Source organism: Tachypleus tridentatus, chromosome 13, assembly GCF_004210375.1.
Source record: "Tachypleus tridentatus isolate NWPU-2018 chromosome 13, ASM421037v1, whole genome shotgun sequence".
NCBI classification, from domain to species: Eukaryota; Metazoa; Arthropoda; class Merostomata; order Xiphosura; family Limulidae; genus Tachypleus; species Tachypleus tridentatus.
In genome coordinates, this window is record NC_134837.1 from 21388268 (window position 1) to 21460356 (window position 72089).

Sequence of the window (72089 nt, forward strand, 5' to 3'; positions counted from 1 at the left end):
TAATAACACTTAATTTTGTTTATTCAAATTAACTGGATATTATAAAGCAGTAACATTTTGTAGCAGGGAACTTTTTAGTATATAGTTGCGGTGTGATATTTTACATTTTCAATGTGTGTGGCGTATACTTGCACGCCCCCCAGTGGCTCAGTGGTATATCTGCGAGTTTACAACTCTAAAAACCGGATTTCGATACCCGTGGTGGGCAGAGCACAGATAGCCCATTGTGCAGCTTTGTGCTTAATTCAAAACAACAATATATTTACATAAAACAGCAGTCCATGGACTACTTATCGTGTTAACCATTCTTGGGTAAACTGAGTTTGTGCGACGTAGCATCACACTGAGACGGACAGAAACAAATTAAAGATATTTTTATTGATTCTATGATATAGGTCTCTAATATATAATAGCATTTCAGTTACGTCTTTTGCGCACTTCGCTCATCTAGCGAAGAGACCTTTCATTTAAATACCAGATCTCATCGGATTTGCTAGAAATATAACACACGAAGTCTCAGCCAAAACGCTGTTCATGATCTACATATATCAATTATTATAGTATATAACACCTTACACTGGCAAACTGTGATCCATATATTGTGTGGCATTATGTCACAATAAGACTTGAGTATTGTTACACATATTTTGTATAACAATAAACTTTACATTGTACAAAGTCCAGGTAAACGCAGTTTTCGTGCAGTCACTTATGTTTTCACAGTTGAAAGTGTAACTTTACACAACATGAAATGTAACTCACTAAGTTACGCATATTTCTGCGTAAATTTTGACTTTTGTATGTTGTAAGATAAACAGCTAATAACAGATATTAATATTCCACTTTCAATATATAATTGTTTGTTTGTTTTGCTTGTTTGTTTTTGGAATTTCGAACAAAGCTTCTCGAGGGCTATCTGTGCTAGCCATCCCTAATTTAGCAGTGTAAGACTAGAGGGAAGGCAGCTAGTCATCACTACCCACCGCCAACTCTTGGGCTACTCTTTTACCAACGAATAGTGGGATTGACCGTGACATTATAACGCCCCCACGGCTGGGAGGGCGAGCATGTTTGGCGCGACGCGGGCGCGAACCTGCGGATTACGAGTCGCACGCCTTACGCGCTTGGCCATGCTGGGCCCCAATATATAATTAATTCAAAATATTATTCTTATACTTTTCAATATCTGAGCCAGGATCTTAGATGAAACTTAGAAATATTCCTAAACTATAAGCACCTCGCGAAGTTTCTGTTACACTAATATCGTATAAACAGTGTTATAAAACGGTATTGTGCACAAAGTGAAATTAGGTCCCCCAAGAAACAAATCCAGTCCCGTTTGTTTATCTTTGTAATCTCTACATTATTACTTAGGCCTGTTAATTCCCAGTAGGTCTGCAAGTTAAACACCAAATAATAGTTCTGTCAACACTGCGGTAAATCCTTCATGTTCATGAACAGGATTTAATAAAAAACAACTTAAAGCTTTTGTTTGACTATATAAGGTGCTATAATTAAGCCGTCATGTATAGTGTTAACAAACCGCTAAGAATATATTATTCCTTTCAATAAAAAGAAAGACACGTTTCAATCGTGTATTAAGTATAAACGATCCCAAGAAAATATTCTGTATCTTATTTGAAGAATATTTATGAATAATAGATTTTCAGTGATCTGACATTTCTATTTATGAATTCCGACCACACTGCAATAACAAGTGTTGTTATGAGACAACATGTTTTATTAATTAATTAATTACTCTTATCGTGGCTGTTAAAATATCGATCATATGAAAAACAAACTTGCTGTTTATTTGTAAAGTAAAATAGAAAACGTTTCATTCATCAAAAATCTAAATTGGCAGCGATACTTAACAACTGCTATTTAAATTATGTTTTATATACCACAACTGACAACTACACGATACATAACGTGCATCATAACATTAGATATACTTAAAATAAAGACACATTTTGATCATTTCTAAAGTGTTACTTTTCATCAAAGTGAATTAATAATTTGTTTGTTTGTTTATGAATTTCTCGCAAAGCTACACAAGGACTATCGGCGCTGGTCTTCCCTAATTTAACGGTGTAAGACTGGAGGAAAGGCAGCTAGTCATCACCACCCACTGCCAATTCTTGGGCTTCTCTTTTACCAACGAATAGTGGGATTGACCGTAACATTATAACGCCCCCACGGCTGGGAGGGCGAGCATGTTTGGCGCGACAGGGATGCGAACCCGCGACCCTCAGATTACGAGTCGCACGCCTTAACACGCTTGGCCATGTCGGGCCTAAACTAATGTCTTCGTATATTTTGTGAACAATCTTCAAAACGAAAATTGACCGTCACATTATACACCCCGAAAAAATACAAATGCTACTGAGATAATAATAACTTCATTAAATTTGTTTCTGTAAAATATTAAAACCAGGAGAAATATTTACAATCAGTAAGTAAATAGCACTGATAATATTAAATTTTTCCTTAAATTATAATTTAACAGTTACTGTTAATTTCAAATTCTTTACCGAAAAAGCGTTTGTGTTATTTGTTTGTTTGTTTTTCTGTAAAGAACGTTAACACTTTTCTATTTCTTTTGAAAATATTTGCAGTAATGCAAAATATAAAAACATATGAAAAATAGCAATTAAAATAGTGTAAATAAATATTACAGAGGTCCCCGCTGGTAAGTCTACTTATTTACAACTCTAAAATCAGCGGTTCGATTCTCCTCCGTAGACTCAGCAGATAGCCCGATATGTAAATAAATATTACAGAGGTACCCGCTGGTAAGTCTACTTATTTACAACTCTAAAATCAGCGGTTCGATTCTCCTCCGTAGACTCAGCAGATAGCCCGATATGTAAATAAATATTACAGAGGTCCCCGCTGGTAAGTCTACTTATTTACAACTCTAAAATCAGCGGTTCGATTCTCCTCCGTAGACTCAGCAGATAGCCCGATATGGGTTGTTAATAATAAAACACACACACAGGTAATAGTATTCAGGAGCTGAATATACAAAAACTCGGAACATTTTTTAAATTTTAAAATCATAATAGCATATAAACTTACTGTTTATAAACTGTTAACAATCCCTCACTTTTAAAATTTTGTTTTATTAATTTTATATTCTGTCATATGATTTTTTAAGATTTTCTGTGGTGTGTAATAACTTATTTCAGTATTGGACGCAGAAGCAAAAATACATAGTTCACTGATAAACTGAAGTCAGAACCAAAACTTTATCTACCTCAGACAGATCTGAGGATGTTACTGCGTGGATTCAGTTAAACATTCTTCAACAATAAATGAAAATTTATCAAACATCTTGACTTATTTTCGTGATAATAACATTAAAGCGACTATTATTGAATTTTATACTAAAGCGCAGAAGATTCACTAATGATGTGGCTGAGAATGAATGATGCAGAAGACCTGACACGAAAATCTGATGGAATAATAAACTCAGGATTATTTATTCAAAAATCATGATTTTGCGGTTGGTTTATACTTATAGAAACAACATAAAAATGGAAATGTTTCTAGAAGACAATGTGCTCCTGTTCAGTCGAAGAATGTATTGTAGAAAATATGCAGTTAACTATTTTAAACAATATTTTGTATAGTATAATTAGAAATGGTAACAACTGTGATTAAGGCACTCGACTCGTAATCCAAGGGTTGCGGGTTCGAATCTCCGTCACACCAAACATGCTTGTTTTTTTCAGCCATGGGGGCGTTATAACGTGACGGTTAATCCAACTATTCGTTGGTAAAAGATTAGCCCAAGAGTTGATGGTGAGTGGTGATGACTAGCTGCCATCCCTTTAGTCTTACACTGCTAAATTAGGAATAGCTAGCGCCGATAGCCCTCGAGTAGCTTTGCGCGAAATTCAAACACAAACAAATAAACGCTCCAACTTTTAGGTTCGAAGAAAGTAGTAGTACTTCTGGTTATTGACCAAGCAGGCTGTCTTATAAGAGATTCTGCGATTATAGACGTAAAACAAGCTCAGTGTTTACATGAGCAAGATGTAAAGTTTGAATGACATTCTTCCTAATCATTGTTTATACACTTAATAAACATGCTAATTATTCATTGTAATATATTTTCAAATCACACGTGTTAGTTACTTTGTTTGTTTCTGTTAGTTCATACATCTTGCTAGTTTCTCACATACTTTAACTTTCTAATAACGTATTACATCGACGAAAAAAACATCGAGAAACGAACATAAGAATTAAAATTTAACATCAGAAGATACGTGTTATCAGCAGATAAGGGGAGTGTAATTTTCAGTGTTCTTTTTCCTCAGTGGTTCAACAATAACCTTACCGATTGATTTGCACTGTTAAGATCTAGAGCTTGATTACCTGAGATTAAGCACGGATAATCTAAAGTGCAACTTTGCGCTAAAACAAGTTAAACAAGCATTTTTTTTTCTATTGGCCTGACATCGTCTGGTTGTTAGACTGGTGACTTCCAATTCATTTATTTGTCGATAAAAGTGTAGCCCAAGCGTCAGTGGTGTGTGATGTTGAGTAGTTGTCTTCTCTTTAACTTATCAAAATTAAAGATGGCTAACACAGATGGCGCTCAAGTATCTTTACGCGAAATTCAACAAACAAACAAAAATATTATTTCTTGTTATTCTACATTCAAACGGTGTTTCTCTACATAAAGATCAGTCAGACAACACCAAACAACATCTACTTTTTATGATTTAGAAAGATTTCCTGTTTATTAACATACTTGTAAGATTTTGAAGTTAATATCTTTGTGAAATATTTAGTTCACGGTATGTACAGTGTCTTGCAATTGTGTACACACTCTTAAAAGTCTCCACATTTTGTTGCCCTTAGAGTTTGCAACATGAAACTTTCAAATACGATTTTATATTTAGAATCTACATAATCTGCTCTAAATTAAGAAATTTGAAAAATCGCTGATAATATGTAAGTGAGTTAGCTTTTCAAGAAAAATCATATTAATCTTTGTTGAATAAATTTTTAACCCCTTTGTTACAGCAACTTTAAATCATTTCAGGTACAAAATACTCGTTTCAAAGATCAGAAAATTAATGTAATGGACTCTTTCTGTATATATTCAAAGCGATTTAACTTGACTTCAGAGTAAATGCATCTGTCTAATCCACAACTCACATAGTGATACGACAAGCGAACCATGAAGACGGGGGAGCGTTCCCAACAAGTCAGATATAAAGTGGTAGAGAAATTCAGATCAGGAGAAGATAACAAGACATTCATAGTCGCTGGTTATCCCTTAATACAGTGAAGGCTATTATTCAAAAATACATTGCGTTTCATTCACTACTCAGATCAGACTACTCTTACAAACTCTTACAGGCAAGCAGGAAATTAGTTAGGGAATGTCACTGTGAAGCCAAGAGTGACTTTGAAAGATATGTGGCTCTACGTTTATGTGATCATACGAAACGAAAATTTAACTTTCTGATATAAATTCAAAGCGTTACGTCTGGTGCAAGCCTACCACAGCACATCAACCAGTCAACACAGCCCCAACTGTCGGTTTGTTTGTTGTGTTTCTTAATTTAGCGCAAAGCCAAATCTACATGAGGGCTATCTGCGCTAGCCGTCCCTAATTTAGCAGTGAAAGACTACTTGGAAGGTAGTTAGTCGTCACCACCCAACGCCAATACTTGGATTACACTTCTTCTAAAGAGTAGTGTGATTGACCATCACAATATAATGCCACACGGCATTTGGTGGGCTGGAGATTCGAACTCGCAACCTACAGATCACGAGTCGAGTGTACTAACTACCTGGCCATGTTGGACCTTCTCAACTGTCAAATATGGTTGTAGTTATGTTATGGGGATGTTTCTTATCAACAGGAACCCCAAAGCTTGTCAGGATTAAGGGAAAGGTGGATGGTGCAAAGTACAGGCGAATTTCAGAGGAAAACCAACTTGAGTCAGCCAAGAATCTAAAACTGGGTCAAAATTTACATTTCAGCAGGACAATGACTCGAAGCACAAGGCCAAGTCCACATTAGAGTGGTTTCAATAGAAAAAAGTTAATGTCCTGAAGTGGTCAGTCAAAGTCCTGATTTATATCTATCAGAAAATTTATGGCAAGACTGTAGTCCTTCAACAATATCCCCAACGTACTTATCAGAATTGGAACAATTTTGCCAAGAAGAATAGGCAAAAATGATACCTCGTTCCATTTTGCAAAGCTGGTAGCAACCTGTCAAAAAATACTCACAGCTGTAATTACTGCTAATGTACTGACATAGGGAACTGAATGATTTTACAAATTTAGTTTATATATTTTCTTTACAGATCTTGCTGACAGTCAATATCCTTTCCACATAACAATGTTAAGTTTGATCATTAGAGATTTGAATGAAACAAGTTCTTTAAAAAACTTGTTTATATTATTTATATTGCATCAAAATATAATATTATTTAGAAACATTTTTGTGACCACTGTGTCACTGTTATATTATATTAAATGTCTTATTGCAAAATCAATATTTTGTTTAAACTATTTCTCCATTTAAATAGATATTTGAAACCATAAGTTCTAACGAAGTCTATCATTAACAGAAACGCTTACATAGATTTTAGTAAAAATATATATTTATTCTAATATGGAATAAAATTTACTGTTTTTTTATGTTTTTACTACAAACAATTTCAAGTGCCTTAACAAAACACTTGTTCGTGCATTTATTCTTAATTGACAAAATTAAACAATAATTCGTATTATAAAAATACTTATCTAGCTATTTATTTCAATTAATACCAACTAAAGTATAAACGATACACAAACATTAGATTACTTCATTTGTTGCTGTGGTCTCACATTAGTAAGAAGAAACCCTTTCTTAATTCTAAGTTACAAACGCATCATAACACGTGTGACCAAATGGACGACTTGATTTATTTGATTGTTTGTTGGTAAACACAAAGTTACAAGATATGCTATGTTTTCTTTGTCCATAGCACTCAGATTTACTGCTTGTTAAATGCTACCAAACCATTCACGACATGGCGTTATGCTTGTAGGGATAAGATGTAAGTCGCCATAATAATATAAGATCTTCGAACAAACTTAAGTGAGAATTGACCTTCTCTAAGTGTATATTGTACTGAGTTGCCTGGTTTGCTATTGTTTACGGATAGAGAATAACTTATGTGAAATGTATATTTTATTAAGTTATTAGAAATACTTTTAAATCACTTGGCACTTAATTTGCTGTGGAATGTATTCTAATCGAGTCATGGGAAATGTATTCTGTAGAATACGTTGTACTAAATTTTTAGAATTAGTATAATCTAAAGAGGAAGTTCAGCTATTCCGAAGAGTATATTATATTGGATTGCTAGGTAGGATAATATTAAATAGAAAGTTCGGTTATTCTGAAAAGTATATTATATTGGATTGCTAAGTTGGATAATATTAAATAGAAAGTTCGGTTATTCTGAAAAGTATATTATATTGGATTGCTAAGTTGGATAATATTAAATAGAAAGTTCGGTTATTCTGAAAAGTATATTATATTGGATTGCTAAGTTGGATAATATTAAATAGAAAGTTCGGTTATTCTGAAAAGTATATTATATTGGATTGCTAAGTAGGATAATATTAAATAGAAAGTTCGGTTATTCTGAAAAGTATGTTATATTGGATTGCTAGGTAGGATAATATTAAATAGAAAGATCAACTATTTTGAAGAGTATGTGATTGTTATGGAGGGTATAATTGGAAGAATGTATTAACTTTGTCAGTGAAATGATAACCGTTTGCTGAAGAGTGTGTAATCCACATGACTGAGAAAGTACCAACCGTATCTTGTTATTGTAATCATATGTTTAGAGGATATATATTAGTTATCAACAAAGTGACAAAGTTTTGTCTTGGGGACAGCAATTATTTAGTTTGTAGTGCATGAACTGTATCTGTAGAAAGTACCAACAATACATTTTAGTGACAATAACAGGGTGTTTTGGTGTTTATAAACCACATGATAAAGAAAGTACAAACCACATGCTATGTGAAAAAAATGTAGGCTGAGATGTGTGTAAACTATACGTCGAAGAAATGACCAATTGTATATTGAAGAGTGTAAAAAAAAACATGGCTGAGAAAGTGCCAACCAAGTGTTTAGATTAATGATGTATTGAGGATTCATAAATCACATTCTGAAGAATGTATTATTTGTATGTTTAGGTGACAATATTGATGTACTGTGAAATGTATTAACTATATATCAAAGAAAATACCAACAGTACGCTGGGGAATCTATCGACATAAGTTGGAATCACAATAATTGTGTGGTGAGGAATTTATTAATTACATAGTTAAACATAAGTGCCAGCTGCATTTTTAGATGACAATAATGCATTAAGAAATGTGTGAGCCACATTTCCAATAAAGTATCAATGGTATTTCTGGGGGACAATAATCGAATGCTGATGAGTGTAAAACGAAAATATTGAAAATAGCATTAATAATATATCTAAGTGTGAATAACCTTAAGATCGACAATATATGATATCGAAGAACATACCAGCTGTATACTATGGAGTATATAAACCACGTGCTGGGAAAAGTACCAAACAAACCACGTGTTAAAGGAAAATACCAACGGAATGTTTTGATGAAAATAAAACTATGCTGAGAAATATATTAACTGTATGTCTGTGTAAAAATAGTTTTATGCTGATGACACATAATATGAATGGCACTTTGTTGTGTGTGTGTGTGTGTTATATACTCCTCGGCTTAAGGGTGATACTTCAGTAGGGTAGGCCTGGGCTAGATGACTCGCTTTTTTTGAGTAAATGTCTTTTGTGAGCTTCTAACAAATTTCGATACCAACATAAACCAGAAACCTACCTCTACTACAAAGCGAAAAAAGAAATGAAAAGAGCACTTAACTTTCGTAACTTTTCTCAGAAATTAATGTAATAAAATAATGTACACTGTGTGTCAACCTACCTTAAGTAGGCGTCAAGTCGACACACATTCTGGTGTAAGTTTATAAGGATGAAATTTAAATAAAACCACTTTATTTATATCACTATATTTACTGCACCTTTAACTAAACGAAACAAAATGCACTAATTGTTTCAATTACTCTATTTTGAGTAATTTTACTACAGTTTTCTTTCTGAAGATCTCAGACAGCTCTTTTGCTCTCACCATGATGCTCACTCTCACTTCAACAGTCAGGAGCACACCAAACTAAATGTCTGAGGTTTAAATAGGGCAAGCCTCATTCAAAATGCTGAGTAACGATCTTCTAATCACGTGCATCTAGTGTGATATATTTGTGTGTGAGTTGAGCCATTTTAAGTGGGAATAAATATGGGGTGTCTTAACTTTTTCCTCAGTTAGAATATGCATTTTTGTCTTTTCTTCAGTTTTAATTGTTTAGTTATATTCCTATGATCTCTCAGAATTGTTGAAATTGAGGTTAAATATCTATATATCCAAAAATGTTACAAAAATACACAGGCTTTCATAGGGTGTCCTAACTTTTTCACATGACTGTAGCTGAAATAATTCATTTTCTAATACTGTTAAACTATCTTAACAAAGTATTTAATACAACGTTAAATATTTGCACGTGTGAAAATACCATTTTTGCTCCTGCTATAACAGAAACTTCCGATCACGATGAAACTGGAAAAGTAACTCGTGTTTCGATGTATTATTGTCCATGATATCACGGCTACCAGTTTCAGGATATGAATGTTATCGATTTGCGATCTATACCTTCCCCACCATACAGCTTGTACTTTGTTTAGCACGTAGCTTATGCATATAATTACTATCACTCAGATTTTCGTTTATTAAACAGTGTGACTCTTACCAGACACATATTAAAACCCTGTATCTTATGGCAACGCGGCATATAATTCGAAATCATTGACTGTCTTAGGAAATAACTGTTGCGATTTCTAGAACATATGCCAATATATAGCTCAAAAATATCAGTTATAAAGAATTTAGATCACAAGACATCTGATATAAAAAATATAGATCAAAGACATCAGATATAGAAACATGGCTCAAATAAATCAAATATAAAAGATATGGCTCAAAGACATAAGATATAAAAATATTTAGTTCAAAACACATCTGGTATAAACAAATATAGATCAAAAAGAGATATAAAATATGGATTGAAATACATTAGGTATAAAAATATGACTCAAAAACATCAGATATTCTAAAAATACAGTTCAAATACAGCAGATATAGAGATATATAAATCAAAGACACCAAATACAAAACATCATTGCTCAAAACACATTAGATATGGCAAAATGTAAATCCAAATATGTCAGGAACAGGAATATCGATCAAAAGACATTTGATATAGAAACTTGTGTACAATAATTCTAGGATCTACTGAACGTACAATTCAACATTAGCATTTAATGAAATAAAAAAGTAAGCCACTACTTGCTCTATAATAAGGATTTTAATAATGTGCATATGTTGTATCCCAAATGTTCTAATGTTAAGGCAATGCATCTTTATTCCATGCTGTTTCTTGTTAACTAGGAAATGTATGCTTTATTCATTGTATGTGATACCTATACACAACTAATCAAAATTAATCTTTACGTTTATAGAGTACTCCACTTCTGTTAAAATTATTCGAAATGTACCGTTTCTTTAAGATCATAACAACATTTTTATCTCTTTCAACACCACAGAGCAAACTTCCATTATGATTGTGCTCTAATTTTTTATAAAAAGTTGAAAGAAACGACTTACACACTTTTGAATTAGAGCCCTCTGGGAACTGATTAAGAGTATGTAACAAACTACTTATTTTCTTTTGAATTGTTGCAGGGCACAAAGTAAGGAGTAAATTCACAATTCACATCCTTAAAACCATTCATAAAACCAAACCACCTTATTACCCTTATAGGAATAAGGTATTTTTAGCTTAAACTACATATATGATGTAATAGCAACCTAGAGAGTGTTTGGATATTATGCTTTTTTTTAAGCCTCGTGTACATAATTTTACATTGTTTGACACAAAGGTAGTAATTTCATATTCGTGACCAATAACAGCTCATCATAATACCATGGAGACTGATATAATGACGTCCTTAGGTTGCAGAGACGATCCTTTTCTAAACACGTGTCAAGGGAATAATGAAAACAGGGGTACCCTGGGAATTCTTATATCCAAACAACTCGAAAATATTTCTATTAAAAATGTATGTAATAAGCCAGCATATGACGTTTAAGGATTGTCGGTTCTCTTAGCGTTAACATCAGTTTTCTATAGTCGATTATAGTGTCACCGAATGAGCTCTTTCTGAGGAAACTGGTACCTGTAGTTCATGAAAAGGTTACTAAACATGTATTTGAAATAAAATAAGACAACTTGCAATTAAAGAATAAACCTTTTCTTTATTAATAATACGTGAAATGTTGTGCAACAGCTGAATAAAGATAAGTAATTTATGGTGTATCATTTTAAAACTTGCTTAAACAACACGTGTACTAGACTATTTACACGATTTCTTAAAAACTGCATAACGTAACTTAAAAATTAAGTATTATTTATACTTGTGAACAGGGAAAATTAAACTGCTTTAATCGATCGATAATAATTTTTTAAGCACCTTTAAATTATTTCGAAAAACTCGTTGCTTGTCTAAACTTAATACAAGTATTTCCAAGCGGAAATGTAAAATCTTAAAAGCTATCAGAGTTGTAAAGGAAAAATAAATATATGAGCGGGTAAAATATACAGGTGGAAATACAAACTTAATAAAAAAGTCCAGGAAATCAGTAATCATTTTTTTTCAGTTACTAATGAAATGATGCTTAGGTACAGATTATATTGCGATTAACCAATAATGTGTGTAATTATAAAAAAAAATACTTGATAGCGTTGTAGCCAAATTACAGATATTGTATATTGTTTATGGATTTAAAAACATGGAAACTAAGTTTATTATTTTAACTTAAGCAAATACATTAACAAAAACTAACATTCACAAAGTTTCTGTAATAATCACAGTATAAGAAATAGTAGACGTTTATTAACTTGAGTACATACTGGATCAGAAAATTAAAATCTTTAAAATAATCACGTTTCTTAAAAGTTTAATAGATCAAGAAATTCCAAAGTTTATTTAGATATCTCATCCTTTAATTTTCAAAACTCCAATTAAACATGTCATCGTGACGTATATCTTACTAATGAAATAATTAAATATGTCATCGTGACGTATATCTTACTATTGAAATAATTAAACATGTCATCGTGACGTATATCTTACTATTGAAATAATTAAACATGTCATCGTGAAGTATATCTTACTAATGAAATGTGATATTGTTAGGATTATTTTACTGATGCAATGTGATATCATGTGCTATATCTTACTGATGAAATGTGACATCACAAGCTATATCTTAGGGTTACATTTGTTATTACGCGGTGTATTTTAGAAATTAATTGGCTTTTCGAGAACTGAAATGTGGCATTATAATCTATATTTTACCATTGAAATGTGGCATTACCTGTGTATCTTACTGATGAAACATGATATCACATAGTATACCTTAAATAAAGATTTAGAATTTATATCTAATGTTGTTTTTTTTATTTCATAAGTATAAAAGTTTTGTAATAAAATAATATGGCAGACGTAATTTCTGAGGCCTAAAACCAAGTATAAAGAACTGCTTAGTAGTTTATTAAATGTAAAAAAATACATATGATATAAACATCTGAGTGCCAAATAATTTTAAAAAGGGTAGAAACGTTTTTATATAATAGATAGTTAACGTCCTATACCTTCTTTACCTCTGTAAACCAGCAACACATTTTGATTTCATTGAAGATCATTAGCAGGGACAAACAGAGTGTGCAAACTTCAATTAATTAAAAGTCTTAACTAATTATAATATTACAGTTTAATCTGCATCAGGTTACTAGAATCTACTACACTAAACGAACTAGTCAGAATAGTCTTACCTCTTTTTCCATTACTTAATAAATAATAGTAAATTCCAACTGTTTCCAATATATACCGAAATATCACATGTGATGACGGATTTCTTATTTTTTCCTTTTTTTGGCAAAATTGAAATGTATGTCACGTTACACATTTCAAAGCAGAGCTGGTTGATATTTTTGATAAAAATACAGTATGAATCTATGTTACCAACATAAATTATTACTACCAGCTCCGGACAATAGTACTATAAACAAACATTATTAGAAAGAACAGCATTCCCAATCACACAGTTTGATACTACCACCTGTGTATAAAAATACTAACCACATAGCTTATTACTATCACCTGTGTATAAAAATACTAACGAACCACATAGCTTATTACTACCACCTGTGTATAAAAATACTAACCACATAGCTTATTACTATCACCTGTGTATAAAAATACTAACCACATAGCTTATTACTATCACCTGTGTATAAAAATACGAACCACATAGCTTATTACTACCACCTGTGTATAAAAGTACTACCCACTTGCCATAGTATTAGCAACAGTGACTAGCAATTCTACATACATTGCTTATTAGTTCCGATTAAAGAAATCCTACTTCTATCAACTATTTCTAAAAATTATAGTTACATAGATTTTTACTACAAACTGTGTATAACAGCCCTACTCAAATATCTTTGTACAACCAACAATAAATAAACTTTATAGTACATAGCTTATTATTGATAAAAGTGGTTAAGGACCCTATCCCCTTATTACTACAATTTTTTGGTAACAATTCTACCCATATATCTATTACTACAAAGAACAATTATACCGACGTAACATATTATCATAAACTGTGGATAATAAACTTACCCTCAAAACTGTTACTACCAGCTGTTAATGACAGCCTACACACATAGCTTAGTACTAACAACTGTGGAAAACAAATTGTGGCTTTTTACAGTTTCAGTAACACCTGTTTACACTTGTAATACTTTATTACAACAAGATAATACTTTGCCATTCTTTTCATTTTATAGGGCTAAGTCTTCAATGCTATTTCAGAATGTAAACTTCAACATTGTGGTGATGCTTCGCTAATCCATGTTGACAACTAAATGGGCCAGGATTAAAATACTTATAATGCTTTAGGATTCCAATATACTTGTACCAAGGGATTGTCATAATGATTCTGCTTGAATGAACATGCTGATCAAATTTAAGGTTTGAAATAACAGTCATGGTACACCATGCAGTGTCTTAACTATACATAAACAAGCTAGTATATGGTATTGGTATATGCTGGAAGAAATTTATTTCATAGCATTCCAGAAATAAACTTTTACAAAAACAGTGTTTAACACTATATATATTAAGTTTTGTTATCATGAAACGGCCCAAAAGGCCACCAGAGCATGGAGTTCGCATGAAAGCTTTACGTGATACTGATTGGACTCTGCGACGAATAGCTGCAGACTTGAAATGTTCCCCAAACATTATCAAGTACACCTTATGTCGTGAGATTGAGACAGGTAAATTTAAAAATAGGAAAGGAAGAGGCAAAACACCTGAACTCAATAATACTGATGTTAAGTATCCATGTTTATGCAGCTTTCGGGACAGAAGGAAGACTGTCACTGATCTCAAGCATGAGGTAATCGATTATGTACCTTATGATAGAAAACTGTCCAAATCTATAGCATCAATGAGACTCAACAAAATGGAATATTTTAAAAAAAACCTCCAGTTCTCCAAATATTGTCAAGAAACTGAAATCTGTTAAAAAGTACGAAAACTGGACTGTTGGTGATTAGAACAAAGTGAATGAATGTGTAAGTCTAACTTTGAAATATTTGATCCAAATCGTAGGTTCTACGTCCGGTGGAAGGAAAGTAAAAGACATTTCTGTATATAGAACCTACCATGAAACACAGGAGAGGCAGTGTAATGAGTTAGGATTGTTTATATGCTGAGGCAACAGGTGATATTTGCGAAACAGATGGAATAATGAACCAGCGCAAGTACCATCAGATATTGATCCGTCATATTATACCCAGTGAATTGTGTATTATTGGTAAAGGATTATTCCACTAAGAAGATAATGACCCTCAAACATTCACACAACCTGTGCAGAAATTAGTTAACTAAAACAGAAGCTAGTGGAGTAATTCAATTGATGCAATGGCCTTCATAGAATCCCGATACCAATCCAATAGGTCAGGCAGTTAATAGATCAAAAACTTGACAAATCAAAAGCTACATACAAAGAAACTTTATGACAATGTGTCAGAGACATCTGGAGTAAAATCCCAAAGTGCTCTTTGGTACATATGTTGCAACAATGTCTGAAAAACTGTTCCAGTTATTAAAGCGAAAGAGGGCACATAAAATATTAAATACTTACTGAACTCAAGCCTGTGTTTTGCCTGTGATTTACCTTCCATTTCTTTTTTAAAAGTAGCACGAAATCTAATTTTTGACTCATTCCTAGCAATTTCTACGCAGTATTGTAGATTACTGTCACCAACTGCATTCCTTCCTACATAGATCAATACTACCACCTGAGCCAAACAGTTCTACCCACATAACTTATTACGACTAAATATGGATAACAATCTTACCCATGTAAATTTATTTAAAACAAACAGATGGCTGGTATACGGCATCCCCAAACCTCATAAACCAAATTGTCCACTACGAGCAATAATGTCCACATATGAATCGTTTAATTATAATCTTGGTAAATACATAGCATGGGCATTCTCCAAATATGTAACATCAAATTCATCAAAGACTCTTTTAATTTCAAATCTAACCTTGATCAGATAAAGGAACAAGCAATTAACACAGCATTACATCCACCACTATATTGGTACAGATATGTAGATGACACGGTTGCGGGATTCAGATCTACAGAACACACACTTAATTTTTTTCAGTCACATTAATTCTATACATCTCAACATTAACTTCACATTGAACAAGAAGAAAGCAATCAACTATCATTTCTTAACCTCAAAATTATAAGAACAGATACACAATTTAAAACAGAAATCCACCGAAAAATCACCCATACTGGACTATACATTCCTTGGGACTCAGCACATGAAACACAACAAAAACTCAACATACTAAGAAACCAAATACACAGCCATAAAACTATGCTCACCTGATAAAATTAACGATGAATTAGACAAAATAAAACAATACTTCATCAACATCAATAACTTTCCTCCACAAACCGTAGAAAACATTATACGCACACACCTAGACAAAAGGCAAAATCAGCTAACAAAAGTAAATATATCTCACGAATTAAAAAAAATCACGAAACCATATACTGATGCATACCATACATTCCTGACATCAGCAGAAAAATAACGAACATTTGAAAAAACTAGTAACAAAATATGACATTTCAGTTAATACCAAATTTATTTAAAAACCAGGCACAAAACTGAGGTCTATACTATGTAAAAACTACACTGACAAACACCACACCAACATTATTTATAAAATACAATGTGATAACTGCCACGACTTCTATATTGGAGAAAAAATAGAAAAATGGAAACCAGATTCAAAGAACACAAAAGTCACCTTCACACGTTTTCGAACATTGTAAATCAAATAAACACAACATAACCATAGAAAACACTCAAATACTAAATAAAGAAACAAACATAAACAAACACAAAATAAAAGAAGTCTTACTGATACAACAACTCAAACCCAAAATAAACTAATATGAAGAAACACCTTTATACCTATATTAATAAATATACTCAAACATCTAAGCACGCCTTCAACATTCCTACACTCAATTACACAACCGCCTTCAAGCACGTGGTCAGCTATCGGTTAGTTACCTCTTTCTTTCTTTGTGAACCTAACGATGACCGAAGAAGGTCGAAACGTTGTTCGCTCCTCTATTAGTGTTTCTCTATCCATACCAGCCGTTTTTAAATAAATATATAATTTTCTCTACAAGTGGGTTTTCTCGTCATCACGAATCTTACCCAGTATCTTATTTCTATCAACCATGAGAAACAATATTTCTCATTTATAAAGTGTTAGGAGAAGATAATATTTTGTCATTCTTTCCATTTTATGGAGCTATTTTTTCCATGCCATTACATAATTACAATATTTCTCTCAAGTGTAGGTAACATTCGTACCCACATAGGTTATTGCTACAAATTGTAATTAACGTTATTACCCAAATAGCCTAACACAACAACATTGGTACAACAATCCTACCCTCGTGGTTTATTATATAAAAAAGGATAACAATCATTCCCCTAAATTTTATTCCTACCAACTATGTAAGACAATCCTACCAACATCATACTGTTATGGAACTGTTGTTTATATTATACTGGATAAACGTTTTTAATTGCACAATATGCAACTCCCAACTTCGCGAAATTTTTATCCTGCGTGCATGTAGATTTGCAATAATGGTCACGATTTTCCCGTTTCGCCTCCTTTTCCCGTCACGGTGAACTTTATTTTTCTCTACTCTCCAAGTGTAGATATAACGTCATGAATACACTATCTATATCAATAGAATAATACTGTCTGTTGTAAGTCCCTGTAAATACTTCGCAAGGTGTGGATAGATTTTCACCAAAATTTATATGGAGATTCGTTAAGTCCATGGGGAAATACAAACATATTTTCAGTTTCGCATTTTGCGGTTTTTATGAGTGTTTTTGCAGGGTCTTTTTTATAACTACTTCACTCCTATTGATGGATCTTCACCAGATTTGTCATGAAGGTTTGTTGGGTTCATGCAGATTTATGGTTTCACATTTTGTGATTTGCTGTTTTATTAAAGGAGACAGCGTTTCATTTCCTAAATTAATCTTTCAATAATCATGAATTTACACAACTTCCTTCCAGGGTGCGGAAGACGCCAGCTAGTGTCTTATCACTACTCTCTTTACACAGCAAACGTAACAGTAAACTACGAACATAGTTTATGACTTAAATGTTTATAAATATCCTACTCACGTAACGTATTACCACAAACTGTGGATTATAATCCTACCCACGTATCTTATTAGTATTAACTGTGAGTAAAAGTCCTTCCCATTTTAGTTATTACTACTAAATGTGAGCAATAATCTACAATTATTATTACCAACTATGGGTAGCTTTTAATAATCCTGACTGTATAGTTTATTACTACGAACTCTGGGTAAGAGAGCAACCTACATAACATTTTACTACCAACTAAGGGTAGCAATCCTAATACCAAATAAGGGTTGGTTTGGTTTGTTTTGAATTTCGCGCAAAGCTACTTGAGGACTATCTGTACTAGCCGTCCTCAATTTACCAGCGTAGGACTAGAGGGAAGACAGGTAGTCATCACCACCCACCGCGAACTCTTGGGCTACTCTTTTACCAACGAATAGTGGGATTGACCGTCACATTATAACGCCCCCACGGCTGAAAGGGCGAGCATGTTTGGCGCGACGGGGATGCGAACCCGCGACCCTAAGATTACGAATCGCACGCCTTAACACGCTTGGCCATGCCGGGCCATGAAAGTAGGAAAGAAAACAATAATAATTTTACACAAATGTGTAAGTAACTACTTTTGGTATAATGAGAACAAAATTTCTTTTACTGACGTTTCAGATGTTAATGCTCGGGCTTTCAATATTAACAGATTTTTTAAATCTATAATTTATTATTTGCATGGCTGTTGTACAAATTCAGAAAAATAACAGTTTAGCTATTTGCGATATAAACTCTTTAATTTCCGTTAGGAAATTAAATGCGAAACTATCTCAATTTTCTTATCTTATTCATTAATTTATTTCTGGGAGAAAAGAAATCTAAATTTAAAAGACAGTGTAACAGGCTTAAAGTTTTCTATTTTTCTGTATTTTATATTTTGGATCAAATATCAGAAGCAAAATGTATTTATGTATTCAAATTATTTGCCTTAATAACCCCAGGGAAACAAAAATGATCCATAATATTTAGCGTTAAGAAGTATTCGTAAGAAAAATGTCAAATTAGAGAGTTAATGGAGTGTTAAGACGACTAAAATCATCTTTATACCAAACAACAAATAAAAAACCTTGAAAGAGAGGGGGATTAAATACTGTATAATATTACATTTTGATTCCTTAAACATTTGAAACAGTTTAAACATACGATGGTTGTGTGCTTCAAACTTTAGATTCATCATAACACAGTCGTAATGTTTCTTAGCAAGCATTGTAGATATTTAAATATCTCGTACGACAAGATATGCAAGTAATAATACTACCCTATAACCAGAAATAAGCTAAGCCTAATGTGCACGTTTAACACCAAACAAACTAAGAATGACAGCGTGATCGAGCAGAAGATCACAATCAGCGTATTATTTAAATAAGGTCAACGTTGAGTATAAAAAGAATTTCCTTTGTAATGAGGGTGTAGGAAGTTCATATGGCTGATAAAAATACAGTTGTGAAATTTCCCGTTACTATTCTTCAAACCGTAAGTCCTTTATTTTAAGAATTAATTTATAATATAAATGATTGGAAGCGAGTTCTTACACCCTGTTATAACATTTTTCACTTCGGGGTAAAAAAAATACACAATCATGGGGTAATTATTGGGAGTAACGTTTTTTGTGTTTTGAATTTGCTTCTTAAAAGTAGAATTTATTTGCCTGTAAAATAAGATTTACATCCCAATAAAGATAACAGTTTCAGTTACTTCATTCTTTACTGGCACGATAAGGATTTCGAAGAGCAAATATATTATTAATATAAATAACCTAATTATTTGAACCTCTTTGTCACACCTCGTTTCTGACGTGGCCTTTCTTTCGATCTCGCTCCAACTTCCAGTTATATTTTGTACAATCGTGTTATCACAGTAATGCACGAAACGAAAGGTTCCGTTTTCCATTTCTGACAACATTAAAAAAAAAATCCACATTCCTCAAAAATGTTTATTCAGCAGATTGTAGTGACTGAAGAGTATAATACCACGCATGAAGAAATAAACTGATATACGATATAACCTTCCTACATTTCCGATAGGCGCAACAAGGATTTATTTCGCTTTTCATCGAATCCTCGAAATAAATTCATTGTATTTGTAATACGTCGCACCAAAATGATAAGAATAAGTAGACATTAATACCTAGTAATTATCTTTTTTTTCTCTCTTTTTGTACGTTGCTTTGTATTTTTTATGGCTAGATCTGTTTAAGAAATAGTCTAAGCGAAGAACTTTTTCCCTCCCTTTAAGAATAAACTTTGATTCACAGCTATAATCATACAATTTCTGTTTTGCCTTCTTACTTTAGTGACATCGTTATCAGTAAGCTTCTATTTCTTTTCATAACGATCAATTTTATGTTTATTGATTTCTCAATATTTAGGAGATTCGACAAAGCATCGTGGTACTTGTGCATCGTTTTTGTGGTTTCATTAAGGGCACTTGTGCAGTCGTGACCGTGACATATACAATGTCTCGTAAAATACATGCACTCTGTTTCTTAGGCCCCCATCCTGATTCATAGAGGCTTCAGTGTACCAATTAAACTCCTCCAGTTACTTTCATAACTAATCAGATGGACATCGTACAGGAAAATAAATTATGTTGTTTATATTAAAGTTCAAATCTGTTTGTGCGCACATAACTGCTCCCTAAAATTATGGGTTTACATCCATCTTTTATTTTTCTGTTACTCTTCCACTTTTATTTATCTTTGAGTGTATTTTTCACATCATTAAGCTATATTATTAAACCCATTCCTCAAACCGAATGTTATAATGAGTTTGACTTTTCTTGTTTTAATTTTATGAAATTAGCCTGTTTGTTTGTTTGTTTTGGAATTTCGCACAAAGCTACTCGAGGGCTATCTGTGCTAGCCCTCCATAATTTAGCAGTGTAAGACTAGAGGGAAGGCAGCTAGTCATCACCACCCACCGCCAACTCTTGGGCTACTCTTTTACCAACGAATAGTGGGATTGACCGTAACATTATACACCCCCACGGCTGGGAGGACGAGCATGTTTAGCGCGAACCCGCGACCCACGGATTACGAGTCGCACGCCTTACACGCTTGGCCATGCCAGGCCATGAAATTAGCCATTCATTCGTACAGTAATTAAGAAATTCGTTTTTATTTATGAAATAATATGGTTCCAAAAGCGTTACTAGATATAAAACACTTTACTTAGTTTAAACCTCTATGAAATCTAAGTGCTAAAGACAAATTTCACCAAACACCATATGACTCTAAACTTAAAATTAATCTAGATTTTGACACCTTCGTTTAATATACTTTAAGGAAAATACGTAAAATAATAATAATAATAAAACCTCTTGCTGAATATTTTAAAATACGTTGTAAACAAACTAAATTTCCGTCAAATGCAGAAAGGAACCGTATTTCCCAGCGTCGAAGACGTACCCTCATTTTGATGAGCTAAATTTTGAAAAAAAAAAAAGAAAATAAGGTCGCGGTGCTTTCACCAATCTTACAAAGATGTTTCGTGGATTGTTAAGTGACTTGCGAAACGTAATTCCTCTTGCTTCTGCTCGCTTTTTGTGAGCTAAATGCTTATCGTATCGGCCCGGCATGGTCAAGCGCGTTAAGGCGTGCGACTCGTAATCTGAGGGTCGTGGGTTTGAATCTCTGCCACACCAGACATGCTCGTCCTTTCAGCTGTGGGGGTGTGACAGTCAATCCCACTATTTGTTGGTAAAAGAGTAGCCCAAGAGTTGGCGGTGGGTGGTGATGACTAGCTGCCTTCCCTCTAGTCTTACACTGCTAAATTAGGGACGGCTAGCACAGATAGCCCTCGAGTAGCTTTGTGCGAAATTCAAAACAAACAAACAAGCTTATCGTATCTACCTCTGAAAGTGTATACCTGATTACCACTGCAATATCTATATTATTACCAGTATTTTAGAAGCCATAATATGGGTTGTGTTGAAAAAAAATTGATTTAGCTGATCTGTTGCAGGAAACTCCTACCGAGAACAGGTTCGTGTTAGAAATGGTTACACAACTGATCACAATGGTCTGAACGGAACCAAAACAAACTTACGAAATTTTGCAAATGGCTGCTGTTACCGAATATTCTTTCCGAAGTTACTTTTCATATGTTCTTAAAATGTTGCATTAATATCAAGATTGAGACAAGTAAAAATGTCATTATTTGATGGAAAACGGGCAAATTAGACCAATCGACTGGTTTACCTTAGTATCAAATAACAAATAAATAAACAAGATAATCGTAAAATGATCACAAAATTAATTGGCGCTTCTGTAGTAGACTAGGTAACTTGTATATATTATTCTGGGTCGTATAGAAGAACTTTGATTACTGTCTAGTATCGAAACGTTACTTTATTTATTATTGTTATTATTATTATTATGCCTCTCGATTCCATGAAGGAACATAGGGCCGCAATCACTTGCGGATTCATTAACAGGCTGGTTTTTTAAGTGAGCAGATTGTTAGCCTACTGCACAACCCCCAACCAGGAGGAGAAACCTTAGCCGTCCCTAATTTTGCAGTGTAAGACTAGAGGGAAGGCAGCTAGTCATCATCACCCACCGCCAACTCTTGGGCTACTCTTTTACCAACGAATAGTGGGATTGACCGTCACATTATAACGTCCCCAAGGCCGGGAGGGCGAGCATGTTTAGCGCGACGCGGATACGAACCCGCGACCCTCAGATTACGAGTCGCACGCCTTACGCGCTCGACCATGCCGGGCACAAACGTTTCTTTAGGCCTAGGTTAAGGACAATGAGCGACGTAACCTTCGACCTGGAAGACGCAGGGTAAATTTTTTAGACTTATTTATGAACATGCTTCCTAAATATTATCTACTTGTGATTACTACTAATATTTCATGAAAACTTGTTCATTTGGACATCTTTAAGTATTGCTTCGTTAGCATATTGATTTCTGCATAGTTTTATATTTAAATGTTCTTACTGATAAATCCTTGCAGACTGAAACATGCGAAAAAACTGGTTCACAAGTCAAGATTTACAGGGTCGTACAATTGATCAAGTAAGAATATGTCATTCAAACTGTCTTCCTAGTTTTGGCTTTTTAAGCCGCTGAGCTGAAGAAGTGCTCTTTAATTTGGTTATTTTCATAATTTGGAATATGTGAATAATAATGTTGTTGTACTACTAGTAGTAGAAGCTTACAAATGCAGATATGCTTGTCACGATAGAAAGTACCATCGTTTCGTAAAAGTTGTGTGTTGATTGTACCACAACGGCCCAGACATTGGCAAAAGTGTGTTGAAGCAATTGGTGTGTACTTTGATTTAAAGCATGTTTTACAACACTGGTTTGTACTTTTCCAAACTTCGCAGTTTAAAAACATTTAATTGTGGACAACCTAATGTATTAATAAGCCCTTTCATATTAAAAAATCTGACTCTTCCTGCACGAGTCCCAAGTTGTATTGAAGTATTAGTGAGAATTGTTCCCTGTATTTTGAAAGGTATATGTTCCCAAGTGAAGTTGCGAGGTGAAATTATTTGTTATACAATATTTTTATTCGCATCTTCGGATTAGTTGATAATATAAGACCAGTGTGTCCCAAATTGTGGTACCAGGCAGAAAATAAATGGGTGCACCTGCTTTAAAACGCTTTTCCCTTGAGCTTGAAATCGTCTTATTGATGTTGAGCCGCATCTTCATCTTTACAATTACTCTTAATGGATGATATTAATAAACTTTATGCGACCATCTTTCTACCTCAGATAGCAGTCCGGCATCGATAAAACTGAAACCTCAAAAGTGGTGCATAGATGCTCAAAGTTTGGGAAACACCGATATAGACTTTCTAACACTTCAGAAGTGAAAACTATTAGAAAAACCTTTAGTACAAAAATGTTTGGTTATTTTATGGTAAAAACAATTTAAATGTGATTTGAATACCTAAATCTTGGTTAATAATATAACGTGATTCTGAAAGCAAAGATGATGTCACACTTTAACTTTCTAAATATATATATATAGAAAATATTTAGAAAGGCCTTTTTTACGGAGTGTTGAACGAAACATGAATTCCTTTGAGAATATTTTCCTAGATTTTCAAATCCAATCTATCTATGCATATCATTAGAGATGTTAAAACAAACTTGAACTTTGTACCTAAGTAGTCTTTATTCACTCTTATCATCTGGTGTGAAACTAAAACCCGCAAACACTTTTCACTTGGAAATGATATTGTTTACATTAGTCGCACCTCACACCAGCTAAACTTTGTGTATGTTACATTACACCTTGCTACAAATCCATAATACTTAATCTTACTGTAATGACTCAGTAGGGTGGCCGTCTATCTTTGTGACCGAAATAATAAAATCGTATCATTTGTTCTATAGAAATTCAACATCTGAATCAAAGAAGTGATGACTCAGGCGTATGGGATGTAGCGCCATCTACTTAATAGAATAACAAAAATCTAAAAAAAACATCTAAATGACAACAACAAAAAATCGCAGTTTGAGTATTCAAGATTCAGACAACTAGAAAAATAACTAATATGAGTAATAACCATTTCTTTATAACTGAATATAACTTTACATAAGTGTTCTACACGCAGCAAGAACATGACTTTCACTAGGACTATACAAGAGGGTTTGATTGTACCTTTATTGATGTAAGTTTTAAATGTAGTATTAAACTCGAATTTTTAAAAATTCTGTTTGTTTCTTTTAATCCAGGGTAATACTTTTTATATATTAAAAAGGTACACTTTTTATACCACTAAAATGTATGAATTTTGTTACATCGAATCGTACTGATGCAATGAAGTATGTATGACTAAGGAGTATAATTAGAACACTTTTCCCGTGCAGCACTTTGCAGTAGAAAAAACAACGAACTTTTCAAAATGTTCAGTTGTTTTTTTTTCAATAAGACATATATATTATAATTACCGATTATTAACTTAAATGGCTGCCGTTAGGTCATTGTTTCTTTTCAGTATACTATAATACCCCAACTTTGACCTGGGCCTTACCTCCGTTTTATTTTTCGGTTGTTTTCACAAATTTTTCATTTATGGTCTGTACAGTAATTGAGTGGACAGAGCCTTTTTGTTTCTGTTCCGCTATTAACTTCACAAAACTTTATAATTTGCAGCTGTTCTACAACTTGTGTATGTAATGTATGCTAACTTTTCTCCTAGGTGACTCGAATACATGTATTGTTTGTTTATTAATATAAATAAGATCAGCAAGAATTATTCAGCTATTAGGCATATGCGATGGGTTTTTATGGAGATGAATAACGTTCTACAAACCATGTTACTACTTGTTTACGTCTTATTGTATTTGATTCTTATATTTCTGAAATTAACGTTTTTACATTTTCACTGCAAGTCATGTTTTTTATCGACTGCTTATATTTAGGATACCCAATATATTTGTATCAAAGTGGGTTAAATTTAGTGTTATTTAGACGAAACTTTAGGCAAAACATACAACATAAAAAACGGAAACGAGATGATCTTGTGAAATAATTGAAATATTACAAGAGTGTGTGTGTGTGTGTCTATATACTATTTAGTGGCCTATTTAGGTAGGGGCTACAGGAGGTCCAGCCTCCGAGCCCATGTATTTAATGGTGACTCACTAGTAATTTTTATCCCATGTAAAAAAAAATTTATATGGGATGTGGGGCCCTCAAATTGTATTAGCCCTTAGGCCCACATAACCTTAAATCCGCCACTGATTGGAGTATTTAAACTTTTCTTGGTTAAAGAGGTAACCGATAGGATGACAGTTTATTAAAGGTATACCGTACACTTCAGGTATAAGTTACAATCTGTGGTTAGACTCCTCGCAGTGGACTGAGCACAAGTAACCCTTTATATAACTTAGCAACAAACCACAATAACAGTTTACTCAAACTAGTTTTATTTTAAGCTATTTATCTTCACACATGTCTGTTTAATGTCTTTTAATTGTTTCCTGTTTGTTTTTGTAGAGTTGTTCATCTAACCAAGAAAGGAGAGACAACAGAACCTCTGACAACGATGACAGAACTCTAACATTTATTCATCTGAAGTATGCTCTTTTTGAAATACTTTTCTAAACTTGATTTAGAACCTGTCGAAAGTTTGCGATTTGCATCTGTTACTTTGTATGTCTATCTTTTGTTTGTGTTGTATGGTTTACACCAGTGTTTATGCTGGTAATATATGAATAATATTATAACAAAACTGAAAAACATGAAATACGTTCAGTAGCTAGACAGTTTGTTTCAGTCGTGTAGTTTTATCAAAAATAATTTGGCGAAGTTTAAATTTTACGCGTTTTAATATAATTCTCTTTTGAAATTTTGCCCTTTTGTACTGTATTTCATAATTAAGACTGTAGTGAATAACTTAATGCTTTTTACGCTTCCGGTTAAGATACATTTCCTGGAAATTTTGTAATTAATGTCTTTTTATCGTTTTGCAAAAATTAGAAAGAATAAAAACGTGTTTTGAAGGCTGAATTGGTATGTCATATTTCTGAAAACTTAAAATTAAATAAGGCAGTTATCGTAAAGAGCTGGCCAGAAGCTTATTAAAAATAACGCGTATTAATGTGATTCTAGTTTCAATGGTAATTTCAGATATAGTTTTCTTTATCATGTAAGTTTGGTAAACGACAATGAAGACCTTTAATTTTTTTAAACTTCGAGTTCATTATTATAATGTAGCGTACGACATGATAGTTCCAGCCCAGGCGAAGTTGAAAACAATGGTACAGCACACAAACCTAGAGATGATTCCGAAACTAACACGTCATTACAGAAAGATGAACCATCATCCGAAACGTGTACAACGACGGTTAATGGTAAACGCTGCAACACCAATGAAAAAACAGTCTGGCCCAATCCCTTCACTCGAAACGGACGTTACGTCAACATTGAAGCAGTTAATTGGTCTAATCTTCGTTACAGAAACCGTTGGGGTTCTCTTTTCCTCGGCGTGTTTGTTGGCCTGGTATTCGTAGGAATTACAGTGGCTGTTGTTGGAGTAGCTATTCTTACAGGTTTAGTTTCATGTTGAATATAGTTCAAATAAATTGAAGAGTAGATAAATTAACATGTATTTTAATATTCTATAGTCATTTGTTTAACCTTACTTAGTCATTTCTGAACCTTTCACGTCTTTATCTTAACATTACCAACTTTGCAAGTTACTGTTTACCGTCTTGGACATTCATTACATTACCATCGTAACATTATTTACTTTCCACACATTAATATGAAATACTTTTTCCCAAAGAAGGTATATTAAACGCCGAATTAAGTATATAGTAATTTTTGTATGAGATTGAAAGACATTTTCGATGGAAAATAGAGAAATGGTCTGTTTTGATTTAAATAACCTTGTTAGCCTGAAGATAACCTAAAGTCAAAACCTTTTTCTGTAGTTTATTATAATAAAAGAGAATACAATATCCTAAGGACTTTTTTTTTTCTCAAGTTAAATTTTGTGTATTTCCATAAACAAAAACTAGTAGTGTAGAAGAAAACCATCAATATCTTTTATAACCGTTCATTAAACCTCCATCAAAGGTTTTTCAAACAAAATGTTTCATATTGATCTTGAAGCATATTTAACATTTATTATTTTTATGAGTGAATATTTTATTTGCCATTTTTGATGCAAAAATACAACTATGTAATATTAATTTAACAATTTTAGGTCTCCAAAAGGATTTCAATTACTTGTGTAAAAAAACGTCTGTTTATCGTTTTCAAGGAGTCCACTTATCTGGTAGGCCAAATGAACTTTGAACACTTGTAAAGTGTTTTTTATTAAAACGTTAATCAATCGTTTTAAGCGTTCAGTATTACTTTTGTAACAGGTTAAAATATACGTAATTTGTACTTTTTTTCTTTTGTAGTGAGTTTTAAGATTCTTAAACTTCTATTGTTACATTTTACATAACTAGTAACAAGTAAGCTTACTTCGTATTATTAAAAAAAATTAAAACTATAAAGTCAACCCTATTTATAACTGTTAAATATGATTAAACGTTACGATAACGAAGCTTTATTCCAATGCTAATTTATAAAAAGTTTTACTTACAAAAGATTTAATATCTAGTTTATAAAGTACCCTTTTCAGTTCGGGTATGCGTTTTTCTACATAATAATAAATGTAATTTGTATTTTCTGAAAGATTTCTCAAACAGTCAATTAAAGAAATGGATGTTGTTTACTGGAAGTGTGATTTTTCAAACAAATGGAACTACACCTTGTTTACAAGGAAATAAGCAATCGGACACAAAGCAACTCTACAATGAGTCGTCTTTTACAGCTAAGGTAATTTAGTTAAGTTTTTAAGCTTTATGGCATATTTTACGTTGGCTCTTAAGTGTTATCTGTTTTTTAAAAATGAACCGTCTACGAATGAATCCAAGTAACTGGAAAAAAGATGCAAAATTTATGCAAACAAAAGCGCAGACTTTAGATAAAGTAGTGAAATTTTACAAATAAAAAATTGTTTAGGTATGTGATTAAAAACAAACAAATTGTCCACCAAAAGAATAAAGGATGTGGTACCTAACACGTCACAAGAGGCTATTATAAGACCTGTAATTTGTACTATTTTTCCATTAAATACGTTTATTAATATGTTGTCTTTACTATTTGTACAGGGTGGCCCGTAAGTCCCTACCCATCTATATGTTATTATGTTACATTCAATTACGCATGTATTATAAATTTGTTTTTTTTTTCAGAGAAATATGGCCAATGTAAGCCCATTTACACTTGAAGAACATGGCGTCGCATAATATTATGCAGCGAGAATGAGAGGACAGCACACAGATACACTGGATACATAAGATAATGCATGGATAGGGACTTACGGGCCACCCTATACTTGTCGCCTACTGTTGTTATAGCATTTTACTGTACTTGAGAAACATATAAAATATTTTTAATACTATGTACGTGTCAAGCTTAACTTCAAGATTTTATTCCGCCTTCTAAACTTTAAGTTGGAACTTTTTATGTTGTTTTTTTTTTTTTCAGATCGAACAAGCCTTCCGAAATTCCACGATAAGATCAAAATTTGTAGCATTCTCTTTGGGCAAAATAGGGTGAGTGAATCATGAATTCAGTCTTTGCTATATATCTCTTGTGTCGTGCAGTACTTTCTGTTTTGAATTCATCCGAATCTTTTGACAAACGAGTTGAGGAGATATAATAGTCTGGTGCTTTGCTTTGTCACACGTACATAAGTTTTAGCTTTGTTGTGATGGGGCAATAAATAAACCGAATTACCTGTACATATACTCTTGATTGCTATTTAAACTTCATGTTATTTATTTTTAAACTTGGCGATTCGGACAGTGTATACTGTACAACCAAACTGAAATGCTATATACATATATTACATTCAAATAGTTTTTTTATTGTTAATATGCAATGGGGGGGATGTTCAATAGTAAGTTAATATATATTAAGAGACTAAATTCACAAAAATGCATTCATAATCACCAGGAATTATAAAAGTATGCAGAATGTTTCAATTGTTAAAAACACTTAACGGAAACAACTTATTAGATTTATGAAGACCCAGATATAGTTGAGTAGTTATCTTATCTGCTTCTACTGCAAAATCGGCCCGGTATGGCCAGGTGGGTTAAGGTATTCGACTTGTAATATGAAGGTCACGGGTTCGAATCCCCGTCGCACCAAACGACCTTTCAGCCGTGGGGGCGTCATAATGTCACTACCCATCCCCCTATTCATTGGTAAAAGAGTAGCCCAACAGTTGGCGGTGGGTGGTGATGTCTAGCTGCCTTTCCTCTAGTCTTGCACTACTAAATTAGGGACGGCTAACGCAGATAGCCCTCGTGTAGCTTGGCGCGCAATTCAAAAACAATATAAAGAGAACGTGAGTAAAATGCATGATGGGTAATTTAAGTCTCTTAAACGGAAATAATAAGGGGGGGGGGAGACACACCTGCCGTTTAACACTAACCAGAGGCAACTGACAAAGCGAAGGCCGATTTCATGAATGACGCATTAAGAACTATAAAAAGAATATCCTTCTTATACAGAAACGTTAATATGCTTTCTACTTGCCTTAATGACGTAATTGTAGGAGCGTTGTTGATAACGTAATAAGTGTTTAAAAATAAGGAACAAAATACTGTTTAGGATTCCAAAAAATGTCATAAAGATGAGCACAGGAAAGAAAATAAATCGATCAAGAATTCAACATCAACTATCGTTTAACTTGTACTGTAAAGAAAGTAACTGAAAACGACAGGCCCGCTGATAAAACAAAGGAAAACTAAATTTATTAAAAGACAAATTGAAGAAACGTCTAAAAGCATAGTATTCCAATGAAAATGGCGGTTGTTATAGAGCGAAGTTACAACAATCGTAAGAACACAAAGGATATCGCAATATTAAACATTTCCTATCTGAACAAATCTTTGTGAAGATTTTAATGTTTTTTGCGCAAGAGGATGGTGTTACATAACTTTTCCCGATTAATTTCGAAATATCACTCTGTCTACGTAATTACAAACAATGTCGCATGTAATTACCATATTTACCATTTCATTTCAACTTTACATCGGCTGTGGTTTTCATATTACTTGCTTATTTAAATTAATTTTATTGTAATATATTCAAACCTCTAGCTAGGCACAGCCACGTGGTTAGGGCGCTTGTAATTTGAGAGTTGCGGGTTCGAATCCCCGTCGCACCAAACGCGTTCGCCCTTTCAGCCGTGAGGAGCATATAATGTTACTGTCAGTCCCACTACTCGTTGGTAAAATAGTATCCTAAGAGTTGGCGGTGAATGGTGATGTCTAGCTGCCTTCCCTCTAGTCTTACACTGCTAAATTAGGGACGGTTAGTGCAAGATAACCCTCGTGGAGCTTTGTGCGAAATTAAAAAAACAAACAAACCTCTGTACAGCATGAGAAGCCAGCTATGATCAAAGTAAAAAGTGTGAACAAACAAACATGATGCCAAAAGTAAAACAAAAAATATTTACAGAAGAATCTTTTCTGGAAGTATTTTGAAAAGAAAAATAATTCTTTTATAAAATGGAAAGTATACTAACATTGTACAGCCATTGTTTAACGACCGATCATTCGAGAATCAACCGTAATCAATATACGACTGTATTATCAGGGATATATTAATAAAGAACTCGAACCTAGTATCCAACCTACCATTACATATATGATTGAATGAATGCTGTTGAACACTAGTTTTACTAATCTCAACAGATACTATTACAAGTTTTCCAACTTGTAGAAACTATAATCTGGAAAATAATTGAATCATTACTTTTGAAAAGTTAGGTTCAATTTGTTTTATAACTTATGGCTCGTGACGTGCTGCTACAAAAACGCGTTCCGCATTCAGAGGGCGTGAAGTGCGCTATTAAGGGAGAATCTAATATCTGTCATTTGAGCAGAAAGGAGCCGCTCGAGGGTTAGCGGTGAAAGCTGTTGACTAGCTAGCTTCCCCGTCAGTTCAAATTTGGAGATGACTATACGAAATGGCCCCTAGTGTTGGTATGTACTATGAAATAAAAGAATATAAAGTCTATACAAACGCATTAATTACATATGAAAAGGGGTTTAGGTAAGTTACTATAGGTTTATGGATCATTTGTTTAAGAATGAGAGAAGCTTGAAACAAGGTCGAACAATGTTGAAAATTTATATGTGATATAAATCAGATTGAAAGAAACATGAGCACACTTTGCTTAGAAATGTACAAAGTAATAGCTCAATACCTTTAAACTCTAATTTGTATGATGTACGTTTTTTATTAATCATTAAAAGTTTAATGTACAAAAAGTCTGACAATATATGGCAAATAAGTATCTTACAACTTCTAACGTAATGTTTATCGGTAGATACAAATAAACATATCCATATAACCAAGACTGGTGGAAAGAGAATACCCTATGGGCCCAGTACCCTAATTTTCACTAAGAATTCTCCTTCACAATTAAGATCAAACTGTTCTTTCCATAATAATCAATAAACCGTAATACGCAGTAAATTTGTCACTTTAAGGGAATTTACTTTCTGTTACGAAATAAAAGCGCTTAAGTTTCGAAACAAATATGCGATGATTATGAATGCGATATCTGTAGTGTGTTTTAGTACGTAAGTGTTTTTTTTACTAATACTAAGCGTATTAATAAAATAAACTTTAAATTAGATTTTTATGAAAAATGTCGAATAACGATTTGTCAATAGGGAAGAAACGTGTTTTAAAAATCGCTCTCTGTTTAACTACAAATTGTGGATCCATCCTTTATTTCTTAGTGTTGGAGAACGGGGATTTAGTGGATCATTCCTAGGGTTTATTGTACTGTCTGAAGTGTTACTTATTTTAATTTTCCTTGTTGCTCTTTTGCTTTCTTATTACGTACAAAATAAAACTGTAAGCTATTTGTGTTCTGCCCACCACGGATATCTAAACCTAATTTTTAGCATATTTTTATACATTAAATATAGAGACTTGCATATTTACATTTCTGTAAAGTTTCGTTAAGTGTTTTCAGTAGTAACCAGGGTATGTTGGGAAAGTGTGGTGTTGCTAATATTATCAGTATATCTGCAGTGAGGATGTAAACCGTTTAATAAATTTATCACTTGTAATAAATCTGCAGTTTCGTGATTTCCATGTTCCAGAAGTTTCACAAGTGTATGTAACTGCTTTAATAACGTGTATCCAAGAAAAACATTTGCGTATATTTACACAAACCGTGGGAACGCCTCATTATTGACAAGTTAAGAAATTTTTAACCTGTTGTGGAAAGAAACTGAGCAGAAGTTGGTATATGTAGAGCCTAAGTCTCTTTTATGTTTTGTATTCACTCAAGAGTTTGTCTTTATTTAATTTTAGATTTAATATTCGTTATTACAAATTGATGGGATTACAAAACTTTTTTTTTTTTTGAGAGAGAGAGAAACTTCGAAAGAGTTTTTTTTTTTTGTTTTTAATTTCGCGCAAAGCTACTCGAGGGCTATCTGCGCTAGCCGTCCCTAATTTAGCAGTGTAAGACTAAAGGGAATGTAGTTATTCATCACCACCCACCACCAACGCTTGGGCTACTCTTTTACCAACGAATAGTGGGATTGATCCTCACATTATAACGCCCCACGACTGAAAGGGCCGACGGGGATTCAACCCTCGGATTACATTTTACATTTTCTTTCTATATCATCTCGTATGTATGTGTAACATGTGTGTTTATAAACTATATTTACTTTGCAAAATATATTTTTGCAACGGGGATTCAAAACAGGTTATTTTTTGGGCATACATTCATTGATCTTAAAGTACTTTCCTGCTTTATTTTTATTATTCTCTGATCATTTATTTTTAAACTTGCATCAGATAAACAACTCTCAGACACGCTCACAGTTAGAACTCTTTTATTAATAGTCATAAACTGTGATCCTTTCTTGAGTTATTTGTTTCGTCATCTGAAATTTGATTTTCTTTTACCATATTTTAATTAGTTGTGAAGATGGCTCTACAGTTGCAGCAGATTATGTAACCGTCTGGCAGTCTGCGAGTGATGGCACATCAATATCGTTTACTAACATAACCACCATTCTTCTCAATATTACCGTGACGGACGAATATCCTCTCTTCCAAAAAGTTGTTTTCACTAATGTGTTTAATATTAAATCTCCAGTTTAGTTGTTAACTACAATTTTTCATTTTTCTAATAATTTCCAATAAAAGTGAAGTATACAAGACCTATACATTTAATGGTGTTGCATATAATTATTTCTATAATACGTTATGACTAATTATTAGCTTCGAACGTGAGTGTTGAAACTTCTAAGTCTCAGTATACTAACGTTAACAACAGAATTTCAAATATACAGAAAACATTAATTTTTAAACACGCACGGCTCCTTTCCTTTAGTATAATTTTGCCAAGGTTTGAAAAGTTAGGAAAATTATTGTCGATTAGAGCGTGTTTTATTCGCTATTTTTCTTGGAATAGGTTTATCTTAACAACAAAAAGAACGCGAGTGGCAATTATGGTCATTTCTTCAACTTCTAGGATGGTGCGTATTTCTAATCGTGATGTGGTTGTTGCAAATAGCGTTTGGTTAAATTCAACTTTTAACGATGGAACATCATCTTACCAACGACATTTTAGCATTTATTTCACCCTGTCTGATAAAAACTGTAATTTAAACCTTTCACAATAAGAATTTCAAAAGACTTATTAAAACGTTCCTTTTTGTTTAGAACAAATAATAAGAATGTTTCTAATATAACAAGAGAGAAGTTCCTGATTCATTTGTTTCAATCTCGATTGCATTTTGGAAACTTCGCGTTTCAATTGGTATGAGTACCTTTAACAGAACTCTTCAGTATCAGTACTGTGTATTATCTGTCACGATGCAGTTTAACTGACTAAATAAATATTTTTCACCACTCAAAGTTTATTATTATATTTCATAACTCGATTTATGACGAGATACCAAAACTTAACGTCTGTACAATACTTTTGATTATACTTAAAAGTGCTAAACCTTGAATAATTAACTGACTACTGTGTTATCGAAAACGAAATTATTTATTTGAAAAACTTGTAGTTGTTATCAAACGTAATACTCTAGAAAATGAATCGATGGCGTATTTCCAATTTTTTTTCCAAGTTTTCCAGTCCAGTTTTCTATTTAAAAAGCTAAAATTGATGAAATGTTTAATAAAATAGTCATTAAAACAAATCAAATATAATGTTATTTATAATAGTTTTAATTATTTATTTACTGGTACATATATAAAAACTGAAAAAATAAATGATCAATATGCCTAGTTTGTTGGTTTTTTTCATGGACCAGACTCTTACCTATGCCTCTGAAGTGAATACGATGATCCTGTTTATAACTTGAACTAGTTAAAACTAATATACTCTTATTACTTTTGCGAAGTGTCCACAAAGTGTCTATATCATGTAAGCACTAAAGTTGTGTACATTTTCCTTTCCCTGTCATTTGATAAAATGTATATGCGACTGAAAGGTTTTCTTCATTGTGTATACATAAAACCTAAATTACACTTATTTTCATTTTGCTAATTTTTTAAAGTATTTTTAATGTCTGACTTGCTATTTCACGATTAATGTCGAACGTTTCATTGGTCTTGTAACGTAACGTTTCGGGACAACATGGGATCTATTAGTTCATCTCGGCTGTTCCATCCTCTAAGGCCTAATTATTAATAAACAATTTGAATCTTAAAGCCAGTCCTTATCGTTCATGTAATTATAAAACTTTCTCTTGAACTCAATTAAACTTGCAGCCTCCACAACATCTGAAGACTACCAAACTACCTTCTTTGTTCTACTTTCCCGTTTCACCAACTTTCTTCATCTTATACACAATTTCCTGTTATTCCAGTCAATTTAAATATGTTTTTCTGTAAGTTTGTCTATGCTCACTGAGCCCACCTGTTTTCTTCACTTGCAGATGCTCTTTCCTTTCTATAAAGAATGTTTGTTTTGAATACTTAAATTTAACCTTTTAAACACTTTTCCACATCCGATTAGTGTAACTCGGATGTCCAATTAACAACAGATAATTCTTGTCGCATTCTCTCGAAATTTGCATTTATGAAATTTGTAAACAAAAGAGTATTTCTTATCTCCGTATGGAGCAAAGTCTTGAACTTTATGAGTTGCTCTCTCATGTACCCAAGTTTCCACCCTCTTGATCAGTTCTGTATCCAAGTTTCCACCCTCTTGATCAGTTCTGTATCCAAGTTTCCACCCTCTTGATCAGTTCGGTACCCAAGTTTCCACCCTCTTGATCAGTTCTGTACCCAAGTTTCCACCCTCTTGATCAGTTCTGTATTTAAAATCGGCAATAAATTTAAAGTAGAGTTGTTTCTTGTAGGTTCTTTGTGTTATTGGTGAAGAAATGTATCCTGAACTGTTTCCAGAAACTCTTCCTTGAAATAGAAATCGCCCATAACTATGATTTCGTTAACAGCTGAAATCTTAATATCATTAAGTTTCTCCTTAATTTCATCAGTATCATTTGGTGGTCTGTAACAAATTTTCAATGAAAACCTTTCACCTTTATATCCACTAAAAGAAACCCAAATACATTCAAACTCCTTAATATTATCTGTAATATCCATAAACTTCAATAGAATGTAACTCTTATTTTACACATCTATATTTAACTGTTTTAGTTATTCCCATTATATCAAGATCCTCTATTTCTGCTGGTCTTCTAATGTCATATATTATATTACTTCTAGCATTACAATAGTAACCATTAACCCTACCCTCATAACTATTTCTATATTCGTTTCCTATGATAAACTGTTCCTTCCTCTTACACTCTTTACATTTAGTTTCATGACCCTCGCCACTATCTCTTCCTAGTTTAAAACTTTCTTTACAGCTGTGTTAATATCCCCAGCAAAAAAGCTAACCCTCCATCTTATTTAAATGTAAACCATTCATTTCAAAAAGTACTCTTCTTCCACTGAACTGATCTCACAAGTCCAACCAGCTAATCTGTTTATCCTAGCATACTAATCCACACTTATCCCTAATAACGTACATATAGCTTCATCCCAACAGTTAATTCTGAGCATTATCTACGGAAAAAAAATCAGGTTGCGGCTTTATTTTCTTTAAATGTATTATATATTAATTAGTTTCTCTGACCTACTCTTCCGTACATCATTAGCCCTACATGCACCACAACAATTGCATCTGTTAACCATATTTATTATATATCCTGCTCCGTCAGTTATATATCCTTCACCGCTGATAACATAATATGATTCTTTTATCCCTGTTTATCTCACAGGCTATTCTACCTTAAAGCTTTGTCAAGGAATCATCTATAGCATCTATCATCCATATCCTTCTTTAACCCTTTTGTTGTTGTTTTTTTCCTTTCAATACCTCCTGGGCTGAAGAAGCCAAGACCTGCAATTTGTTTCTCAATAGAATAGGCTCATTACAGTTAAATTTGCTACTTTTAGCCCTACTAGTACTTTCTTTTTTTAGCTTCCCGAAAGTCATCGTAAACTGATGTATTCCTTGCACGTAAAAGCTTGAGATCCTGTTGCCATGCCCACAGTCTATACTTCATCCATTTCCTCTACTTTATATATAATAGCCTCCATCTTCTCCTCCAGCCTACAAACTCTATGTACAGATTGTACATCTTCATTATTATCTCCATAAAATGTACGTATCAGTCCTGAATTCTCAGGTAAAACCCACTCATTGCACTTGTTGAACAAAAAAACTGAATGCTCAACTCCTAAAGTAGTCTTAACAATTGTATTTACCTCGGTTATTTTCTTACTGTTTAAGTTTTACACACAATTTTCCTTCGTAATAATGTTTCTATTTCATATTCTAACACTACTTTAACTTTTCTGTAACCGCTTTTTATTGTGAAATTCGTTAGATTGACATTTTTATATTGAATTGTGATTTGGGAAGTTTAAGAAATCAGTGTCTGATGCTAGTTGTCAACCACATAATTATTAAAAGTATAATTTTCAAAATTAAGAGTACGCCTGAAATGGACCATAATGACAAAAATTTATATCAATATTCTTTTAAAAACTGAATCATCTTTCATGACATATAAAATTTTTTTTATCCTGATGGTGATGGTGTTTTATTGTCGTTTATTCTTTTTTTCGCATATCTATAAATTTTGAATAGGCATTTATACAATCACCAGAATTGGTTTTAAAAAGTTTCACAGCATTCAAATATTTACTATATAATATAAACAAAAGTAAATCTATGTCACGAATGTTCGAAAAATGTTTAATGTTTTAACTTCTGTTGTTGATTTAAAGTCATGCTTAACTCATTGTTATTCTCTCTAGTAACTCATCGTTAATTCTGAAGGCTTATAACCCTATACAGCGGGTTTCAATAACAATGAACAAAACCCGGCAGAGCCAGGTGGTTAAGACACTCGATTCGTAATTCGGGGTTGTGGGTCCGAATCCCCGTCACTCCAAACATGCTCGCCACTTCAGCCATGGGGCATTATAACGTTACGGTCAGTCCCACTATTCGTTGGTAAAAGTATTGGCGGTGGGCGGTGATGACTAGCTGCCTTCTCTCTTGTCTTACACTGCTAAATTAAGGACGGCTAGCGCAGATAGCCCTCGTGCAGCTTTACGCGAGATTCACAAACAAACAACAAACAAATAAATCAGATTTCTGCAGATATTACACTGTTTACTTCAAATGTGTCTTGTGTTCGTTGTTGAAAACATAATAGTAATTTCTGATAAATAAAGGTTTAAAAGCTGATTACAAAAAGAAGTTTATGACTAATTTATTAATTTTGATTTGTAAGACTTTGTGCATCATTAGATGTGCCTACAACTGTGCTCCTATACTTTAACTCAGAGCTAAGCTATTTCTAGAAAAAAATATTTCCGTGAGTTTCACGGTTTGATGATAGTTAATTAAAATAACAGACAAATCGTACTAATCGTATATGTATCACTCTCTCATATGTACAAACAAATACGTACATACAGACCGAACCAAAGTTTGTCCACAACTTTTAGACAATCATCGTTTCGGATGTTATTGTTCTTTTCGGATATTCGCGAAAAGCTATTTAAGTGTTATCTGCGTCAGGCGTTCCTAATTTTGAACTAACAGGACAGACTAATCAACAGCGTCTACCGCTAACTCTTGTGCCTTTCTGGTCTTGCACATTTCTTGGATTATTCCACTAGCCTTTATAACCTTTCCCAGTCCCGAAAATACGGTCTATCAGTGTTTATAAAATGCTGTGTTTTTTCACTCTTTTTGGCAAACGCAACTTCTGAAAGTGGTAACAGTTATATATTAGTTATTTTGCTAAAGAAAACCATCAACAAAAAAGTGAGAAAACATGGTAAAATTCAATTATGGCCATCTACAAATATTTCTAAGTTGAATGAAATACGTATAAAATCATTGCTATTTTATGGAAATGAAGTTATAATTAAAAGTATGTTTCAAACAATAGAAAAGGAAATTGTGTAACCTACAACATGATATCGGCTGCTGTGTGCGTTAACGCAGCGTATTTTTAAGGTTATAAACATAACATATATAAATTTTTGAAAGTTTAAGAACAAACTGTGTAAATAAACATTGACTACTTAATATTATTAGAAGAGACAGATGTCTAGAAATCAATTAACTGTACTTATTCGTAGACAACTGTACGCCCTTTTCCGTCCGTGCCAAGCATCTAGAAGAGTCGACTATCTGTACAAAATGGTCTGTCTTTCACTTAACCAGGGCCCTGCATGGCCAGGTGGTAAAAGCACTCGACTAGTAATCTGAGGGTCGAGGGTTCGAATCCCCGTCATCCCAAACATGCTTGCCCTCTCAGACGTGGGGGCGTTATAATGTGACGGTCATTCCCACTATTCTTTCGTAAAAGAGCAAACCTAGATGTAGCGGTGGGTGGTGATGACTAGCTGCCTTCTCTCTAGTCTTACTCTACAAAATTAGGGACGGCTAACGGTGATAGCCATCGAGTAGGTTTGCGCGAAATTCAAAAACAAACAAACAAATACTTAACCAGTGTTGTTGTTAAGGTCAAAATTACACCAATGATTATCTATGCTCTACCAATTACGAGTATCAAAACTCGGTTGCTGTTTGGCTTTTTTTTATTTTATTTCGCGTAAATTTATACGAGAGTTATCTACGTTAGTAATCCCTAAATTAGCAGTGTAAGACTAGAGGGAAGGCAGCTAGTCATCAACATCCACCGCCAACTCTTAGACTACTCTTTTTACCAACAAATAGTGGGACTGATTGTAACATTACAACAACACCACATCTGAAAGAGTATATTTTTTTGGGACGGGGAAGCTGGTGTCTAGCAGAATAAATTCACAGACATACCATTGTGCTACTGGGGAGACATATATAAATGTAAATGTTATACAGAAGTTAGAAAATAAAGTTTTTTTATTTTCGATATTAAATTGAACAATAAAACAGTAATAAGTGACTGAGGTTTCAATAGCGTTGCACAGTTCTGAAATATGTTTTCCAACATAGATCAACGTTCATACAACTGTTTCCCTTCTTTTTCGTACTCAGGAGCGGCCCGGCACGGCCAGGTGGTTAAGGCACTCGACTTAACAGCGGTTCGCTGGTTCGAATCCCCGTCGCAATAAACATGCTCGCCCTTTCAGCTGTGAGGGCGTTATAATGTGCGATTAATTCCACTATTCGTTGGTAAAAGAAGTATCCCAAGTGTTGGCGGTGGGTGGTGATGACTAGTTGCCTTCCCTCTAGTCTTACACTACTAAATTAGGGACAGCTAGCGCAGATAGCCCTCTTCTAGGTTTGCACAAAATTCAAAACAAATTAAACCAAACGTACTCATGAAACGCAGCTTTTTTTTTTATTTTCAACTTTGTGGTTTCCATAAAACCGTCATAGGTTAAAATATTCTTTTTGTCCGTAAAATAAAATAAAATTAGGTAATTCTTCTTGTTCTACAAAGTTTATTAAAATTGTAGCCCCGTTACCATCATACACACATTTATATACATTGAAGCTTTTGATAATGTTGCCAGTGATTGTAAGGTTTCTGGTTTAGCTTCCTTAAAGATTATTTAATCAGTTAAAAGTACTACAAATGCAAGTTTAAGAGGACTTTCATATAAAAAGTAATAACTGCCATATGTACATATATATGTTCATTGTATATATCGGAGCTCTTTTGTAATGTTGTAAATGACTCTAATGTCTCTGGTTCAGCGACGTCAAAGTTTGTTTTGTTTTTCAATTAAACAAAAGTAATAACACAAATTTTCAAAGAATGAATCCATGAAAGACTTCAGCTCTCTAAAATTTATATTTAAATATATAAATTTATTTGTTTGTTATTAAACATAAAGCTACACAATGGGTTGTCTGTGCTATTCCTACCATGGTTTACGAAACCTGATTTTTAGTGTTATAAATCCATAGATTTATTGGTGAGCCACTGAGGGGAACTAAATATCTAACCTGATATATTGATAAAGTGATAACACAAAATTTCATTTTAAATTCAGGTTTAACAATGCTTCTTTCCTATCTGTCGTCACTTACAGTAATTACTACTCGTGGTCAGAAGACATTAATCTATTGTAAACTACGAGCTGAAATATTACAGAAGAACAAAGCAATGTAATCCATACTAGAAACTGGAAGATCGCAAAATTAATTTCTTTTTGTTAATTACTGTTATTTTAAACAACTAATTTTTTATATTTATTACATCTCAGTGTTTTTATTTAGATTAACAAAACCACCTTGGTAAATTTATTAGCAAAATTTTAATAAGAGAAAATTTTTTATTTAATATAATTTATATATGTACTTGAATTGTGTTTTAAAAATAGAACAGTAGTGCTTGTAACAGTTAAACTGAATATTACATGACGTCCGTCTCGAAGAGGAGTTCCTGTTTATGTCTTTAGTTGGTATTTTATTTCTGTAGACTGCACCAAATTGTACATGGGAAAATGCTACTTAAATATCTGTAATGTTATAATTTCTTGGAATTTTTAGAGGTGAGATCTTAAGGGCTACTAAAAATATTGACTCGCTGTATTTCAGAGAAAAACATTGTTTTTCACCCATCTGCTCTAGACGGTGTAAACATTTAACAGTTTGTAATCTGAAAATGTTTTTATCATGAGATGATTTAGTAGAAAAAACACTGATAATTCGAATAGTACATTTCCTGGAAGTTAGCTTCGTTCGCTGGTGTTAGTTGGATATAAAACTGGTGATCGAGTCACAGCTCCACAAAGAGAGAACAGAAACGCCTTCTGTTAGGGTCTCCGAAAAGTGATCTGGTCTAAAAGATAACCGTCAGTACACTCATCTGCTACTGTCACCATGGTGCTAGACACCGTTGAAAAGCAGCTTCGGGTACTCCCCCTTTTTGAGTATGCTTCTATTCCAACTAAAGAAAAGTTTGCCCTGAAGGTTCACAGAGACCCGAAGCTACAAGGGTTAGGTGTACTGGGCCGTGGTCAGCTGTTCTCCCTTTTCCATGCTGAGCACCTTGCAGAGGCCACCAAGCTGTATGAAGTGTTGATCGGTATGACTTTAGTGTGTGTGTGTGTGTGTATTTTAATTTATGTATGTGTTTACGTTTAGTCGTTCGATCTGTGACTTTTAATGTTCACTTTTTTGTAATATCATATTTCAAATAATCAGAAAGTTTAATATTATATTTATTCGCCTGTCCAGAACTTACTTTTAAACTGTACCTCAGAACGGCTGGTGTGGGTATTAACACTTTTTTTGATAAGGAGAGAATTACTTTTAAACCCGAATAATTCCCCATTTTATTTCTACGATTCTCTTTACACATCAGAACTTATAGGTTCCGCTTAACATTGAAGGAAATATGTTTTTTACTTTGAAAAATGCATTTAAATGGTACAAATAAATATAAATTTGTTCATTTCATTTGTTCATTTCATTATGATAAATTATCATTAAATTTGTATATTAATATAACTGGGGAAAAACACCCTACGGGCTGGTGTTAGTACCAGTAATTGCTAATCGTAATATTAAACTGTAATGCTTTTCTATGTTAAAAGTTGTACCATTTATTGAGAAAAATACTGATTTTAAGAACTCCAGTATCTCAGTACAACATTAAACAATTGCATCAATACAGATGTAAACTAACACTCACGTGCAGTCCTGGTTAAAATAGTGTTTTTTTTTGTGTTCATAAAACTTTTATTCAAAATTGAGTTCTATTATAAAAAAGTGGTTGTTGCACATACTACAGTTATTTTTCTAATTGTCTGAACCTTAAATACCCGAAGTGTGATTTTTTATGGATTTTTGTCTGTGGTGCCATTCAGTATATGGCGCAAAAGTTTTGATTACATTCATAGATACTGACATACACGCTACGTCCATTATAGTAGGATTAGACTTACTTTAGCAGAGATATTAAAATGATATAACATAGTCGCATACTATAAATTATTTTCGATATTTTGTTGCATACGAAAATTTTGCTTTATAAAATGGCACCCAGTTTTATTGTAATAGTCATTTTTTAGGGAAAAAAACAATTACTCTGTCAAATCAATGCATATTTATTTATTAGTTTTCAAAGCAATGTCACACCACTTAACCAACAGATAATCTGGTTTGCAGGGCTACTGTTTTGTTTGAGGAAAATAGCACAGAATAGCTTGTAAGGTTCAAAGGTCACCTTCATGATTCATAAAAGCTCAAATGTACCCGTAACTTCTCTATTACCATTTTCTATAGCTACCCCAAGAGGATTCGTACCAAAAAACAGAAGAAAAAAAAAAGCCAGTTAGAACACCCGCACGTGCTATATGAAGACGTGTGTTAGTTTAGGGTTAATTAGTTTGTGAGTACGGTTATAAGCAAGGTTTCAGAACTGAAAAATGCCCCCGGAATTCCGAATTCCGAGAGGACCTAGGAACACAAACACACTAAGTAAATTAATATAAGAATATATATATATATGATGTTTTAATATTAGGCCACATTTTAATATCAATATCAAATTCATACACTCAGGATTAACTACAGTGAATTTTTATTCTTACTCTTATAATATATACTTATATATTATAAAATGAGAATAGAACACTACAATACCTTTGTTGAGGAAATGAAAAATATTTGTATTTTCTACCTGTGTATATTTCGCATGGAAAATTCTCATGGATAAACAGATGATTCACTGACCACAGGTGCTAAGACGTTTGAGGAGTTTTTGGACTTCTGCCACCAGGTTCGTGATTTTGTCAATGAAGGACTTTATGTGTATGCTGTCTCTGTTGCTATCCTTCATCGTCCAGATTGTAAAGGGGTGAGTCTCCCACCTATCCAGGAAATCTTCCCTGACAAATTCATGCCTGTGCAAACAATGTATGATGCCTACAAGGAAGCCTGGCTAAACCCAAACAAAGAGGTATGAAACAATCATCCAAAGGAACACTAAATTGTTTTTTTGTTTTGTTTTTTAAATTGTGTTTCTTAGTTAAAGCTCACACATTTTAACTTATGCATTTATGAAATTCTTGTAATGCTCTATTTAAGATACATGTCAGCTTGTGATCTATCTTGACAAATGTTTTAACACTATTTTTAAGGCTAGGAACCAAAGCAAAATTAAACTTTATTTGAAGTTTCGCGGTGCCGATCGTGCGCAAAAATGTTGCTTGCGTAGATATTTTCTGAAAATATTAGCCCTCTTAATATACAGATTGCGGGTTCGAATCCCGGTCGCACCAAACATGCTCGCTCTTTCAGTCGTGGGGGCGTTATATTATGACGGTCAATCTCACTATTCGTTGGTAAAAGAGTAGCCCAAGAGTTCGCGGTGGGTGGTGATGACTAGCTGCCTTTCCTCTAGCCTTACACTGCTAAATTAGGGACGGCTAGCACAGATAGCCCTCGAGTAGCTTTGTGCTAAATTCAAAAACAAAAACAAAACAAGCTTTTCGCGAAATTCAAAACAAATCACACCAAGTTTCAAGAAACACGGATAGTTAACTAGAAAACAAAAATTAAATCAATAAAAACATTGGATTACTTTAACAATAGCCTTGTTGAATTTATAGAATGGATAATTAAAATGTTTCACAAAAAATTATAATTTTTTTTAGAGTAATAGTAAAAATTTGCGTAGAAGTTTCACAAAAAATTTGTACTTTGGTCTATAAATATTCAGTAAGTATATACATTTTAACTGGTTTTTAAAATATATACCATATTAATTAATTGTAAAGTAATTAATATTTGTAAGCAATTCATTTCTGTGTTCATCTGCTTATTACAATCTTTAACTACATATGAGAATTATCGACCGACTTTAAATTCTTTTCCCCGGAAACTAGTACCCAATTAGCTAATGAAAGTAAACTTCTGTACTTTATTATTTAATGAATCTAATCATTTCTACCTTGGCAGAATTTTTCATTTTGAACCATTTGATCCTGAGTTCGAAAAGAACCTAGAGTAAAACGTAATCAGGGTTGTTCAGAAATTTTGTTTATTTTCATCTAGTTCAAGACCTAGAGATAACCTGATTAGTTAATGACAATAACTTTACTTAATGGTGATATATTAACTCAAAATTCCGCAGGGAAGAGGTCAGGTAACAAGCAAAGGCAAATCAAAACCACAAGACTTCGAGGTGAAGCCTTGGGGAAAATCACGATTTGTGATTTGTGGATGGAGATTAAGTGATCCAAATACTCTCAATTTATTGTTGAACGAATACAGGAATATCTCGAGAAAATGACTAATCGTTTATTTATTTCTCAATAATAGGAAGATATCATTGTTGATATGCAAAGCACTGGTAATATTCTGGACCCAGAATATAACTTGGCTTATTACCGTGAAGATATTGGAATAAACGCCCATCACTGGCACTGGCATATAGTATATCCTGCCACCTGGCGGCCAGAAGTGATAGGCAAGGTTAAGGACAGGAAAGGAGAGCTGTTCTACTACATGCATCAGCAAATGTGTGCTAGGTTGGTAACTGGTCTGCTTTTACTACTGTACTTATCAGATATTGTACATAATAAGATTTAACAAAAGGTAATTTGTTTACATTTTTATGTGATTGGCAGTTTAAATCTCTATAAATATACTACTAACATCAAACAGCTAGAAAATTAGGAACTGTAAAATGAACAAGGATGTAGTAATAAATGCTCCTCACAGGAATGAGCTTCAATTTATAGAAAACAGTTAAATTTGAGAGTTTAACATTTGTGAAAGGAATTTTTATTTTCGTAGCTTCTCAAACATTTCAGTTCTCTAAAGATGTATTTACTAATAATATTACGGCTCTACGAGTAAGATTGTCAAGGGATTTTGTGGCAAGGTAAGAAACAAACAATTGAACCGTATATCCAAAATAGGATCCAAACCATTTCTACTTATAATTTAAAACTACTGAGGATTTCACATGAACTTTATACAGTACCACTATGTTATCGTTCTTCCATCATGTGTGACAAAGTGTTTGTTTGTATATAATTTGATCATGTAAAATTGTGAAGTACAGCAGTATACTCCGTTTACGTTTAATAAAATTCAATATGAAATCCGCATGCAACACAAATAAATTTTCTTTTAGCTGGAGGGACACTGAAGCTAAAATTCCTACAATGGGCGCAATAGATAGTCTAACGTAGTTTTATTTTAAAACTAGCAAGTAACCTCAAGTATAAGTATTCCCAACAAGTTAGGTTACAATTATTACTACTTCCACTTTAATAAACACAAAAGAAATTGTTCAGCATTACAAGATTCTGTAGAGATCTCGTAAACACATTTTTCACAAAAGATGTTTCTCATTCGGCATTTTAAACACGAAATTATTTCAATTCTGTGGGAAGTTCGACAATGTTCGTGAGACAGATTTGGGATTTGGAAATTTCACAGAATGCCACAACCTTTAAAAACTTTCATGTTTACACTTTGATATCTTTGGACATTCTTTAGAGTAATAGTAAACATCTTTAGTGTATTAATTACAGTTGGTTTTACCAAACGTTAGTTTAAATTATTGTTATATATAGGTAACATTAGCTAAGTTTTTATATTAAATTACTAGTTAGTTTAGTTTTCTTTGTCATAATAGCCTCATACATTATTACTTCAAGGGTTCGTTTCACAGGATAACTATGTCAGATTGGTGATAAAAGTTTTTAGCCATACCACGTATTAAGTTTAACTTTTTTTTCTGATTACATTTAACTTTGATATATTAAAATGGTCTTGCAAGCTATTATTGATTTGCTATTTTGTGTCTTAATAAACATTGTTTTTTTATTTATTTGCCGTGGAAAAGCTAATATCCAAACTAACTTTGTTTAAACTAAAACATATGGGTTTGTCACAGCTAAGATAGCTTCTGACGTTATATACTTAAGATGTCGTAATGAATTTCATTTGGTAAAGTGTGGTGTTAAAAAACGAGGTCGATATTACAAACAATATACACCTACGACTACAGTTCAATATATGAACTAGTGTTTTTGCGTTCCCCATCCAAGGTTTGGCACTTTATTTATTGTTGCATTCATGAATAGTATTGGTTTTACTAGTTAGTATATCGAATGTAATTAGTTTTGTTTTAATTTGTTGTTTAGTGTTATACTTCCACTATCACTATAAAGATTATTTTACACTGTTAGTTTACAATTTGTATTTAGAACTATATCAAGTAAGCTAGCTGAACCCTATATGACATTGTTAGGTTTACAATCGAAAATATCATTAACAGCGAGGTACCCATCTGATGGAACAATACATTTTAAACTTTATAAATAAAAGCATAGTAAGAAACCCTACAGATAATCAGGTTAATTGTATCAGGTTAATTTCGCTCTAAGTATGTAGCTTACTCTGATCGAAAGTTGTTATTATATTATCTACTGTTGAGACGGAGGGTGTCGAGGGTTTTTGAAATGATGTGGATTCTATTATTTTATGTAGTAAAATTTCAATAAATGATATGATACACTGACATCTTAATGAAACATCTTTTTCATCCTCCATTTAGGTATGACTGTGAAAGGTTGTCTAATGGCATGCCCAGGATGGAGCCCTTCCACAATTTTCACGATACTCTTGAGGGCTACTCCTCCCACCTAAGTTCATCCATCAATGGCTTACCCTATCCCTCACGGCCTGATGGCATGACTTTGCAGGATTTGAAAGAAGTCTCTATTCAAGAACTGGAGCGTTGGAGAGACAGAATCCTTGATGCTATCCACATAGGCCACTTGGAAGACGAAAATGGATCACACGTGCCATTGGATGAAACACGAGGTATTGATGTTTTAGGGGCCATAGTTGAAGCTAGCTATGAATCAGTCAACCAAGCATTCTATGGTAGCATCCATAACTGGGGTCACGTAATCACAGCCAGGGTCCAAGATCCCGATGGTCGTTACCACGTAAGTTTTTAATATTCTTTCCTGTTTAGCGGATCCAAATTGTTCATATTTCCACTTTTAAGAAATGTGTCTGTCAACATGGAAGGTTTAACTTTTACACGAAATATTATCATTTTTGTTATTTTTCTTAAAGTTTGATAATCACATCAAGGTTAAATATCTATTAGACTTTACGCATTGTTCATACTGTTTATGTTTTCATCAGAAGTGTTTAAAAACGTTGTGATAAGCCAAAAGCTACAATTGTTTGATAATTACTTTTATACTTATAGAATGTTTAAAATGTCAAAAATATTCTCATAATGATGAAGTTATCATTATAATTGAAACGATTAAACCGGCACTCCGAAGTTAGCCTGGAAAGGGGTTGAAATGTTAACTACATCTTCTAAGTTAGGCTAAATTTAAGAAGAAGGGATTAAACTATTTATTTATGGAAACCAAAAGTTTTATAAAATGTAGAGAATGTACCAAATTGCTAAGTAATAAGAGCATACAGTAGCATGTAGCTGTAGGATCTATTCATAATAATATGAACATCAAGTATAATATATTTGTACACACATAAGAAACCATATTCAATTAAATTAATGGGATAGGATAATTAAACAATAACTTCCTCACATATTCTGTTTTTATATTAAACGTTTCTGTCTGAAGTTGAACCCAGGTGTGATGAGCGACACTGCTACCTCCCTCAGAGACCCCATCTTCTACCGGTGGCATAGGTTTATTGATAATATGTTCCAGGATTATAAAGAGACTTTGCCACATTACAACCATTCTGACGTAAGTACATTTTAACAGTTTTCGAAATCTTGGATTTCAGTTTCAACGCTAGGTTAACATAATAAATATCATTAGTTCTGATGTTTCATAAAGGACTGAATTATAGCAGTATGACATAAAAAATACTTATTTGTAGTTTTAAAATAACTAATTCTTTAATTGTGATTCACGAATTACTATAGTTCCGGATTTCTTTTCATTTTACGCTGTAGCTCGAATTCCCGGGTATTGAAATAACCAAGGTCCTTGTGAAAGCTAAACACATAAACAACATCGACACTTTCAAGAGCTATTCATTGTTGGATCTCTCACATGCTTACGAATTTGGCAGAAGTGGAGCCGTCAAGGTAATGGTGGAAACTTTTACCTCATGGAATTTCGTTAAATGTCTGGTTTTACTTCTGTTCAGAGCTCGAATCAATGAGTTCAACACATCTAATTCTTTTACAACAGCTGAAAATAATCCATGGTTTTAATAAAGTTAATAAGCATCAAATAAGCCTTATAAGAAATAAGCAGAAGTGTCAGAATAATTGTTTTTGTTACTTACTTTGGTTATGTATAATTTATTTTCATTGCTAAAGCCTGTAGTAGGTAGTTCACAATAATACATAATACGACTAACTATAGGTAATTTACGATCATTTTACAAAGATTAGTTCGGATTTCTTACTTTTAGGCTGGTAGACTTATTTATTATGACTGTTGAACAACTGATAGGCCTAAAGTAGCGACATTAGGCTTAGCATCAAAGACTTATTTCTACATTTGGTATTTTTAGCTTTCCCAAATACCGCTATTTTAACAAATGAACTTACTGAAAATTGGTAATTTTTGTAATATTCAATGTATAGCGTATATCTTACAAATTATAATATCACTAGAACGTTTATGTATGCAGCATACAATGTCTTGTATTAAAATTTAATATGTAACATAACGTGAATTAGAACATTCGGTAATTATAGGCGTTACCTAGTGTCAACATACCACTGATGATGGATCAATCTAAGTTCGGGACGATTTATGCAAATGATTACCATAACTATGAAAGTAAATCCTACTGTTCAGTTAACAGTAACTGCATAAAGACAAGGTTCTGCAGACCAGTCTTCCTCCCTCTAACTAGCGGTTTTAAGTTGTGTAATTCGTAATGACGAGAAACTCATTTGAAGTAGAAATATTTCTCAAGATGTCTTCACATGGCCTAGTAATGTCGAAACGTTGTTCTTTACTTTATTTTAATAAAGTTTTAATACCCATACTAGTCGTTTTGAGATAAATAAGTTATGTTATGTTACGCCAGAAACTAGGGGTCTTACAACTTGGTTATTTATTATTTTAACGACAGAAAGTACGGTTCAGATTGAAATGACCAATATTACGTATTTTAATTTGGCTAAAAATAATTATTTTATTTTTAAAATATTTTCAGTAAACTAAAGTTATGCACAGTTATTAAATTTTAACCTTCAAACTAAAGCGACGTAAATAGCAAACCATATGTAGCCAAAACATTATTTCTGCAAAAGTTAAGAATTAGCTTATTTCTAAAAGTTATAGTGTAACGCTGAAATCTGGCAAAGAATTAAACATCAATAAACCTAAGATATGTTATAAAAATCACGTAAGTTGTACATGTTTAATTTTCTTTTGCATATTTTTATTAATTTTTCCTTTTCAGATTCCAACTCATAGGTGTGTGAGAATATCTATTTTTGTCTCTCAAAATCACTGCTTAAGATTACTTTCGTTCAATAGTGGTATTTAGAAAAATCTGCCATTGCGAAAATAAGTATAATAAAATTTAGGCCTATCAGTATATTTCTATTCACACAGTATCACGTCCATTTTGAAATTACTAAAGATAGTTCATCTCTCAAATCTAATATGAATGAATAATTTGTGTGTTAAAGGTTAGATTATTTTGTCATTATCTCCAGACAGTTTTTTTTACAGTTACTTTGAATTTCGCGCAAAGTACACGAAGATAGCCTACACGAAGGCTATCTGCGTTAGCCATCCCTAATTTGCAGTGTAGGACTAGAGAGAAGGCAGGTAGTCGACCAGACAACCTGGTTGACATAAAATGTTAAATAATCATAGCCAAACAAATATTTTCACACTTTTAAGCTGAGGTCAATAAAACGTGTATCAAAATTGGTATGGTACTCTCTTATATTTACAATAAATAACTAGAATTAGATTCTCACAAAGGTTACTGAGAATGAAAACGAATAAAAAGAAATCCGTTGAACCCACATGCCACATAATTATTTATAAATGACACAATGAGACTTAAAAAGGAATTCTGATATAATAAAACATGACTTAAATAAGGAATTTTGAATTCAATGTATAATTTTTATTACCAACATTCATGAAATTGTAAGATACAGTTGACCGAGACTTTTATACCTCATGAATAATTTAAGACTATATTTATCGAAAAGTACGAAAATATTACTTTGCTTTGTCCAACAATATTCTGTTGTCTTACAAAGAAAAGCTCGTATTCAGTTTGTATTTGTGTAACGATTTAGGTAAGGTTCAGTCACTTGAACCACGAGGATTTCGACTACAAGATTAGGGTTGAAAACCACACCAGCAAGACAAAGCCTGCAACCGTTCGTGTTTTCATGGCACCTAAGTACGATGAGCTAGGTAACGAACTGAATACCAAGAACTTGCGTCGTCTCATGATTGAAATGGACAAGTTTCATGCAGAAAGTAAGGTTAAGTACTTAACGATGACGTTCAATCATGAATCATGTTATCTTATCTTGTCTTAATGTTTTGAATGCGGTTATAACACGAGAGAAAAAAACTTTCTTCCTAAGAATATTTCTTGTTCAGTGTTATTTCTCACACTGTTCTGTAAGTGCTGCTTTCCATATCATAAATGATTACCAAGAATGATAACTAATTTTACATGGCCTGTTTTGATGTCATATTTTAATGTTTTAAGCCCGTTTTACTAACATCCAGCTTCCAATCCTGTTCACAGTTCATCCTGGCCACAACGATATTGTTCGCCATTCTAAAAATTCCAGCGTGACAATCTCGTCTGCACGAAGCTTTGGACAGTTGGCACATGGCGAGGGGGTGAACGAACATGCTAATGAATATTGTAGTTGTGGATGGCCAGATCATTTACTGGTCCCACGTGGTAATGAAAACGGCATGCCTTTCCACTTATTCGTGATGTTAACCGACTGGCTTCACGATCAGGTAAGTCTCTTGGAATTACCGATTATTACAGTTATATGTTATACATTTAGCTGATCGATAGTAAAAAGTACAATATTTGTTTCTAACATTTGATCAGACGGTAATAATCCAAGGGGAAAAGTTATTTGATCAGGATGTCTTGACAGCGTAAATGTAATAATAATTACTTAGCAACTCTGTTAAATATAGTCAATGGACAACACTTATATCTGTCCCATTGGTTATGTTTAACTCGATTGGTTTGTTTGTTTATTCTAACGGTATGTCAATCAATACTTTTATGCAACATTTATGCCTTCGGAGGAATAAAACGAGTCAGAAGATATATGTTTGTTACAAAAAATATACTTGGTGTTTAAAACTTGGTACTGTAACGTTTTTCTAATGTTTCTAAACTTTAGTATTACGTGAAAAATTGAAAGTTGTTTTTGTCGACCTTTTCCAAACTGCAATTCCGCAGCCATATTTTACAATAACTGGACAAGTAGCCTCTTCATCAATAATATAAAATCAAACACCACTCAAGAATGATAGTGCATGGTTTTAGAATTATATATTTTTAATATTTGAATGGTTCCATAATTCTATGTTATAATAAAAAGTATTCAAAACACAAGATATCCCTTTAATTTTATTTTTGGATTACATTAAAATATTCCAACATTTTGGTATATTTGTACCATATTATACTGCTAATTAATTCAAATTTGGCCGTCTTGGAAATATATAATACACTTTGTAAAACAACACGTGCTTCAAATTGGTTCACTCGCGTGAGTTGAATATTTAAAAGTATTTGCATTTTTGGTTGTGGCATGCTTCTGTATTATCTTGTTTTAAGTAATGTAATCTTTAAGTGATAATTTAACATTTTTATTTGGTATATTTATCGTACTTTACTTTACGCCTTTTAAGACGCCATATCGTGGAAGATGCACCCTAATTTTGTAAAGACAATCCTAAGGAAAAAACATTTTGACTCAGCAGTCAACACCTTGATTCAGCCTTCACTTTTTTCAACCAACTGAGTAAATACAGTCAAATACATTATATTCTTCACAATATATCGACAGTATTAGTTCAGTTTAATGTTTTATGCTGTTGCAAATATGTGTAATTGGTAAGTAATGGCATTATGATCCGTATGAGAGGCCGTTTGGAATAGATCCTAAGCTAACCTCTTACCTTAATCCATCATCTTTGTCTTGGAAGATGCACGTGGATTGTTTTAGATATTTTTAAAGAAAAAAGTGCGTCTTACAAGGCATAAAATACGGTACTCATAATTTGTAATATAGTACTTTATGTGGTGTTAACAGTGATAACTGATTAACCTCGTACGTTATGCGTAGGTTGGAGACCACGGCAAGACAGGGATGTGTACTGACGCAGTAAGCTACTGTGGAGCTAAAGATCAGCTCTACCCTGATCGACGACCTATGGGTTTCCCGTTCGACAGAGATATTGAAGAAGAACATCTCAAGGATTGGTTACTTCCTAACATGAAGGACGTTTTGATAACTGTAACCCATCACGAGGAAGTTCACAACCAAAGCCACTAAAAAATGTAACCTAAGATATTTCTTTTTATGGTTTTTGGTTTCAACTTTCCAATGTGATTAAGAAACAACCATTTTTCGAGATATGATTTAAACAGTTAAATATTAATTTGAATATGAATATGTGTTTCGGCAATGTAATAAATACTGGCAACTTAAAATAGTACTTTTTATTTTAATAAAAATATTAAACTAGTCTCAAATACGCCTGTAACGACATTTAATAAAAGAAATGTAATAAAGTTATCTTTAAACTCTACCCTCAGTGGTTCAAAAGTGAATTTCAGAATTTACACTAAAGATTGGAGTTATTTCAGAGTTCATGCACAAATAACGCCTCATAAGAATATATTCTATCATGGACATTTTAGGTTTAGCGCTTAACAAAAGTTTAAAAATGTATTAATTTTGGTATTCTCAAGCTGTTTGGGAGTTTATACTAATCATCGAAAACAAACATATTTTAATTTTTGAGCGGGTGTTATGTACTTGTATGTAGTTTACACTACAGACTGGTTTGATCAATGTAACAATAACTGAGCTTATAAGTGTCACGTGATTTCTTGTATATGCTAATATGACGTGAGAGGGAGTCAACGGATTAATTTTCATATTCGTCAGTGAGTTTTTAATTAATCACATCTGATTTGTTCTGCCTTCACACCCACACAGTTTGCAAAAAACAAAAAAATGCAGATTTACTCTGATTATCAGGCAACTTCTTTGTAAGATGTACGATAAATGATCATATGTTATGTGTTGCATCTGAAAACTAATGATAACCAGCCCAATCATTAGACTAAAGCAGCGTTTCCCATAACCTGCCCAATCATTAGACTAAACCAGCGTTTCCCATAACCTGCCCAATCATTAGACTAAACCAGCGTTTCCCATAACCTGCCCAATCATTAGACTAAACCAGCGTTTCCCATAACCTGCCCAATCATTAGACTAAACCAGCGTTTCCCATACTTGTCATCCTTTAAATAGAAATGGTTTCTTGCTAATTCCCTTCCTTATTTAAGTGAATGATGACTGAGCTTGTTTTTTCATTTGTTTGTAGTTTAGCACGACACTACACAATGGGCTATCTGTGTTATACTTACAAGTTACCACAAGTATCGAAACCCAGTCTCCAGCGTATAAGACCACAGATTTATCGCTCATCAGTAGCACAGAGGTATGTCTGCAGACTTATAACGCTAGAAACTGAGTTTCGATACCCGTGGTGGCCAGAGCACAAATAGCTCATTGTGTAGCTTTGTGCTAAACTACAAACAAGCCCCAGACTTATCGCTGTGCCAATGGGGGGAATAAACAGTAACGAAATGTAATGCAGGGGTATTCATTAGATTGCGATATGTGTTGAACTAATTACTTGTTACTTCCATTAATAAATATGTGTTAAAATACTTAATTTCCTATTATTTCACTTTTAACTCTAATCTCTTTCCCCAAAGATTATTTGCGCTCCCAAACGTTAGATTAAAGAATGTCTACTACGTCTTTGTGATTACTATACAATGACCTCATACACTTGTATTAAAGTATTTTACTACTTTCAAAGTAAGTAATTTGTCAGAGTGCATCACAATGCTACAGGCAACAATTCTTATACATAATAACAGAAATAATAATGAACATAGGTATCCCTACTTTAAAATGATTGTAATAAGTGTTTAAATTGATGAAAACTGTAAACACTTATTACTTTCTAACATGGTGGTTTCTAATCTAACTAATTATTTACGTGCCGTACAAAATAAACAAAGACAAAAAAACTGAAAGACAGTCAACCAACACATCCAATGTCAGACATGTAATGTGTGCACAACAGGCGTAACAGCTGTACACATTATACAAGAATATTTTGTTTTTGACAGTTTCATTATAATAAATAAACCTAATTCATAAAATACTGCTACAGTCAGTTATATCTGAATCAAAACCTAAACCATTTGTACGAAAGAAAATATACTATATAAAATTCTGTGTTGTTGAAGATTTAATACAATGTCTAGTTAAGACTAATTAGTATTAGTTCCCAAAACTTTCTTACATCTATAAGCAGTCATGGCACAAGTGTTGATGAGATGTGATGTGAAGTGGAGTGGATACTAGGTGCAATGTGAAATGCAAAATGAAATATTTTTATCATAAAACTAAACACAAATACAGTGTGCATTCGTGTTTTTTACTTACAACATATTTTCACTTTTCTGGATTTTCTCAGCTGCATCCTTTTCAAAACCCTGTTCTAAACTGACTAACTCTAATGTTCCTTTAATTCAAAAGAAATGTCGCATTTACCCAGAACAACTAGGGCTCTCACTTGACTAGTCATTCTCATAATAATATAGGTGAGATCGTGTAATACTCTCGGATTAACTCACTTCGCAAATATCAGGGGGATTGAAGGTTGTGTGAGCCCAGGAGCTAATAATTTTTGTGGGTCCTACAACCCATGTAATTTTACATAGAATAAAATTATCAATTGGGACTAAGCCTCCTCTAGCCCCTACCTAAATACAACACTGCGTAAATCTGCTTTATAATGGGAGATTCATGCAGGATAACCACATGATAATTCTTAATTTATCTAAATGACTGGGATTTAAATTAAAAGAATAAACAGACAGCAATCTTTATTTACATCTAAAGTAAAAGTGTGCATACTTGCGTAAGACATTGAACAATAGCCTTCCTACTGCACCTTACGTTAATCTACATATTTCAGCTCTCTAGACGTATATCCATTGACATATTTACATTGATAACAAAGCAGAATGATTTAAATTTAACACTACATACAAAACCAGGTATCCGCAGTTTTAGGCTTAAGTGATAAGTCATTATTTTACAACATTCAAGGACTGCAACTTCTAGGTAACATCTACTCAACCATTGAAGAACATTGCTGTTTATGAACAATTCCACACAATACGAAGTTGTACAATATCTTCGCAACTAAAGTAGATGCTATCTGCCAGAAAACAAAATTAATTATAACTAAACAACAGATTAAAAGTTTTCTGAATCATAAGTCTATCCAAAAAGTGCATTGAAACAAACAAAGAACAAATATTTAATAATTTGGTAGAAAACATACGGTACGTCTCCATATAAAATTTGTTCTTTCTTCTATATTTCAAGCTAGTACTCAAACTGACAATTAAGTTTAGCTTGAAAAACCAATAATGTTTGAGCTTTTAAGAGGTTAAAGAAACACATTAATTTTCCTGTGTTCTTATAAATGCTTCCATATCATGTTAATGACACAACTCTTGAACAAAATACAAGACCCAAATACAGTAAACCTGTCTAAGTCGGAAAATGCATAGTGCGGAAACCTGTACAAGCCAAAATTATCCAATTTTTGCAGCATTATCTTAAAATTTCTCTTATGAAAGGCCCTCTATATGACGAAACCTGCGTAATGCAGACGGAAAACTATCTTTCACCCACCTCATCTATCAACAAGTGGGATTAGAACCTGAGAAAGGCGGAAAAATGTTTTTGATTAAACGTTAGTTTCTTATCTAATAAATAATTTTATTAATCATTATTAGATTATTGTTTAATCAATAGTTTGTTTAAATATTAATAAATTCTCGGACATTTTGTTACAGTAAGTATCGGTTAAATATATTCTGTTCTTTTCTCTGCCGTCATTATTCCGGAGATCGCTATTCGTAAGAATGATTAACTGTACAATTGGTCGCATTTGCTGATGGAAAACTAGAGAGACCATGGGTAACAGGTAAAAGTGAAAATCCGCGCTGTTTCAAAAATGTAAGGAAGAATCAACTTCCTGTGGAATGGAAAACGAATAAAGAAGCGTGGATGGCAAGTACTATCTTCGAGGAATTTTTGAACAAATTAAACAAAATAATGGAACAAAAAAGATAGATTTTTAGTAAAGTATTTCTACTAAAGATTAATTTTAGAATTTCTGAGTCAGTCTGCATGAAAAGTGAATTTCACACGTAGGAATAAAAATGTTTATTAATTTTAAAGTTTTCAAATTTATTTTATATTTATTCACAGATGAATAAAACGTTTTTGTAACTTGTATATTTTATCTGTAGATTTTTCAACATAAAATGCATATTTCATTCCAAACCTTTAGATAAATCACCTAAGTATAAAGAAATGAATGGTTGAAAAACGTGAAATGAATTGAGTAACATAGTTCTTTCCCTTTCATCACTGACTATGAAATTATAAGTTACTTACACCCACAGTCTAAACCTTTATTCTGTTATCACACACGTGTTTTCTGTTTTGTTTTTATTTTTTAGTATCAAGTTGTACTCCCTCACCCCACAACCTCGGACAATAAAACAACAAATCACAATGTGAACCATTACCCTGTTTCTAGAAAATAACAACACCTGGACTGAAAAACACACAAATATGCGAAGATATTAGTTATATTTCAGTGATGCAATACGCTTGGAGGGAAATTTATACTATAGCTTAACAATTTCTACAGTATAAGTAATAACCATAACAGGAATATAAGGAACACTAAATAATCAAACCCCAGATTAAGACACAATACAATATATATTTATCAAAAAAAGGCCCTTTGCTATTATTAGCATCTAGCGGCAATATTCAATCTGTCCTCTAAATCAGGTTGCATACCAGTTGTTGGACGCTAGCTGATGTTTTAATGTTTTTCAGAGAAGGAGGGCCAGCCAATAGTAAAGGATGCTACAGAACAATCAGCTTGGAAAACACTTCGAAAACTTATTAGTTCCAGACTACTTGTATATATCGAACTAACACCAATATCACTCAAAACTGAAAATGGTTTTCGAATTTAAAGCCTAACTACAGATAATTTAGTACGACTCACATAAAGCACAATAAATAGTTTTAATCGGAAGGAATACGGCGTCACCTGATAAAACTTTTTTGATAACTTTAAAGCATTAGGAAACTTCCCTTGAGTAAAAGATAAATTAATTAAAAGTCAAAATTGGTGCAAAAAAAGATTAGCATTAGCTTTCAAAATCTTAACCGAAACACCATCTACACCATTAGGAAGCTGAATTTGATAAGGAGAAAATATTATTCATAGTTTCAGATACAGTAACAGGATATGGTAACAAGAAGAAGAAGGAGCAGGAGGCATGCCCTGAGAACAAAATTTAGGATCGGAGAAAGTAGATTTAGCAACATTAACAAAAAAAATAATTCAAATCAGATAAATCAGTAGTACCAAAATTACAAAATTTCTTTTTTTAACATCAATAATAGAGTTAACAATATTCCAATTCTGTTTAATAGTTTTAGCATTCTTAAACAGGTTATGATAATAAGTCCATTTAGTCTTACGGGTCAAACTAATAACATAATTCCTTAAACACTTAAATCTAATCTTTAGATAAATATCATCAGGAAATTGATGTACTTTCTTTTTTAACTTATCTCTTTTAATCATTAACAAAACCAATTCACTGGTAATCCATGGCTTAATTTTTCTAAACTTTCGTGACACAGAAACAGTAGTAGTATTACAACTTTGAATAATCAATCAGTTAACACTTCAGCAAAATTATCATAAGCAACATTAACATCAGAACAATTCATAACAGGACCAATCTGAAAAATTCAAACAAGAACTCAATTCATTCAAACTTAATCTTTTGAACATTTGAGACATGTTCTAGATCCGATAAAATGTCTATACATAAAACAATTGGAAAAGCGAGATCGGTCAAACTGATGAAACTTTTTTTTAGAATGGACGGCAAGTGCTGTTATGGAGACACAAGTGTACGAGGACGATGCTTCGAAAGTCTTCCGCCTTTCATCTGCCAAAACAATCAAGGATACTGTGCCACCCGTTTTCTAGATTTCGAGAACCTCCTCGAAAATGTCTGGCACAAGGACTAAAGTTTCAAATGTTCCATATGAAACTACAACATGGATTTTAACTTTTCTGGATAAAATAAAAAACAAGGGAATGTTTCTAACTTTTACTGATAAAATAAAAACTAGGACACCTACTCGCATTATTTACTTTAGAGGCAGGTGTTCCGTAAGAAAGAATATAATTAGCCCTATACCATTTATCATGTATGTAAGTAAAATGCCTCTGTTGGATCCACATTTCTGCTTCTGTTTCGCAGTTTGTTGGTATTATAGTTATATGGAAGAGTTGCTAAGCTACGAATATTACTCCAAGAAATTTACAATCTCGAATAAACAAGATAAAAAACTACTGCACGATTGGAGAATCAAAATAAATGTTCCAAAAAACAAAACTTTTGTTATTTACAAAATCAATTTAAAAAACAGACAACCCCGAAAATTATGTCTCAACAGAACCCTTCTCCGTGCAGACATCATCCAAATCTCAGGATCTAATGTATGACTGAAAACTAAATAGGTTCAAACACATAAATGCAATCACAGCGAAATTCCAAAACAAACAAACAAACTTTTTCAAAAAACACTCACGAGAATAAGACACCACAAAACAACCATAATGCATCTGGCTTCCTGACTGCAGCGTAAATAAGTTTAAAACTTTCAGTTTGAAGCAATGATTTTAGTAAACACACTTTAATATACGTTCATATAAAATTTTAGCATTTCTCACCGTAAAGTTAACACACAACAATCTGCTCTAATTATTGTTTAAAACCATGTTGATAGACGTAAGTAATTATGTGGCTACTGTTACGTATTATAATTTATCTCGGATTCTTATATTCGGTCTACTACAGGATATTTTATCGACGATCCAGGTCTATGATGAGCAAATTAATTCTGAGTTAATATTTTTACACCTCGTTTAAACTAACCAGTTCAGCTGGCCTCACACCAGCTATAAATTAACTTCGTGGTTTGGCTTGTTTTCAATTTTGCGCAAAGCTACACTAGGGCTATCTGCGCTAGCCGTCCGTAATTTAGCAGTGTAAGACTAGAGGGAAGGCAGCTAGTCATCACCACCCACCGCCAACTCTTGGGCTACTCTTTTACTAAATAATAGTGGGATTGACCGTCACATTATAGCGCCCCCACGGCTGAAATGCGAGCATGTTTAGTGTGACGAGGATTCGAACCCGCGACCCTCGGATTACGAGTCGAGTACTTTAACCACCTGGCCAAAATATAAGATAGCTTTTAATAGTTTTCTTTATTCTAACGCCATGGAATTTAGATTGATTAACAGTCGCTTGTCATCACCCCAATGAAATAGATACCTCTGTATCAAATATCATTATTTATACTAATTGCTTAAGCTAATATTACGTCAAGCTAAACGCTTTTTAACTGGGATAATTTCTTAAAATTTTGTAAACTTGTTCTAAAAGGTTTCCAATGAATAGCAGTAATAACAGTCGTCCTGAATGATTGTTTAGAAAACTTGAGCTAGAAACTGTTACGCGATATCTTTGTATCTGCAATGTTCTCTCACCTTGTAGTTTTGCTGCTCTAAATCAGTTATCTTTAATCCGAATCACCAAAGTCTAAAAACGGTTCACTTTTACTCTTAATAAAGCTGTAATAAAAATGTTTGACTGATAGCTCATGTAACTTTTTACGTAGGAGTCAAATTTGAGCGATTTTTGTTGAATAACTTTGCACATTTACCTTACATTTACGCCAAATGAAGGTCTTAACTTTTGGTTGAGAATGTTTCTATAAGTGTAATAAATTTGAAAAAAAAATCATAAAGTTAAGAATGTTTCTCTATCAAATAACGTTTTCATACTTTTGGTACGAAAAAAAAATAAGGAAGAAAATCGAAATTGGAGATGTTATATCTCAGATAATGCTTAATGGATTTCTTTGAGATTTGGTATATGAAATAAAGCATATCCAGTTAAAATAAGTGATGGTTTGGGTTACTATAATTGGAGCTGCACAGGATGAAATATCACTGAACTATCACTGCTGTTAATAACACACAGTGTGTTACTGCAGTACATTGTTTTGGTCGTACCACACATTGCTGTTTGTCTTGATATCATATTACGCTTCTTCTGCATGAAAATTTATACCATGTGTCTTTTCTCAGTTATTAGTGTGTAAAGGATTTATTGTTATATATTTATTTTAATATCGATGTTTTTAAATAAATATATATTTAGAAATACATGTAACTCAAACGGCGAAATTTCCGCCTTTTCACTTATTGTATAAAAGACGGTCGAGTATAAGAATCAACAATGTACTACGTGCATATGTAAATACTAGTGATTGCCAGTATTGTTCCTGTAGTTGAAATTTCTAAAATCTCGTCTAATAATTACCGCTTATTGATAGAGAAACTACAGATTTTTTTACCACGGACGTTTATAAACTTTGAACATTACAAAACGTTTAACTTCTAGGAAAACATTAGATAACTTGAGCGGTGAAAAATCACGTGCGATCAGCGAAGAGCTAGCTATCTATCCCTTAAGTGAACTATACCGATGTAAACTGGAAATTAATTCGTTCATCGTGAACCGTGGATAAAATATTCAGTTCCAGACCAGAAGAAGACTCAACACTGTTTGTAACTTTGTAAAACCTTTGTATATTAAATCATTATTTGTAATAACCGTCATTATAAATTGTATCATTGTTTGCACATTAAAATATATTTTTTATTAAGGAAGAAAATTGTGCGTATCAGTCTTGTTGGCGAACATCGTAAATTTGATACATCTCTACATTTAATTAACTTCTATATTTTAATTATATTTTATCATTCAACTTAGTTTTTGGCTATTTCAAATTATAATACTTAACATAACAAATTGTGGGATCGTCTGAGGTAAATTATAATATGTAACAAGTGATTTATAATCACAATTTACTGTTGACACTTGGGATAAATATTAGTGGTAATAGTAATTCACTTTCACTTAACATGAAATATTGCTTCATTTACAAATTACCAGGACATTATGTAATTTTTGTGACTACACATGAGCCTGCAGATTGTTCAGCTGCCAGTGCACTGAGCATGTTCTAACAGAACTCCATCAACTCAACTCTCATAACAAACTTATTGATGTATGAAAACAGCTTATTCCTGAATCATTTCATCTAGACATATTCTATTCTACAAAACACAATAAGGATTTCAAAAACATCCATTCATTATGACAAAACCACAGAATGTTTTGTGCCACTCTTTTGCTCTACCTTTAAATCTGGGAATAATACAACCTCCAAAAGTGGATTCATTTACAAATAACCGTTTCAGAAACTATTATTATCACTTCAAATCCTAAAGTAAAAGTAGTTTACAACTTTCATGTCTTAAAAATTCTTCACCAGAGAAGGCATGACATAACAATCAGTGGCCAGTTGAAAGAACAATTAAAGAAGGAACAAGAAGAGGTTGTTAGTATACTAAAAACGATAATAAGCGTCTTACAGGATTAAACAGCTGCGGGCCTTGAAATCAGTGGTATCCGCATCAAACTTGTGATGCTTTTGTAGAAAAACATGATATATTTATGTCAAACTGATTTTTATTATAATAATAAAATAAATTAGTCGAATAAAGAAAATTCGAAAATATATATATTAAAAAAGTAGTTTTGAATTTTGACTGATATCGTGATTAGGAAATAAATAGACTGGACACAATGTAACACACAAATTATTTAACAACACAAAAATCACAAGCACTTATGAACACTTTAATAAAGAAGTAAATAATAAAAAATGGTTCTTGACAAAAATTATTTTCCTATTTATAGGATAGACAAGATAATAAGAATATATTTAGGAGTAGACCAAAAATATGGCAAAATTAACATTATCAATGACATTGTTTTATACTGAAAAACTTAGAAATTTAATAATAACCGAAAATTATTTTAAAATCTTTAAACAGTTTGATTTTATATTTTAATTTAAAAAACAAGATTTTCACACAAAAAAATCTAATGTTGTTTATAAATTTACTTTTCCTAGATGTAAAACTAGGTATACACGATCTACCACTAGGTGGCTAGAAACAAGTGTGCGCGAACAAACAAATCCACCCAGTGACAATAAATCGAGTATGTTTGTTTGGAAGTTATGCACAAAGCTGCACAATAGATTATTTGCGCTCTGCCCACCATAGGCATTGAAACCCGGTTTCTAATGGCGTGAGTCCGCAAACATACCGCTCAAATGGGGGCATTTCGAGTATGAAAGGGGCAAGTCTGATTTAATATCTGTACTTTTGTGGCCATACACGAATGAATGTAACAACATACCTCGGTATGAACTGTCTTTTAGTGTGTGAGACCAAATAAGGAGAAAAATTATAATTACACTAAATGACACAGCTCTAAAAAAGAAACGAAATTAGATCAATATTTTGTGTTGCAGAATACCATCAGTAGCATCTATTAGTTTTTAATCAATAGTTAAGGAGGGTGGAAGAGGCTGAAAATATACCTGACCCTGCCAGGTCCTCAGTTACTTCAAATCCGCTTGTCAACATGGCAACGAGTATAAAAAACCAAGCGTTTTTAATGTGGTAAGCCTTCAGACCTACTGCTGATTTATTTATGTAATGTAAACATTAAAAAGGGTAAATACAAAACTTTTAATAGTTTCGATCATTATGGTATACATAGCGTACATTATGCAACTTTGTAATAAAACAAATAAGTTGAAAAAGCAACTATTAAGTAAGTAATGTTGGTTTAGATTATGTGAGGAATAACTAACAATGTCCATTAGTAATAAGTGAAATGTGTTGGCTTTCAGTCAGTTGTAAGCCAACATCCAGTAAGTACTCTTGAGTTAACTGTAAGCCAACATCCAGTAAGTACTCTGAATCAACTGTAAGCCAACATCCGGTAAGTACTCTGAGCGAACTGTAAGCCAAAATCCAGTAAGTACTCTGACTCAACTGTAAGCCAAAATCCAGTAAGTACTCTGACTCAACTGTAAGTCAACATCCAGTAAGTACTCTGAATCAATTGTAAGTCAACATCCAGTAAGTACTCTGAGTCAACTTGAGTAATTAAATTCATGCTGATCAAACTAGAAAACTTTGTTTTTTTGTTTTCAGGGCTGCATAGACAGAACTGAATTTATAGTTAAAATAAAACTCAAAATGATATCGAAATACAGTTCATGAAGACACAGAGAAAATAATGCCTTAGCTGGCAGAACATGATATGTAACAATAACGCATGTGTAATACAATATCACAAGACTGATAAAAAAAATAAAAGATATTTAAGCAAATACGTAGGATCGCTCGACTTCCAATTTTCAATCCAACAACAAAACTAAAACTAGGATTTATAATAACACTTTCCAATGTTTATTTTTTTTTTAGATTTTGAAAAAATAAACGACTTTGGTAGAAAAGACAATTCTCAATAGAAAGAGAACATTATATGACGTTCATATTGTTTAAATAAGATATTTGACTAAATGTACATGTGTTGGAAGAACCATAGAATATACAACTTAGCTGACTGTTAAAGGTGTATGAAACAACGTGCGTAACGCATTTATGAAAACACGTAAAAAAGGCAATGCTATGAAGAAACAACCTTACCTAGAAACAAAGATGACTTTAGTAACACATTCCACATGTTTTACTGCAAGCGGTAATAACATAAAGGTAATATTTGAATACAAATTTAAATGATTTTTATTTTCTAATTCAAATTGGAATATCAGACAACAAGTTACTCCAAATTAGTTTCTTAGTAAAGCTCAGGCAAATTTGTATTCGTTATTGAAATTTTACAGACGCTTGAAAGATTTGCCTTTAATTTATCAGGAAAAAAAAGGTAAAATAATTTTCCAGTTTATATATATATATATATTTCTTGTGAGTTTTAATTATTATTCTTATATGTAAAAATGTCTAGTCTCAATTTACTCCAAACATAAAATTTCACCAGATGATCAAAACCCATTAAAGGCACTTAATATTTTAATATTATTTTTTTTTTATAAATTGTAAGGAAATACACAAATAGTGCATGAAGTGTTATAACCCCAATGTATAAAACACGACCCAAACAAAACCGTTAAAACGGTACTTTGTGATCTATGCAATAGAGATTAGTAAGTTCTTGTATTTCGTGCAGAAGTAAATATTTTTCAAATTAAAATTATTAACGCCTTTCTTGGTGAAACTATTATTTGTGTATAAAAACAACAAAATATCAAGACCTTGCAGCCGAGTGTAAATATTAACAACACTATGTTTAACATTTTGCATGAAAACAAGGGTTAATATCTTTTCATTAAAAAAAAACTTGTGATTAGTTATTTTTTCATTATATAGGATGCCAAATATTTTCTAGCAATCTCTAACATATTGTGGTAACGACTACGTGGAATTCCACGAGATCACGTTATTACAATAATAACTCAGAGGTCTGCAATTCAATCAGCAATTTCGAGGGATCAACTGAAATGAGTATGTGATTTTGCTAACCCTGATTTTATTGTAATTTCGTCAGTATCATTTATGAGTTTTGTTTGGCTTGTTACCTTCACTGGAGAATGTGAGCAACAATTTGACATTTCTAACTTCTGAAATAAATCATATGCTAAAACTGTAATATTAAATATAAAGACACTACGTGTAACACGTAGTGGTTTATAATCCAGTTTTTAATGAACATATAAAAATATAAACATTTCAGTACTAAAATACTTTACCTGAAATATAGTAAGTTTATTTGAAGTATCAGAAGGTTTATTATAGTACATATAAGTCGGTTGCTATAGTTCTTAATAGGAGTGTAAGGTATAAATTAAATATCATATTATTCTTATTTAGAGAAAATCCTTCTTGTCATATGAATATCAATATCATCAAAAAATATTTATAATTATATCAGAATTGATTACTTTATAACAAACAAATACGTGAAGCAAACACAAAGTGTTAACTTTTTGAATGGTACCTTCGTTTTTATTTAATTTTGCACAGAACTACACGAGAGCTATCTGCGCTAACCGCCCATAATTTAGCAGTGGGAAGACTAGAGGGAAGGCAGCTAGTCATCACCACCCACCGTCAACTCCTGGGCTACTCTTTTACCAACGAATAGTGGAATTGACTGTCAAATTATAACACTCCTCCACGGAGATTCGAAAGCTATGAAAAGAGGCAAAATTTCTGCACTTACTGGATTGATTTTGGTAAATCCTGTTAATAACATTTTAATCGTGTTAATAGCAACAGCCCACTAAAATATGTTAAAGTATAACATACAATCAAACATTAATAATTTTCATTTAAATATGTACAAAGTTTTGGAACATAATGATAACCTAGATCATACATAACGAAAAGATATAACCGCCCTAGGAGACATCCTTGTATTTTCTCTTCTATTGTTATATCAAAAAAAAAAAAGAGGATTCCTCGGATTTCTTTTTTTCCTTTTAGCAGCACAGGTATTTCCTCTTCTATTGTTATATCCAAAAAAATGAGGATTCCTCAGATTTCTTTTTTTTCCTTTTTAGCAGCACAGGTAGGGGAGACCTTGACGTTTCTTGTAAGTTTGTGTGTTCCGTTGGGGAACTTAGTTGGTTTGCTTTTACTAGGTGTTAACCTTACTGTTTTGTTTTGAAATAAGGCCCTTTCTTCCTCACCTGTTTTCTTTTTGATTTTTTTGTTACACTGTTTTGGGGAAGCTTTGGCCTCACCCACCGTGGAATTTTTGAAGAGTGTGTCTTAGATTTTTCAATTGGATTAATCAATTTTGGTTCTTTAATAAAGTTGTGATTTCTTGTTTCCTTATCATCCTTACAAAGTCGTCGCTCTTTAATAGAAGTAGGCGATTTTGACTCTTTAGAAAGAATAGGAGGTTTTAGTGTTTTAACAAAAGCGGAAGGTGATTCTTTATCAAAAGTAGAAGTTTGTGACTCTTTACGAAAGTTCTAAAGTTTGGCGTCAGGGTCTGAAAACTGTAATAGTGTCAACAAATCGTACGCTTTTCTCTGATTTTTCGGTTTCTTCTGCGTTAATACAAAGTTAGGATTATTTTTATATCAAAATACTCTCTACATTATCTGTCAACGTTGTGATGTTTTGAGAAACGTTGACTGGGCTTTTCTCGGAAGAGTTACCTGTGGGTTATCTTTTCTTCCTCTCCTTGATTTTCAGACTTAGTAATATACATTGGGTCTTCAACTGAGGTCACAGCGCTCGCTGCTTCAGGTGTCAAAGTAGTAGGCGAATCTATTTCATCTTCTACAGCGTCTTCTAAACTTTCGTCATTCCAAAGGTCTCTTATAACATCATCTTGTACATCACAAAAATAACTGATAAACTGAGGCTCTATTGTCCAGTTTGACGCTACAGAGGGGTCTAGCATTAATCGCTTTTTTTTTTTACTGATACCAGCTGTATCAGTATAAAGTCTCAAATGAAGCCCTTCTGAAGTAGCATATAATACTGGAGTTGTAAAACTGACTTCCTTGTCTTTAACCTTTTTGGCTTCTGTAATACTTTTCTTTTTTGAGTTTCGTTTCTTACGGTCAACCTGCCTTGGAGACAAATCATTCACAGAAGTAGTTTTGCAACAACAAAACAGTGACAAAAACTTCTGTCTGAAATCCTTCCTCTGCCAGAATATGATCAATGGAAAAGCTAAAGGAAAGATGAAGCGCATCCAAGTGAATGCAGTGTCCAAGTTCGATGTCTGCTCTTCGAGTAGACCAGTTACATTTAGGGATTGTGGAGGCAATTTAGTGTTGTTATAAGACTGATGCAGCTGACTTCTCTGCTTCACTACGATGTAGGGAACCTCGAGCAACAAGTAAAACAAGATTATCAGAGCTACTAGCTTCGTACTAGCCCATTCTCCCCACAAAAATGTTTCTTGGAAAAAGAGTTCGGTGTAGGTGAGATCTTGTCGTTTTTTCCTCTTTTCTTGGCGCTCTTTAAATATCCTTAATCCAAGATATCCTACGCAAAGGAGGCTTAACAAAACTGGGAAACAGTAACAGATAACCGTAAGTGCAATACCGTATTGAAACCACTCATTGTCTGCCATACTACATGCATATCGTGCAGGAAACACGCGCACTTCGATTAGTTTCATTAAAAAAGGTAAGCCGACCAAGGCACCCATCAACCATAGTATCACCATAGCAACAATTTGTTTCGGTATCGTTAGTAAACGTTTAAATGCTAGTGGGCTCCATATTGCTGCCCAGCGTTCGATTGACATTAAAGTGATCCCGAAAGTGAATTCTAATGTTGTAAGTTGTACAAAAAAGGTATTTATAGAGCACATTGCCGAGCCTAAAGTCCAAGAGTTTCTTGTAATATAATACAAAGCTAACATCATGTTACATAGACACTCCACAAGACAAGCTATCGCTAAATTTAAAATAATAATATTAAAAGCTAGTCTCCTCAGACTAAAGCTAGAAAAATATGTCACAATAACAAATATATTAGCTATGAAAGCAAATATGCACATCAAAGCCAGAATAATTGATACTACCAATGGCGTGTTGTTACTTTCAAGACGAGAATGTGGTACTGTTGCATTCGAAATCTTGATACGAAATGTAATGTTTGCTGATAATAGAGACGTATCGTCAGTTTCGTTGTCCATTTTCTTTTCTTGTTATCTCACGTGCAGAGTATATATCGGAATGTTTAACTTCTCTAACAAATTACCTATTTTAAATCAATTTAATTTTTAAGGAAATTATCAGTCAGTAAACTTCTCTTCTAAACGAATTGTAGTCCTATGCCTAGTTCTGTTACTTCACCGTCTGTTGGCAAAAACATTAAGCACGTAACTAAGTATCCAAGTTAAAATGAAGCAATCAATATTGTACGTACACTTCACACGGTCTAGAGAAAAACTCGGATTTGTTATGAAAGCGTTAGAAATGCTAGTAAATGTAAATTTAAAATCAATATCCTAAATAATATTTTTATTTTTCTAATTGACTTTCATTTAAACAGTCAACTTGAAGATAATACAACGACTACTTATTACGTCACTAGTCATGAAATTACGTTTTTGACGTCTTAACTAGTATCGTTTTTAATTTTAGCTTCAGATAAAACAAAACCTCAGATAAACTTTACTAAAACCTGCAAATAAATATCATCTAGATCTCATAAGTGATGTATAGAAACTGTATATATTAATACTTCCACTTCAGTAGTCACATTCATCACATCCAAGATAGCAAGCCTCTACAAAATTCATTGAAAGGATTTGTTTTATTGTTTTTTTTAATTTCGCGCAAAGCTACACGAAGGCTATCTGCGTTAGCCGTCCCTAATTTAACAGTGTAAGACAAGAGGGAAGGCAGCTAGTTATCACCACCCACCGCCAACTTTTGGGTTACTCTTTTACCAACGAATAGTGGGTTTGGCCGTCATATTATAACGCCCCACGGCTGAAAGAGCGAGCATGTTTGGTGTGACGGGGAATCGAACGCGCGACCCTCGGATTACGAGTCGAGTCTCTTAACCACCTGGTCATGCCAGGCCCACTAAAGAAAAAAACTGTAGATTTTGTGAGTAAATAGAAAAAGTGTTTTGTCTACGGTGAAAAACGTATGCTTTATACTCGTGTTTTTTTAAAAGTTGTTCTGTGTAGTTTTTTCATGTAGATGTATCCAGGTAATTTAGTGCATAATCTGATTGCTTTGTGTCGTAATATTCGAAGACTAAAGTAGTTTTGGTTTAGTGTGTTTAGTGGAGTTACAAAACTGTAGTCTATTGGTGTTCGTGTAGACGTTTTGTATGTGAATAGTCTTGTTTTGGTTTGAAGAGTGTTTAAAGTTTTTGGTGTATTTATTTATGGTATAGCTTTAGCTTTGACAATTTTGTATTTGTTTGTATCGTGTGAGTTTTGACGGTCAAAATTTGTAGTTTCTGTGGCTTTTATCTTGTTGTTGTATATGTTTCTGTGAACTTTTTTTCAGGCATTTTTTTCTAATTTTGTTCAGCAAATTACGTATTTAGTTTTGAGTTATTAAGTGTTACTCTCCATTGTTTTGCTGCTCGTATTTTACTTTTTCATATATGTGTATGTATGTGAACGTATTTCGTTTTCCATACTCAGATCGTAGAGGAATGAAATAATAACATAACTATGAAGCACTTCAGAAGACGGAGAAATAGATTCGATATTATAATTTTTTTGTCTTTAGAGATTGCTTATGTCAGAAATCAGACATGTATCTCAAATAGATTTTAGGGGTTTTGGAATTTGCTAACTCGCATACAATTCCTCTATACTAGATTGAATCTATAGCTTGCTGAACATTACTGAAGGCGCCCACATTCCAGTGTTTGATGTTTGTGTTTTAAACTGTTGTTTTGAGTCTGATAAAGTGGTCAATTGTTTGTTAGTTTCTTAAGAAACTGTTTTTCATTTTAGAAATTTAGTGATTGGTTACTCTAGAAGCTGACTAGTCGTTTGGTGATAATTGTTTCGTATAGTGTGCCTGTTATTTTTCTTAAGTTTATTAAACTGTAGTTTTCCGAGTGTCGCGGTGACTTAAACGTAGTCCTGGATTACCCAATAGGCAGACTAAGCGCGTTTTAGGGCACCATCAAACCAGGGACACCAAAAGAAAGATTTTTTTTTTATAATCTAATATTTCAAAGTAAGAATGTAAATAGTCATCATGGGAAAAATCAAAACTTTGTTAGATTTCTTTACATTCTTCCCCCATTTTTGTTCTCTTTATATTACTTCACCTCACCTAAACCAGGTCTACATTGATCAGTATAAACTGTGTGAAGTTTTATGTGTCTTTTCAACGTACGTTGTGTACAATTCTGTAATTTAGCACCACTTGTGTCAGTGGAATTATGTCACTCATGTATGTGGGAGTATGGAATTGGTAAAAGTAATAAATGTCATCTATGACTGTACATATATGTTAAAAATGGTTTTTGTTGTGTAATTTGCTGTTGTTGTTTTTTCCATATAACTGAGACAACAGGCAGGATGAAACGTAGCCAACTGAGTGGTGTACAGAAAATGTAAGCCTATGGAAGAAAAGAAACAGAACAGTAGCAAAATTATTCAAAAACTTCCAAAGCTGACATTATATTTCGAACCGAATCCATCAGAAGCAACGCCTCCTCTCAGTTGCACAGACATTGTTCTAAAGCCTGTGGATGTTTTATAGATTAACCCTTCTGGTGATGAAACAAACACCATTGCAGAACATGTAGATGTATCAAAGACTACAACTAATCAACCTACTCCTGGTAATAAAACAGACATTGTTTCAGAAGGTGTGGATGTGTCAGAGACTGAACCTGCTCGTGCTGTGCATAGAAGGAGAAAAAAATCCTGATTGTTAACATCACATTGGGCCATTTGAGAAATCATGTCGGTCTTTTAACAATGACGAACAAATAAATATTTTTCTGTCTGAAATCGAATGGTGAGAAAAACACCCGATAATGGCTACTGTGTTCACCATCAACAGGGTCTGTGTATTGTTTTGTTTGCAAACGTTTTGCACCTAAACCTT

The 72089-nt window shown here is 33.0% G+C and overlaps 2 protein-coding genes across 4 annotated transcripts; both read left to right on the plus strand.

Moving 5' to 3' along the window:
* Positions 1-19349: 19349 nt before the first annotated feature.
* Positions 19350-34464, plus strand: LOC143239204 (uncharacterized). Of its 2 annotated transcripts, none has more exons than XM_076480098.1 (7): positions 19350-19502; positions 25996-26075; positions 26731-27050; positions 27710-27781; positions 28190-28332; positions 29047-29114; positions 33528-34464. In XM_076480098.1, exons 1-7 carry the CDS (start codon positions 19452-19454, stop codon positions 33709-33711), a joined length of 918 nt encoding a protein of 305 aa, XP_076336213.1. In that variant the 5' UTR covers positions 19350-19451; the 3' UTR covers positions 33712-34464. The 2 variants fall into 2 exon arrangements, with proteins under 2 accessions (XP_076336213.1, XP_076336212.1); XM_076480097.1 differs by having other exon boundaries at positions 19351-19502; positions 26716-27050.
* Positions 34465-41527: 7063 nt separating this feature from the next.
* LOC143240145 (hemocyanin B chain-like) lies at positions 41528-53871 on the plus strand. 2 transcript variants are annotated; one of them, XM_076482094.1, is made up of 9 exons: positions 41528-42146; positions 43804-44024; positions 45389-45597; positions 47640-48036; positions 48697-48825; positions 49038-49172; positions 51369-51555; positions 51833-52056; positions 53409-53871. In XM_076482094.1, exons 1-9 carry the CDS (start codon positions 41942-41944, stop codon positions 53616-53618), a joined length of 1917 nt encoding a protein of 638 aa, XP_076338209.1. In that variant the 5' UTR covers positions 41528-41941; the 3' UTR covers positions 53619-53871. The 2 variants fall into 2 exon arrangements, with proteins under 2 accessions (XP_076338209.1, XP_076338208.1); XM_076482093.1 differs by having other exon boundaries at positions 41795-42146; positions 43786-44024.
* Positions 53872-72089: the final 18218 nt, after the last annotated feature.

Bases quoted from the DNA above. Each gene is read 5' to 3' on its own strand.
- LOC143239204 (XM_076480097.1), top strand. From the start codon at position 19,452: ATGGCTGATAAAAATACAGTTGTGAAATTTCCCGTTACTATTCTTCAA. The intron at 27,051-27,709 runs GTTTAGTTTCAT...TAACAATTTTAG, and splicing joins TGGAGTAGCTATTCTTACAG to GTCTCCAAAAGGATTTCAAT. The intron at 29,115-33,527 runs GTGAGTGAATCA...TATTTTAATTAG, and splicing joins TTCTCTTTGGGCAAAATAGG to TTGTGAAGATGGCTCTACAG.
- LOC143240145 (XM_076482093.1), top strand. From the start codon at position 41,942: ATGGTGCTAGACACCGTTGAAAAGCAGCTTCGGGTACTCCCCCTTTTT. The intron at 48,037-48,696 runs GTAAGTTTTTAA...TTCTGTCTGAAG, and splicing joins ATCCCGATGGTCGTTACCAC to TTGAACCCAGGTGTGATGAG. The intron at 52,057-53,408 runs GTAAGTCTCTTG...CGTTATGCGTAG, and splicing joins CCGACTGGCTTCACGATCAG to GTTGGAGACCACGGCAAGAC.